The sequence below is a fragment of the Lycium ferocissimum genome, chromosome 1 (genome assembly GCF_029784015.1).
Source record: "Lycium ferocissimum isolate CSIRO_LF1 chromosome 1, AGI_CSIRO_Lferr_CH_V1, whole genome shotgun sequence".
NCBI lineage: Eukaryota > Viridiplantae > Streptophyta > Magnoliopsida > Solanales > Solanaceae > Lycium > Lycium ferocissimum.
The window spans coordinates 23,564,975-23,637,063 of record NC_081342.1 but is presented as its reverse complement, the minus strand read 5'-3'; the positions used below and the strand labels follow the sequence as shown (position 1 = coordinate 23,637,063).

Genomic DNA, 72,089 nt, shown 5'->3' with positions numbered 1-72,089 from the left:
TGTATCATTAGAGTTTTAGCAAAAAAATTGAAAGTTTGTACGTATTACGAAAGTGGTTGACCAACCTACTTCGGGCACCCGTAACTCCTTGATTAGTTGATAATTTGAGAAAACTTAAACATAAAAGTTGTGGCCCTTTGGAATAGCTTTCCAAAGGTATCTTGTGGAGCTCAAACAGAGCTTTGTACTAAGGGTTATGCCTATTTTACTAACACTAGTTAGAGCAGAATTTTCAGATTTTGGGTTACGTTTTTTAGCCTTTTCCTACTTGAATTGGGACTCCCTATTTTATGAAGCAAAAACGTCCATAACACTATTATAAACCCTAAGAGACTATTCTTTTTCTCTCTACCTTCATCCCTAAAGAACCTAGACACTTCAATCTTTCAAGAAACTCATTCTTGCAATCAAGAAAAATCAAGAAATCTTTAAGAATTTGGTTTGGCAATCTAGTTTCCTAAGGTTGCAATCTAGTTTCCTAAGGTTTCCTCCAAGGTAAATATTTTAATCAAGAACCTTTGTATTCTACAAGATTATCATTTATAAAGACTAGAATAAATCTATCCATCCCGTTACCCTATAAAAATCAAGAGTTGTAAAAAGTTGGAGAAAACTCTAGTATTTTTCTGTTGAGTTTTATTCTGACCAGCCATATTAATTTGGTGTTTCCGATAATCTAACCGTTGGATCGAGCCCATATTTTAACTGAGTGTTCATAACACATAATTCTAAAATACGAATGGTGAAGATTCGATTTGGAGGTCCAGAGTAGTACCCTTTGAGCCACGAACAGTAGCTATGAAAATCAGTGAAAACTCTTCTCAAGGTTTCAAATTCAAAGCTTTTGGAATTCTTCTTCAAAGATTCGGACTTTTCTTCAAGTTTTGGAGCAATTAAGGTATGTAGAGTTACTATCTACGTATGGAAACATCATTGTTCTTCCCCACGCCTCATAATCCATAAATTATGATTCTTTACGAAAATTAGGGTTTCTATACCATGCTCATGATAACCCTAGGTCCATGTCCATGATTATATTATGTATGAATTGTTATAATTCCATCATTGAGTTTTTAATATTTCTTTATGATTATTAAGAATCTGTCCGTAATCTATGGAAAACCCATATATCTCATTCCATGGGTTCATGCATGCTAGTTTATGATATATTATGTTATTTTCAACAAAATACTATACATGTTCTACAAGTTCATGCAAGCAAGCTATAATTCATATATCCATGTACAAGCAAGTTATATTCATGAAAACCATGGGCAGCAAGTGCCACTTGTTTTACATGTTCATGTTTTTGGGAGTTGCTTTAATTACCGAGGAAGGCTTCAGATAGCCTGAAACTATGTAGCCACCGTGGGATGAGGATCACTCCACCCATGTCCTGGACGATCTCTCATAATGACTGGATCCTTTCATATTTTATTAAATCTCATGTTTCCTGTCAAGGACTGAGTGTTCCGGCATGATGCATGCGCCGGACATGTATCGTTTTATAAGTTATTGTTCTCCCTACTTATGATATTTTTACCATGTTATATTTATTTATTCTTGTTCATGACCAGGTTTCAGTTTCACTTTCAGTTCTTATCATTATTATTTCATGTCCCATGTTATTTCATTCAGTTGCTTTACATACTAGTACATTCAAAGTGTTGATGTTCCCTTTCTATTGCCTGGGGGCCTGCATTTCACGATCTTTGGTACGGACTTACAGGACGACAGATGTACTCTATAGGATCATCCACGTATCAGCTTTTGGTGAGCCCCATCTTCTTCGGGGTTTAGTCATTATTTACTTTTATGATAGTTATGCATTTAAGGTATGCTGGCCTTGTCCCAGTAAGTATGTTTAGCATTTCAGACTCATGTTAAAGGTTTCATAAACTAGTCAGTGTGTCATGTCAGATACTCAGAGTCGTGTATCCATCTTTGGCTCAATTTATGATATTTCCGCATTAATGTTTTAAACAAGTATTTTATTAAATATTATGACATATCATGTTTTTTAAATGCTCATCACATTACCTGCTATATTCTGCTCATGTTATGCCTCATGATGATTCAACAAGTTATGTGGTTCGTTCGGTCACATGCAGTAAGGCACCGAGTGCCGTGTTTCGCCCATGCCATGGTTCGGGGCATGACATGTTGCTAAAACATGAGTATCCTCAAACGAATATTTCTGGATCAATGCGTCGTTTTAAGTCTGAATGGTTTGATGATATATATCATGATTGGTTGGAGTATAGTGTTAGTAAAGATGCAGTCTATTGTTTGTATTTTTTATCTATTTAAAGGCCATAACACTAATCAAGCTGGAGGTGAAGTAGTTTCAACTATTAGGTTTAAGAGTTGGCAGAAAAAGAAGTCTTGGAAAACATATTGGTCTACCGAATAGCCCACATAACCAGTCAAAAAAGAAATGTCAAGATTTGTTGCGGCTACAACAGTCTATTCAATTTGCACTTGGAAGGCAATTTGATCAATTTAAGCATGCGTATTGGGTTCGCTTAAGTGCTTCAGTTGATGTAATAAGACTTATTATAACTCACGATTGGCGTTTCGAGGTCACAATGGATCTAAATCATCACTTGGTATGGGTAATTTTCTTCAAATTCTCTCATGGTATGAGAAAAAGTGTGATAAATTTTGTGATTATGTACTGGAATAGGATCCTCAAAATGATCAAATGACTTCTCCAATGATTCAGAAAGATACTGTGAGTGCTTGTAAGATAGAAACAATTAAAGCTAGTCTTGAGGAATTAAATGGTGACTACTTTGCCTTACTAGTTGATGAGTCTTTTGATGTGTCACGCAAGGAGAAAATGACTATTGTCTTACGATATATTGAAAAAAATGGATTTGTGATGGAGCGAATTCTTGACATTGTTCATGTTCAAGATACTAGTGCTTTGTCTCTAAAGAGGGCAATTATTAATTTACTTGCTCAACATTCCTTCGCCTCTATCAGATGTGCGTGGACAATTTTACGACGGAGCAAGAAATATGCAAGGTGAGATCAATGGCCTTAAAATGTTGATTTGGCAAGAAAGTAGATCGGCCCATTCCATTCATTGTTTTGCTCATCAACTTCAACTAACTCTTGTTGCGATCTCAAAAAAATATATTGAAGTAGGAAAACTTGTAGTATTGGTTTCAAATATTTTGAATGTATTGGAATCTTCTTTTAAGCGTATGGATGAGTTTCAAGATTCTCAAAAAGAAAGAATTCAAGAGGCATTAGATTTGGGTAAGCTCACAACCGGTAGGGGCTTGAATCAAGAACTTGATCTTTCAAGAGCTTGTGATACTCGTTGGGGATCTCATTTTAAATCTTTTAATGATTTTATTCTTATGTTTGGCTCTATTCTTAATGTTCTTGAATCACTTGTTCTTGATGCACGACTATTGGATGAAAGAGCCAAGGCAATGGGATATCTCAAAACTTGTCGAACATATGAGGTTGTGTTCATGTTGCATTTGATGAGTGATGTTTTAGGAATAACAAATGAGCTTAATAAATGCTTACAAAAAAAGGAGCAAGATTTGGCAAATGCCATGCTACTTGTTGAAGTAGCAAAAAGAAGGTTGCAAGCGTATAGGGATGATAGATGGAATTCTCTTATTTCTAAGGTATCTTTGTTTTGTATCAAGCATGGCATTTTCGTACCTAACTTTGAAGAGCCATATGTTAGCTCTTTAAGATCACGATGGAGACTTCGTTACAATAAAGTCTCACATCATTTTCATGTTGAAGTGTTTTGCAATATTATTGATTGGCAACTTCAAGAACTTAAAGATTGTTTTGGCGAAGCGACGACTGATTTGCTTCATGGAATTACTTGTTTGAATCCAATTGACTCATTTTCCAGTTTTGACATTAGAAAGATAATGAAAATGGCTAAATTTTATCCTGATGACTTTAATGATTCAATATGGGTACTCTTGAGAATCAACTTGCAAGTTACATTATTGATGTTGGTGATGTTGATGAAAGGTTCTTCAATATAAAAGGGCTTTGTGTTCTTTCGAAAAGATTAGTTCAGACAAAGAAACATTCAAATTATCCTCTTGTATTCTGCTTGGTGAAACTTGCTTTGCTTCTGCCATTTTCCACTGCATCCCTTGAAAGAGCTTTTTTGACAATGAAGTTTATCAAAAATGACTTGTGGAGTCAAATGAGTGACGATTTTTTTAGCGGTTGTTTGGTGTCTTATCTAGAAAAAGTTATATTTGATAATATTTCTAATGATACTATTATTAAGACATTTCAAGATATGAAACCTCGTAGAGTACAATTGTAAAACTCCTGGTTCTTGGTTAGTCTAACCTAGTTTCCACTCTAAAAGCTTACTAGCTTTTGTTTTTGCTTCAAAAGCTCCCAAGCTCTTGCTTTTGTAATATGGCATCTTCCTGTTGCCTTTGTTAATGGAAACTTCTTACTTCATTAGCTTTTGCTTAGTTTATTAGCCTTTATTGTGGCATTTTATTATGACTTGTGATTGTGAAGCTATTAATTCTTTTGTTGTGATGGTTTATCCTTACTGAGGATGACTGATCTAATGCAGGTTATCTATGTATATTTATCTGAACTATTGAGGAATGAGTTTATTCCATAATCCAGGAGATGGATCTCCGTGTAGCCTTAATATGAAATTGAGAAGATATTCAAGTCAATTCCTACTCAAAGGAGGAAAGAAATAAAAGGAAACTTTTTTTTTCTTTATTGGTTTTTTAGTGTGATCGGGATTTAGATCCTTTCTAGAAAAGGATTAGACCTAGTAATATAAATACATGCTAGTTCGGATTTATTAAGGACAGAACATAGAACGTAAGAGTATTCAATCTAGTAACTTACTTTCTCCTTTGATATTAATAAAAGTGTCGGTCGTTCTCCGTGAACTAGGATCACACCGATCCAAACCAAGTTAATTACTGTGTTTTTATCGTTTTCATGCTAACAATTTGTATCAAGAGCCTATAGGTCATGAGATTTAGAAGACAAAAAGACTATGGCATCTATAAAGTTTGAGGTAGCAAATTTGATGGGCGAAGTAATAACTTCAACATCTGGAAGATCAAGATCATGGCGTTATTACGGAGAGAAGGATCAGTCTATGCTTTGGACGACTCGTATCTAGAAAATACGAAAGAGGCCGAAAAGCAGAAGATCGAGATGGATGTGTTTAGCGCAATTCAATTATCCTTATCAGAAAGCATACTATGTGAAGTCAGTACCGAGAAAATAGCTGCGAATTTGTGGAAGAAACTTAAAGATCTCTGCCAGAAGAAATCAGTAACAACTAGAATGTTGTTAAGGCAGTGTTTACACACCTTCAAGATAAAGACATGTACAACTTTACAGGATCATCTTAATGCTTTTAATAAATTGGCTATGGATCTTACTCATGCTGATATTAAAGTGGGAGATGAAGAACTAGCGTGCACTCTACTATTTTCATTATCACCGACGTACAAAGGTGTCACGACCCAACCCCGTAGGCCGTGACTAGTGCCCGAGCTGGACACTCGTACACACCTGTTAACTATAATCAGCTCACAATTAGCATAATAAGGCACTTATATATAAAAAGGCAAGACGTCGTCTCAAAACTGTCGCATATATAGACACATCATAGCAACCTGTCTCCTGAGGAGTTACAACTTTCAACAGATGATATTACACATAGGCCGGCAAGGCTGTTATAATATGGGGGAACGTCCCAGCCATATACGAGTCAACAAGGCTACCATAACACACGGCTTCCAAAATATATATATATATATCTACGCAAGCCGACAAGGCTGCCACTACACACAACATCTTAAAACACACATATATATATACGCAAGCCGACAAGGCTGCCACTATGAATGGGAACACCCCAAAACATAAGTCATACAGACAGAACTGAACAATAACTATATACAAACCCACACATATGTCTACAGACCTCTAAGAGTGACAACAGTATCATATGACGGGACAGGGCCCCGCCGTACCCCTGGCTAAGCATATATATACAACAAAAGGATCTGTACCAAAAATATAGGCTCCGGAACAAGGGAGCACTCCAAGATAGCAGTAATAGATATCCTAAGTGGCGGATCACCAAAACGAGCGTCCGTACTGCGGCATGAAACGCAGCCCCTCGAAGAAAGCGGGGTCGGTACGAAATATGTCCGAGTATATAAAGCATGAAATTCAAGAAACGAGATTATAACCGAAATAAGAAGTACGTAAAACAAGTACAATAACTTTAATACCATGATGCTTGCTTTTTAAACACAAATCATGTATGTCAATATCATATATCATATCCGGCCCATTATAGGACTCGGTGAACATGGTCGCCACCCCGTATTTGGCCCCATGACACGGCATACTCCAGAACACAGCATAACTCCGTATCACAGCATAACTCCGTATTATAGCATAGCTCCGTATCACAGCATAGCACCATAACACAACATAACACCATAACACCATAATATATATATACCGTACCCGGCCCTATAGTGAGGGACTCGGTGAAAGATGTAATAACAGAATGCACAAACAGAGTAGTGCGTAACCATATGCATATAAATCATCTTTTGAGACTCAATAGATAAGTAGACTAACAACACTCGAGTATCGGGATGATAGCCATATTAAGTTCTCTCTAAATATCACTACGAACTATATTAAGGAAAGTCTCGGGGTCATAGTCATGTATCAAACCAATACGAGACAGCGTATGAAAGTTAAGGACGTTATTCATTATAGAATCCCTAAAGAATAGGAACTCTTTATGCATCATTTACTATCCAATCATATGAAGACTCGAGGGCAATAGCTTGACTACATTAAGAATTTTAATATCAAGAAGTGAATAAGAATCATAAATCATACTCGGAACTTATGAATAGAGTTACCCCCAAGCTCACATCTTATCTTACTTACATCTAGGACATGCCAAAAGAAAGAAGGGATAGGCTTTACATACCTTTAGCGTTTACTCGCAACACAACACGTATACGCTACCCAATAGTACTTTAACCTATATTAAGATGTCAAGAACTACGATTAGGCTACGAGGGAATTCAAAACGTATTCTAACGTTAGTAACTCCTTTCTAAATAATTTGATGACATTTCCTTTACATTCAAATCAACCTCATACAATCAAGCCAACACCAATGATCATGCGTTCAAGTGCTAACCCGAGACCATTCAAACAAGACTCGAGAACACTTCGGACAACCCGCATAATATTCAAAACAGCCCAACCAACATACAATACAACCCGCAATCTTCCCAACTCAACAAGAACAACAACAACACATTCCTCTCTTCCAAATTCGTGAACTATACCAACAACCACACGTTAACAACATCATTCACACAAATGCAAGAAACTATATTAACATCATATTAGCTTCTACAACAGCCCACAAACAATTACAACTCCAACTTGAACCATTAAACCTTCATTTTTATCATAGAATCCACAACAACAACAACCAAAAACACTAAGTAAATTTAGTTCATCATTCCTACACAAAACAGCCCTACACGGCTTCAACACCAACACATATGGTTCCATAAATTTCATTCATTTCTACACACTACAACACGCACAAACCATCCATAATACATGCCAAGAAGATTGAACCTTACCTTTAACACTTGGCTTCTCAACTTGGCTCCAACTTGTGCCTTGAATTTATACTTGTTCTTGTTGCCCTAGGATCAATTCCACACTATTACACATCTTCTAAGGAGTTGAATTGCTTGGAGAAAATTAAATTTTGATCACTAATTCACAAGCTCAATCTCGGCCAGCCATGGCCGAGAGCTTCTCTCTCTCTTTCTAAATTTCTATGTTTGTAAAGATGATGAAAATGGCTTGCTTTGTCATCAATTATCCTTATATATGATTCATATAAGGTGGACACATGTCCCACTCATGGCTTGAGCCAATCAAATTTGGCCAAGCCATGTGTGGGGCCCACACGGCCACTAATGGCCTATTAATGAAGTAATTAAGTTATTAATCCCACTTAATAATCTAATCATGGTTAATTAATCCCTAATCTCCAATAATATTTCTATACCAAATAAAATTTATAAGCAACTTGTGCATTAAAACAAAACCGGAGGTTAAAAGTCTCTACCTCGTATCCCAAAATTGTCTTGTCCTTAACTTGTCGCGATTAGCTTTAGAATATCCCAATGTTTAAAAATACGGGATATAACAAAAGGCGTAGTTAATTCAATGATGTATAGTAAGGAGGTGTTCACATTACAGATAGTAAGACATGCATTGAATTCAGATGAATTAAGAAACCATATCAACAATGGTGAGAGAGAGGACCATGGTGAGGGTTTGATGGTTAGAGTTCGCTCGAGCCAAAGAGGGAGAGGAAAATCAGTAGCTAGGTCAAAGTCTAGGAAAAAGGTGAGTGGGAAGGATGCTGAATATTGGGGTTGTCATCAAAAGGGTCACTTTGAGAAGGATTGCTCGAATAAGAAGATTGATAAAACAACATCCATTGCATCTACAGTTTAGGTAGTTCAGACATCTGGAGAAGATTATGTGCTCACTGCTTCAACAGATAACATTCAGACACACGAGTGGATTTTGACTTAGATTGTACCTTTCACATGTGCTTCAGAAAAGATTGGTTTACTAGCTACGAGCAGACGAGTGAGACTGTACTTATGGGTAACGATGTAATATGTGAAATAGCAGGCATTGGTAGGGCTGTTCAAAACCGTCCGTTACCAATAACCCAACCGCAAAATTGGCTTATTGGGTTATTGGTATTGGATTATCGGATTAGCGGTTGGGGAATGGATTAAAATTTTATAATTAACGACTTATCGGTTGGGGGACGGATTACTCAATTTTGTTATTGGGTAAACCGTTAAACCGTTAAGGATTTATCATATTTATAATTTTACTCCTAAACATATATAATATGTATTGTAATTGTAATTTGCAAACCTAAAGCTAAGCCCTAATTGGCTAGGCCCATTCAGTAAGTCAGAAGACAGTAACTATTATTATTCTCTTAATTAGTTAAATAACCTTAATTTACCTAAAGCACAACAACTGCGTGCATGTACTGTTCTGCAAGGTAAATTTGGAGTTTTTTTTTTTTTGCCTTATAATCATAATGGGTTTTTTTTTTCCTGATTAAAGGGGTTTCTTCTATTTTACAGTTTTTAGAATTTCCCCTTTTCCCCTCTTGCATTTTATTGGTGTTTTTGATTCGTGTGATTTTCTTCAATTTTGTCCTTTAGAGTAAATTCTTATTGTTTTAGAATCCTATAATCATACTTATTTGGGGTTTCTGTTTATGACTTGATGAAATTTACTTGTTTGAATTTATGGGTTAGGTTAGTCTTGGGTTTGATTTATGATCTAGATCTTGTGTGATCGATTCATTTTTCCGATTAATCGATTAAATAGTACTAAGCACATAGCAATCCTTATTTCAATTTTCAGGATTTCAAGATGTCCTTTTTTTGTAAGGCAACCATAATGTCTATGTTTTTTTGTGTTGGAAGATGAAGTTACTATAGCAATAACTGTGGTTCCAAAGAAAGACGTCGAAGTGATCACCATCGGAAGTGTTGAGATTAAACTTGTGGGTTGTTAACTGGCTATGATGATTTTGGCTTCCTAGTTGTTAAATTATGAATAAAATGTTCGTCTTTCAAGGCAAAAAAGATAGTTACATATATAATTTAACCGATACACCGTCCGATAACCACCCGAAAATTGCTAACCCGATACCGAACCAACCGATATCTTATTGGTTGGCTAGAGGATTAGTAATTTTAAAAGCCGATAACTGTTAAGCCGAACCGTTAAGTGTAGTTATCCGCCCGATAAGCAGCCCTAAGCATTGGTTCAGCCCAAATACGGTATCACAACGGCATCATAAGAATATTGTCTAATGTTTGATATGTTCCTGATATGAAAAAGAATCTGATCTCTCTTGGTACTCTTGATAGGCTCGAATATAAGCATGCGAGTGAAGGTGGAATCTACAAGGTGACTAAGGGTTCTCTGGTTATGTTAAAGGCCAAACGGATGGTGGTCTTTCTGTAATTATGAGCAGCACCATTCTAGGTACTGTGAATGTTGTAACCTCACAGTTATTAGATGATGACAAGGATAAGATGTGGCATATGAGATTAGGTCACATGAGTGAGAGGGGGTTGGTAAGTTTGAGCAACCGAAACCTTTTAGAAGGTGAGAAGATTAGTACACTTGATTTTTGTGAGCATTGTGTCCTTGGAAAGCAGAAACGAATCAGCTTTAGTACGGGCAAGCACAAAACCAAAGAGGTATTTGACTACATTCATTCAGATTTATGGGGTCCATCTCAGGTTCCATCCAAGGGTGGAAAGAGGTATCTTCTTACTTTCATTGATGATGTTGCACGCAAGGTTTGGGTATACTTCTTAAAGGCTAAAAGTGATGTCTTTGAGAATTTCAAAAACTAGAAAACATTAATTGAAAATCAGTGTGACAGAAAGATTAAGTGTCTTTGAACAGATAATGACTTGGAGTTTTGCAATAAAAAGTTTGATAATTTCTGCAAGATTCATGGTGTATGGAGACATAGAACTGTTAGGCATACACCACAACAAAATGGAGTAGCTGAAAGGATGAACCACACTCTTCTTGAGAAAGCACGATGTATGCTCTCTAATGCCAAGGTGCCTAAGGAGTTCTGGGCAAAAGCAGTAAATACCGTTTGTTATGTTTTTAATCGTTCTCTAACGTTGGCGATTGACTTCAAAACTCCAAATGAGGTATGGTCAGGTAAACCGTCTGATTACTCGTACTTAAGAATCTTTGGATGTCCTACATATTATCATGTAAGTGATGGAAAACTAGAACCTAGAGCTCGAAAAGTTTTATTTATGGGATATGCTATAGAGGTAAAAGGATATAGAATATAGAGTTTAGATCCTTGTAATCAGTAAAGATGTTACTTTTGATGAGGCCTCTATGCTTGATCCTGGAAACACTTCCATTGAGTTTACAGGACAGAAAGTTCTTACAATAGAAACGGTAGAGGAAAATGTGAAACTCACCTAGCAAGAGGATCGAGTGACTCAGGAGGAGTCAGATAATGAAAAAGCTCACATAGTAGTACCTGAAGGTGAACCATGAAGCTATACAGAAGATACTATGTGTGGTGAAGCTGATCAATGGAGTTTAGCCATGATCGAAGAGATGGAGTCTCTGCACAAGAACCAGATATAGGATTTGGTGAGTCTACCAAAGGGGAAGAAAACTATTGGTTGCAAATGGACCTTCAGAAAAAAAAAGATGGCATTCCGGGTGTAGAAGATGCTAGATACAAAGCGAGATTGGTTACTAAGGGCTTTTGTCAGAAGGAGGGAATCTACTGTAATGAGATTTTTTCACCAGTCATGAAGCATAGCTTAATTCGTTTGTTACTAGCTTTGGTTGCCCATTATGACTTGAAGCTTCATCAGCTTGATGTCAAGACTGCATTCTTACATGGTGAACTTGAAGAGGTGATCTTCATGAATCAGCCCGAGGGTTTCCTTATTGAAGGAACAGAAGACCAGGTTTGTTAATTGAAGAAATCTTTACATGGTTTGGAACAATCACCACGACAGTGGTACAAGAGATTTGATACGTTCATGATTACTAAAGGTTTCTTGAGAAGTGCATTTGATAGCTGCGTATATCACATGACGGTATCTGGTAATTCAAATATTTATTTACTATTATATGTTGATGATATGCTTATTGCTGCTAATAGTATGACAGAGATAAATGATCTGAAGAAACTGCTAAGTAAGGAGTTTGACATGAAATCCTTAGAAAGGAGATTCACAGGAAGAACGGTGAGGTACATCTCTCACAGAAAAAGTATATTGAGAAGGTAGTTCGAGGTTTGGTATGAATAAATGTAAACCCGTTACTCTACCGTTAGCACCACAGTTCAAACTTTCTTCTTTAATGGCACCGCAATCAAAGGAAGAGGTGGAGTACGTGTCAAAAGTTCCTTATTCTAGAGCAATTGGTAGCATTATGTATGCTATGGTTTTCACTCGGCCTAATATTGCTCAAGCAGTGAGTGTGGTAATTCGATTCATGTCTAATCCGGGTAAGACACATTAGGAAGCAATTAAGTGGATATTGAGATATCTTAAAGGTTCTTCGAATGTTGGTCTAACTTTTTATAGGATGAGAAATGAATGTTTCTCGGTCCTTAGTTATGTGGATCTGATTTTGCAGGTGATCTTGATAACAGGAGATCAACAACGGGCTATATCTTTACTCTTGCAGGTAGTGTCATAAGTTGGAAGACAACTCTCCAGTCTATAGTTGCTTTGTCCACAACAGAAGCTGAATATATGGAGGCAGCAGAAGCAGTAAAAGAGGCTATATGGTTGAAAGGTTTGGTGTCAGAATTGAGTAGGGTTCAACATGAACCAACTCTAAAATGTAATAGCCAGAGTGCTATCCACTTGATAAAAAATCAGAGATTTCATGATTGCACCAAATACATTGATATTAGATTCCATTTTATTCGTGATGTTGTTGAACAAGACACAGTTAAGGTCTTGAAGGTTGACACAAAGGACAACACATCAGATATGTTGACCAAGGTGGTTCCTCTTGTCAAGTTCAGTCATTGTATGAATTTGGCAGGAGTTCGCATCAACTGATACATCAGGATGGAGAACGTCAGGGCAAGGTAGAGCTACTAGTATGTACAAGGTTTCGGTTAGTGTCTCTTATTTCCTAAACGGAGTTAGCTCACGTAGGCTTAGAGACATTGGACTGAATGACTTTCATATAGAAGCTCGAAATTCATATCAAGGTGGATATTGTGAAGTTGAGAAGATATTCAAGTCAATTCCTACTCAAAAGAGGAAAGAAATAAAAGAAAAACTTTTTTTTCTTTATTGGTTTTCGAGTGTGATCGGGATTTAGATCCTTTCTAGGAAAGGATTAGAGCTAGTAGTATAAATACATGCTAGCCAGGATTTATTAAGGACTAAAAACATAGAATCTAAGAGTATTCAATCTTGTAACTTACTTCCTCCCTTGATATTAATAAAAGTGCCAGCCATTCTTCGTGGACTAGGATCACATCGATCCGAACCACATTAATTACTGTATTTTTATCATTTTCATGCTAGCACTTAACGCACAGGATTGAGGCATATTACATATTGTTCTTGTTGCTAGTTTGTACTTCATGGTTGGAAGACTGCTCCCGCCTCTAAAAGGTGGTAACAGGGTTGTTGTAGAAACTGTAGGTGGTGATAAAGTTCGATTACACCCTTATTCTACTAACGTTTAGCTTTCATTAAAAAAAAAATCTTTGATCGACCATTAATTGTATATGATGAGATAACTCGTGGTAATGGAGGTTTGCATATAAGGAACTGTAGTGTCATTAGGCCTCTCCCACTGTTGTTGCTGGCAACAGAGATTATTGTGGCTCCTGGAAATGAAGACAATGATAATGGTAAAAGTGATTACCAAGATGCTGATGAAGACAATGGCGAGAAAGATAATACTAAAGCGGATCCGTCAGATGCCGATCAAGGAGAGAAAATTGTGTCTTCTCCTGATAATACAGTTAAGGTCATTGTTGATAGGTGGATTCATTTCGAGTCAACAGCTCTTGATGTTGTTCAAATTTACTGTCTACGAGGGAGATTAGCTAAAGCCATTTAATTAAGGTAATATCTTCTATTCTACATTGTTTTAGAAAGAAAACCTCCTGTATCAAATTAACAAACACTGAGTTTGATTTACCGATGTCGGACCAAACTAAGAAATTTGGTATTTGGTATCTATTTTCAATTACCAAAATCAAACTTTGAAAATACCGAACTTAATCTCAAATGCCTAATTGAGTTGAAATTTGATCCGACCCGCTCACTTGCCAACACTAGCATGCTTACTTTTTTTTTTTGAACCCCCTTAATGGATTTCCTGCCTCCGCCACTGGTGGTCACATGTTTGTTTTGCATTCCGAAGGGTTCGAGTGAGTTTTGAGCACCAAAAACGTGAAATGAACATACCATAGATTTTTTTTCTAGTGCAGCAGGGAAATGTATATCACGATCATGGGCATGACTGCGGCAATCACATTGGGTTGTTGCAAATGAGGCATCGCGATCGCACGAACAAACCCCGCGATCGCATAGGTTCTTGGCACAAGAGGCACTGCAATCGCTCAATAAGGCATGCATTCCCGCAAGAGGCCTGGACCAAAAGGGGCTACGGCCGCACTTGGGGCCTGCGTTCGCATAGGGAATGACCTGGGCATAGTAAAACATTTCATATTTGGGGTTTGAACCTCTTTGGGACTTCGTCTAAGGGAAATTTTAAGAGGAGTTTTCGTCTACCATTGTGTAATTTCTTTTCTTGCATGATATTGGTTCATGTTCAAAGAGAATCTTAGAATCTTAGCCATACTACTCTGGATGTTGGTTTTTGAGGGGAAGGTGAATTCTTGCGTACATGTGTTTTAGTAGGCGATAACCTTTCCATCTCGACTTATGAAGATCAAGATTTCTAGATAGTTTGGTTATTGATGCTAGGTTTTAGTGAAACCAAATGCAGTTAGAACTAATCATTTATTCGAATTCTAGTTTTGATAAGATTTACAAATATGCACATAGGCATTTGCTTTAAAAAAATCATGATATCAATGACCTCATGTGATGCAAGTCCTCCACCATCAATTGATCAAGCAAGTCCTTCACCATTTTATGATTTAGAGCTCAGCTCTTGCATTTCAATATGAAACTCAAATCGGTGGTACTTATACATACACTTAGTAGGCATTTGGACATGTGATTTCATGTCATGATTTCAAGTCATGAGATGAAATCAACATTTGGACATGCGATTTTATCTCATGAGATGAAATCCCAAATCAGCCAAAAAGGCATGATTTGATGATTTGGGATTTCAAATCATGATTTCAAAATTTTTAAATGTAAAATTTGACCCACAAGTTTATATTTTGTAAAAAAAAAAAAAAAAAAAAAAAAAAATTGTAGATATTTTTAACAATTACTACCACAAACCATTTCCTACCTCATTAACTTCTACCAAACGTTATTTATGTTCATACCATGTGGGAGGATTAAAAAAAAAAAGTAGTTACATTACTATTCATGTTAAAATTTCATTTTTATTGAACTAAAGTTTAATCAATTGATGTTGTATTTTTTAGAAAGGCCTTCTAGTAGCATATTAATTTTGGTATGAACTATGACTTGCTCATTTGATAAGATTGTATAAGAATTAGAAAAGTTTTGATAGTTTTTCACAACTTGTGGAGTTTTTCTGTCTATACGAAAAAATATAACTTAAGAATTTCAAATTGCATGTTTTGATTTCTATCTCGTGGTTTCAAATCATGTCCAAACGGCTCCTTAATCTTCATGGTTGTACTAGCCAACTTATAACAGTCTTTATTCTATACTGAGATGATATAAAAAATTTACAAGGTTGCCCTTGATGAGGTAAATGCCCTTGCTCAACTGATGACTTGGAAGACCTCTGTAGCCGACATTCCATATGGGGGAGCTAAAGGTGGAATTGGTTGTACCCCAAAATATTTAAGCGTGAGCAAGTTAGAGCGACTTACTCATGTTTTCACACAGAAAATTCATGATCTCATTGGATTAATATTGATGTGCCTGCACCTGATTTGGGCACCAACACATTTTATTTGCAAGTTTGTCAAAATATTCTTTGTTTTGGAGCTTTAGAATAAGATGCAAATAATAGTCTACATGATGCTTGATGTAACAGACTATGGCCTGGATTTTGGATGAGTATTCAAAGTTTCATGGGCACTCACCTGCAATTGTGACTGGAAAACCAATTGTAAGTTTAGACTTCTCCCATATATATATGGCTAGAACTGAAACAGGCTATTTATGAATCATCGCTTGCCACATTTTGTTTAGGATCTTGTATTGAAGCATGGCTGATTGTGTAGAATATTGTGTTGATTTTGTTTCCTTTATTAGTGCATAACTAGCTGTATATTAGTGGTTATTTACAACTGTATATTAGCTTGTCATGTACAGCAATATACTCCTATAATTCAGGAGTTAATCTTGGTCTATCCATTGTATATAAAGTGCTTGGCACATAGTGAATAATATACAAGGCAGTAATATTCTTCTTGTCTCTTGAACCTTTATGGTATCAGGACTTTTGCAAACTCCAACGAGTCTGCTCTTCCTTTCAATTCATTTTTATCATTTCTATGGCACCAATGGTGAATCCAAGTGATTCTATCATTCCTGCTGATAACACCAACCATCTGGTCCAATTTACCCCAAATTCCCAACTCCCCCTAAAGCTTAATGGTCTAACGAATTTTATCATTTGGAAAGCGCAGGTCGAGTCTCTCATGTTGGGTCATGATCTCTACTGCTATCTAGACGGATCTATGACAGCACCATCAAAAACTATTACCGTCAACAACTCAGCAGTACCCAATCCCAAGTATAAGATCTGGTTCCGTCAAGACCAGTTGATTCGCAATGCCTTAATGGCCTCGGTTGATCTGACGATTACCTCTGCAATCACAAAAACTTCCACCTCCAAGCAAGTGTGGGACACTCAGCATAGCATGTATGCGAACAAATCACATACAAGGGTCTTCAGTCTCCGAAACTCTTTGGCTACAATCACAAAAAATTCTCGCAGTATGACAAAGTACTTGCGCGAGATTAGAAATGTTGCTAAAATGGCTGGAGCTCCTATACTCGATGACAAACTTGTAATCAAAATATTCAGCGGTCTAGGACCTGAGTATGATTCAATTTCAGCAGTTATCCAAGCGCGAGATACGCCCATCTCGTATGACGAATTGTACAATAAGCTTCTGAACAGAGAGCTTCTTCTCAAGCATAAAGAGTCTAATCAATCCTCAATTACAGCTGTAGTGGCACAAAAACATTCGTCAAACAATTTTGCACCTCACAATAATAAACGAGGACAACCATGGTGTTCGCAACATCCCAAGTACCAAAATGCACCAGCCTCATCACCAAATTGGCATCCAACGGTCTCTCAACAAAATCGTCTAGTTTGATAGCTATGTGGTCGAATTGGGCATACTGCCAGTGTATGTCATACATGCTCCCACAATCACCTAGAAGCCAGAGCAAACTTTGTTTCCATGCCTTGGATTGTTGATTCAGGAGCTTCGCATCATGTGACCACTGATGCTCAAAATCTTCAATGTCCATATGACTCACTGGTACTGAGGATATTGCCATGGGTAATGGTAACAAAATCCCTATAACTCACACTGGTCATGTTCAATTAAATGCTTCAAACAAAAAGTTTCAGCTTTCTAATACTTTGTGTGCACCAGAATTTAAAGGTAACCTTATATCTGTGTCTCAATTTTGCAAAGATAATCTAACATACATCGAGTTTTTTCCCTTTGATTTTCTTGTGAATTATATGAGCACACATGCAGTGTTGGCGCAAGGTCAGAAACAACAAGGACGTTACGAGTGGCCTGCTGGAGGATTCCAACACAATTTGAACTACAAACTTATATGGCAGAATCTCAACAATCTTGGCATAAAAAATTAGGACATCCAAATAAAAGAGTGCTTAAAACACTCTCACAAAAGTTTTCAGTTCCAGTTTCAAATTTTGATTATTGTAATTCCTGCTCTTCTAATAAAAGTCATCGACAACCTTTTTCTCAGAACACTCTAGTGAGCAAAAAGTCTCTACAAATTCTTTTCAGTGATCTTTGGGGGCCGTCACCTGTTTTATCAATTGACAAAAAATTATATTGTGTAACTTTTGTTGTTCAACTTACAAAATACATTTGGCTATACATGCTTAAAAATAAAAATGAGGTTCAAGCAATTTTTTCTAAATTTAAAACCCTTGTTAAAAACTATTTTCATACAAAAATACTCTCGGTTTACACCGATGGCGGTGGTGAATTTGACGGCCTCAAGTCATTTCTTCAAACCAATGGCATTGAACACCTGGTATCACCATCATACACACCACAACGAGTAGCCATGGTTGAACGTAGACACCGATACATCATTGAAACAGCAAAAACCATTTTACACCAAGCATCCATGCCTCCAATTTTTGGTCGTTTGCCTGTCAACAAGCCACATTCTTGATTAACAGACTATCTAGCCGCACACTTAATTATGATTCTCCATACCAACGATTATTTGGAGAAATTCCAAATTATCAATCCATTCGCACTATTGGTTTCCTATGTTATCCATTGCTTAAACCATATGCCAAACACAAGTTAGAACCTAGGTCCACTCCCTGTGTATACTTGGGATATTCTAATGCCCATCACAGCCATCAGTGTTATGATCCTGTTTCACAAAAGATATATACACAATGAAACCTCTCTATAATGGCAGCGTTTGTCCGAAAATTTAATGATTGCTATAGTGAGGTGTTGTTATATATGTATACTATCATTTGATATTTAGATCTCATTTAGCTGTTATAAACAAAAGTATGCAAGCAAATTTTTTTTTTGTACTTTTCATATTATGAACAAAAATAATATACTTGTTAATTTTAAAATCTCAATTGATTTTCATATCTAATTAGCTAAAAGTTGAAAAGACTAATAAATTATTAATAAAAGTTGAAAAGCTAAGGAACCTATGCATTTAAAATTAATTGAGAATTTAAATATTTCAAGTTTGATGTAAGAATTCGATAATTGTAGGTTTTTTCGTAAATTTCAGTCTCTTAGTGATAAGATAATGCTTGAATTGACGAAAATTTTTTGTCTAAACTTTCAGCAAAAAAGGGAATTAATATATAGCTTTCCCTTGAAGGCTGTCTAAGAGATTAATAGGTAGCTCTTCTATCTCACTATGTGCATGACATTAACGATGATTATCATAAATATTTTATATTTTACTTTTGCACATAACATATTTCTTACAAAATATTATTACACAATATCTGAATGATTGTTATAAAGATGCAATTTTACAAAGAGTGTACCGCTAAAATGAATGTCACTGCTGTTATAGGTAGAATGCTGTTATAGAGAAGTAAAATATAACATGAAAAATTGGTTCCGGAAAAATTCAAGTCGTTATAGTGAAATGATGTTATAACGAATGACAATTATAGAGAGGTTTGACTGTATCTCACGAGATGTTTTTTATGAAAATAAATTTCCTTTTTCTCATATGTTTTCACACTTATAAAAGAATTTCAAAGTTAGAATGATATATCCTATACAAAGAGTCGAACGACTCCAATGTCAAATTTGTGCCTCCAACAGATTATGAGATTCCACCGCCAATCAAGGTTGCTCCAAAATTGCTGGCGACTTCTCCTACGGGTCCATCTTCAAGTCCGTCTCTAGCAGCAGCACCAACTCCTACCGCTGTTCAGACTCCTCCACATATCCATCAATTGACCCAATACATTCAAATGATGTCCCACCTACAACGCAACCACTTATCTAGTATCAACGCCAAAATCGGCACACATGGACCACCCAAACTACTACTACTACCCCTTCATCTATAACAACCTCACGTCCCTCCTCCTCAACCCACCCTGTCCCCACGCCCATCCCATCACCCAATTTTCACCATTCCTCTACCATAGCTATCCCACATACCCAAGAACCCTCTATTCATTGACCTATTACTCGTTCACAAAACAATATCACCAAACCCAAGCAAGTATTTTGATTATCTTGCAGTTGCGTCCACCAAACCACTTCCCACCACTTATAACCAAGCCAAAAGAGTGCACACTGGAGGGAAGCCATGGAGCTTGAGTTTGAGGCATTGATGAACAACAAGACGTGGGAGCTTATACTGCCATCCTCTTCTCAAAATGTCGTTGATTGCAAATGGCTCTATCGTATCAAAACTAAACCATATGGAAGTGTGGACAGGTACAAAGCTCGGCTGGTTGCAAAGGGTTTTACAGAACGACCGGGTGTGGATTATCACTCTACATTTAGTCCAGTGATAAAACATGCTATTGTTAGACTTATCTTGTCACTTGCAGTTCAGAACAATTGGCATTTTCACCAATTGGATGTGAATAATGCATTTCTTCAAGGACACCTGGATAAAGATGTTTATATGTGTCAACCTCCTGGGTATGGTCATCCTGATTTTCCTCATTACGTGTGCAAATTAAAGAAAGCAATTTATGGACTTAAGGTGCTCCTCAAGCCTGGTACTATGAGTTAAAGCAATTCTTGCTTTAGATTGGCTTTCAAAAGTCTAATTTTGACTCCTCTCTGTTCATACGTCGTCAAAATGGAGTGTTGGTCTATATTCTTGTATATGTTGATGATATAATTATCACTGGGTCTAGCTCTGATGCTATCAAGAAAACTATACAGGTTCTTTCAGCTAGATTCTCTCTCAAAGACCTCGGACAACTTCACTATTTTTTGGGTATTGGGGTTCTCTGCACAAAAGAAGGGATCGTTCTTTCTCAGGCCAAGTATGATTGTGATATTTTTGCGGCTCATAATATGTCTGAATGTTAGCCTGTTCAAACACCCATGAGTTCCACTGCTTCACTATCCTTAAAGGATATACACCTCTTGCGGATGCCACTTTGTATCGTCAAGTACTTGGTAAACTTCAATACCTGTCATTTACCAGACTAGATATAAGCTTCACAGTTAGTAAATTATCTCAATTCATGCATGTCCCTACCCAAACACACTGGTCTTCTGTTAAGCGCCTAATGCGGTACCTCCAACAAACCAAAAATCATGGCTTACAAATAACGAGCAAGACATGTCTTGGGTTGTTTATGTATTCAGATGCCGATTAGGCCGGTGACATTAATGACAGGACTTCCACTTCTGGATATATCCTGTACCTCGGTGCAAATGCTATTAGTTAGTCGTCCAAGAAGCAACGCACTGTAGCGCGCTCCTCCACCGGTTATAGTATCGCGCAAAGAGCTTTGCATTTCTTTGAAGTCAATAGGGTTCAAAATCTTCTTGTAGAGCTACATGTGCAGCTGCCTGCTCCACCCATAATCTATTGTGATAATGTTGGTGCTACTTATCTTTGTCAAAATCTGGTATTACACAGTAGGATGAAACACATTGAAATCGATTTTCACTTTGTTAGAGATCAAGTGCAGCGAAAACAGGTGCTTGTTCAGCATTTACATGCTGCTGATCAGCTTGCAGACACACTTACAAAGCCTTTACCTCATCTGCTTTTTCATCAACAACTGTCCAAGTTAAAGGTTATTGATCCCACCTTCAACTTGCAGGGGCGTATTGAAGCATGACTGATTGTGTAGAATATTGTGCTGATTTTGTTTCCTTTATTAGTGCATAACTAGCCGTATACTAGTGTTATTTACAACTATATATTAGCTTGTCATTTACGGCAATATACTCCTATAATTCAGGAGTTAATCTTGGTCTATCCATTGTATATAAAGTGCTTTGTACATAGTGAATAATATACAAGGCAGTAATATTCTTCTTGTCTCTTGAACCTTTATCTTGGAGGGTCATTGGGTAGAGAAGCTGCAACGGGCCGTGATGTTGTCTATGCTACAGAAGCTTTACTTGCTGAATATGGGAAGCATGTTAAGGATTTGACTTTTGCAATTCAGATTATTATGCAATTCGATTAGTCCTAGCACATTCCACGCCAGGCTATTCCACAATATTTGGTCATAAATATGTATTTAGATTCCTTAGGATTTGAAAATGTAGAAGCGTGGGCAGGAAAGCTTATTCATGAGAGAGGTGGAAAGGTAATTGCAGTGAGTGACGTAACTGGAGCCATCAAGAAGCCCAATGGGCTCAATATACCGGCTTTGCTTAGTCATAAAGATAAAACAGGAAAGCTCATCGATTTCACTGGTGCAGCTGTAATTCTGATGAATTGCTAACACATGAATGTGAAGTTCTCATCCCTTGTGCTTTGGGAGGAGTTTTAAACTGGTTCAGCTTTTATCTTGCTCTGAAATTTATAGTTTAATTCTTGGTTTCTGCTTTTGTATCGAGAGAATGAAGAAGTCAATATCAGCAATTGGTCACTCTTGTCAAGAAACAATGTTGAAATGATGCTGCAATATACATATCACATTAATGATTACATATGCAGTAGATTCTATACTAAAATATGCTTCCACTAACTGATTGTACAAGCATTTACTTGGATTTTATGTTACTGTTTGCAACAAATTTTAATATGCGAAAATAAATTATAACCACAAACAAAATATGAAGAAACATATATTTTATTGATAAATATTGCGGGTACAAAATCTGTTTACTCCCTTGATTCTTCTCTCTTAATATTTCTCCGTAATTCGAGGGCCGTTAGTAGCTTATTTCTCGAACGTAGGATGATTTGGATTTGGATATGTGGACTTTCTTGGGATGTATTTGATCTCCATGAAAGGATATTGTGGATCTTCTTGAAGTATTTGGTTGTCAAGAAATATCCGGCCACATATTGACCTCTTCTTGAATACCTATGAGTTTATGGGATATCTGAGATGTCTTTTCAAGGGAATGTGTGTCCCTTTATATAGGCTTAATCTAGGGTTTAGGATAGAGTAGCCTCCAACAAACCCTAATGGACGTTAGAGTTTGAAGATGGATTGGACTCGTCTTGTAGAGTTCTATTTCAAATACGGTAAAATTTCGATGTCTACAAATGCCCCTTACTTCAAATCTTGTCGGGGGGTTCGCCGAAATTGAAGACACGATTTGAAGTAACAGTAAAGATGACAATAGTCCCTCACCATACTTCTTTAATTTTCCTTCTCCAATTCGGAATGTGAAGGTCAATGCTCCAATTCTTTTTTTTTTTTTGAAGCATTCCGTTTTGATTCTTTTTTTTTTTTTTTCAGTCTTTTGGCCTTTGCTTTGTAAGACTAAATACACTCACTCTGAAAAGGGATTGAAATCATCTCCCTTTTCATCAGAAGAGTAGCACTAAATCCAAGTAGAACAAACTTGTTTGGACTTTAATATGCACATGAGCTTAATTGAAACCCAATTCCCACAAACTTGAATAGACAAACTTTACCGAAAATCAGTCTTCTTAGATTACACCGGTCAGAGTTGCCCCCGATCACCTGCGTCCATTCTTGCGGTTTTGCGATTTTCATTTGAGAGAAGAGATGAAGGGCAGATTTGGTCCCCTTTGGCGTGCCAATTTGTTTGCAACAAATTTTAATATGCGGAAATAAATTATAACCACAAACAAAATATGAAGAAACATATATTTTATTGATAAATATTGCGGGTACAAAATCGTTTACCCCTTGATTCTTCTCTCCTAATATTTCTCCGTAATTCGAGGGCCGTTAGTAGCTTATTTCTCGAACGTAGGATGATTTGGATTTGGATATGTGGACTTTCTTGGGATGTATTTGATCTCCATGAAAGGATATTGTGGATCTTCTTGAAGTATTTGGTTGTCAAGAAATATCCGGTCACATATTGACCTCTTCTTGAATACCTATGAGTTTATGGGATATCTGAGATGCCTTTTCAAGGGAATGTGTGTCCCTTTATATAGGCTTAATCTAGGGTTTAGGATAGAGTAGCCTCCAACAAACCCTAATGGACATTAGAGCTTGAAGATGGATTGGACTCGTCTTGTAGAGTTCTATTTCAAATACGGTAAAATTTCGATGTCTACAGTTACCTCTTGTTACAATTGGCAAAACCTAAGTTTTTTCTCTCTGTTACAAAATTGTTTGGGCATATCTTTGCAGCAAATAAAAACTTCTCCCTTTTTTATGAGATAATGGGAAAAAGAAGTTGCTGGTTTAGTTTCTTTCATATTCTGCCGTTATTACTTAGTTTAGCCCTTTTGTGAACTAAATGTACCTAATTATAGCATCTTACTTGTCCTTGTATGTTCTGATCTTTTTGTTTGCAGAGAAAATGTTGATAATGTCAAGGGCCAAATTCATTATAGAAGCAGCAAACCTTCCTACTGATCCAGATGCCGATGAGGTATCAGTTTTTTTTTTTTTTTGGGACTCTTTAAGTCTTTTGGACTAGCATGATTATAGTTTCACACACAATTGCCTTCTGCAGATTTTATCAAAGAAAGGAGTAGTAATACTTCCGGACATCTATGCCAATGCTGGTGGTGTGACTGTCAGTTATTTTGAATGGGTTCAGGTAACTTTTGATATTTATGCCTCCGAGATACTTTTGTCATTACAACATAGAGCATCATGAAGGATTCATGAGTATTTTATGCAAAAATACATTGGGAGATGCAATAGTATAGTTACTTGGAAATCTTGCACCTTCATCAAGCCTGTCTCTGGGCCAGCTTGCACGCACTTCGACTAATTCCACGGGATACCTGCTGCCAAAGGTGAATCCAGGATTTCAAGAGCATGAGTTAACCTTAGAAACTTTTTTTTTTTAAAAAAAGACGTAACGTAAAAATGCATTTAGTAGGATTCGATCCCACAACCTTAAGTGGTCGTTTGGTAGGTAGTTAAAATTATCCCGGGACTAATTTATCCCATCTCTTGGGATTATTTTATACCATCTAAAATATGGTATAAAATAATCCTAGGATAAGTGGGATAAGAAGGGATATCCCATCTTTTAAGTTGGGATGCATTTTATACCTTCTACCAAACATGGTACAAAAAATTAGTGCTGGAATATCCCAGCTTATACCATGCACCAAACAACCCCTAATTAAGGGATTAAAGGAAGCACTTAGCCAGTGCTCCATTCGGTCTAGTTTGAATGGGTTCAGGTAACTTTTGATATTTATGTCTGCGAGATACTTTTGTCATTACGACATAGAGTATCACGAAGGATTCATGAATATTTTATGCAAAAATACATTGGGAGATGCAATAGTATAGTTAATTGGAATCTTGCACCTTCATCAAGCCTCTCTTTAGATTATATACATAATATATCCTGACCATGTGTTCACGCACCTCGACTAATTTCACGTGATACGTGCTATCAAAAGTGAATCCAGAATTTCAAGAGCATGAGTTAACCTTAGATTTTAAAAAAAAAAAGACGCAAAAGTGCATTTAGTAGGGTTCGATCCCACAATCTTAAGGAATTAAAGGTAGCACTTAGCCAGTGCTCCATTCAAAAAAAAAAAAAAAAAAAAAAAAAAAAAGGAAAAGAAAGAGAGGTCGACAGTTTGAGCATGCATTCCTTTAGTTAATGTTAGATATATTTTACAGATTATATACATAATATATCGAGTTTAGTCAGGTGACCATGTGTTCACGTGGCCCATTTTTTATTCCAACGGCAAGTTGGCCCCTGTCACCATTCTTATTCGCCCCCCCATTTTTTTTGCGATTGCTACCTCCCGCCGAATGTCTAATATTGGTTTATCTGTACTCTCTTAGATAATAGGGTATTAGTTTTGAAATATAACGGTATTTCTTTCCACCATTTTTAAAGCTTAGACAAATGTTATGATGGGAAGAAATCACCTATTGTTTTTCTTTCCACTAATATTTGAACCTGATACCTCATATTGGGGTTATCAATGAATATAAAATGTAGTTTATGTTAGGATTTAAAATCGAAATCCGATCGATCACTGTGCCACACTTTTGTCAAGAAAATATTAATATATAGTTACTTAGCTCACCGACAACTTTAGACAAGTGGAAAATCATGTAGATCAGATGATTCTAGGTATATAGGTTGCTTGTTTTTCTACACTTTGGCCTCTAGAGTTTGGTTGGAGTGAAGAGTAAAGCTGTATAAATGGAGGCATATTCAATTTTCTCAGGTCTAAGTCTCGCTTTAACTCGTGTAGAGTCGTGTACTTAGTCTATTTTCTATTTTTATGTGCAAAAAAAAAAAAAAAAAAAAAAAAAAGGAAAGAAAGAGAGATGTTACGACAGTTTGGAGTTTTTATTCTCATTTCTTCTTTCATAAGCAGAATATTCAAGGATTTATGTGGGATGAAGAGAAGGTTAATAGGGAGCATAAGAAATACATGACAAGCCTAACATCAATAGCATGTGTCATTCACACAATTGCAATCTTAGGATGGGTGCGTCCACATTGGGAGTGCACGCGCCTCACAATTAAGAGTTTGGGAGGCATAATTGCACTTTATTCACAGCACAATGTACACATCCTGCAGCAGATTATTGGCACCGTCTTCCTTTCAAGTACGAATCATAGAATGCTCTACAAACTGAAATGTATACTTGAGCCATTTATCAGATAGAGAAAAAAATGAGCCGTTAATAGCTTCGGATTTATGTGCATTTCATTTGACAACTTGGAGCAAGTTGGCCCCTGTCGCCATTCTTATGAGTTCAGGTGCTTAACCGTCCTTTATCTCATTTTTTTTGCATGAGGATTGCCTGTTATGGTGTAACTTATACTAAATGCACGTTGAATGTCTATTATTGCATTGGTTTATCTGTACTCTTAGATAATAGGAGTATTAGTTTTGAAATATCCCATCTGTTTTAATTTGTTTGACGGTATTTCCTTAATAGTCCGTTTTAAAAAACAATAGCACATTTTTATAATTTGGAAATAATTAACTTTAAACTTCAAAGTCTTATAGTCATACAAATGTTATGATATGTTTACGATCATAAGTTTTAAAAGTTTTCACTCTTTCTTAAACGTCGTCTTTGACAAAATTGGAACGGAGGGAGTAGACACTTTAGCTTTGATAATATCCTATCTGGTGCAATCAAGTATGCCGTAATTGTTTGGACATACATGCTAAAAGCAGCAGGTTTCCAAACTTTTACTCCAAACTCATTGGGGTTCAATGCCCCAAAAAATGAATATAAAATGTAGTTTATCCCCTCCTCTCATTATATTCTTAAAAAAGTCACCAAAAGTGGAAGCACATATTGTCAAGAAATATGGGCTTCCATGCCTATGATATTGCAGAAAAAAGTTGCAGAAGTGGATAAGCTTTATATATTTCAGCATGGGCCTTTTTGCCACTTATCTTATCACCATCTCATTCAAGAGGAGAAGAATAATTTGAGCCAAACCAAAGATTACTTACAATCATGGCTGCTTTTACCATTACTTCATTTACACACACACCTTGCACCTCCCATCACTTCAACAAGAAACAATGGCCTCATCACGCCAAGTCCATGAAGATTACAAACGTTATGACTCCAAAAGTTGAAGGGCAAACACATTTAAATGTTGTTGAAATCAAAGACAGATCTAATTTGCTGATTGATGATAATGCAAAGCCCACAAGGAATAATGATGAAGTACAAGGTGGTACAGGTTCATCAGAGTCTCAAGATCTAAGGTTTTCGGACGAGCGATGGAAAAATGGGACATGGGATCTCAATATGTTTGTGAAAAATGGCAAAATGGACTGGGATAGTGTCATAGTAGCCGGTAAACAAAGAACAAATCTTTCAATTACTAAAGCTCAAAAGATGTTTTTAAAGTGAACTAATTTGTTCGTTAATGATGTTGCAGAAGCAAAGAGGAGGAAATTTCTTGAACTGTTTCCAGAAGCAGCAACAAATCAAGAACCTGTGGTCTTTAGAAGTTCTGTCATACCATGGTGGGCTTGGATGATGCACTCTCACCTCCCTGAAGCTGAGCTACTAAATGGTTTGTATTTATAATCTTATAAAATCTTAGAAACTTATTTGAGATAAAATTTATCTAGGAAAAGTAAACAAAAGATTGTACTCCCTCTCAATTTATGTGACATAGTTTAATCCGTCAGGGAGTCAATTAATTTCAAAAAAGAACTTTTGAAACTTATGGTCTAAAATATGTCATAATATTTGTGTGGCTATAAAAACTTCTCATCAAGAGTAAAATGAGAAATCTATAGTTTGATATTCCCAAACAGAGGCGGAGCTATAGCTTTGCGAACAATTGTTCGGAAGAACCCAGTAGTTTAGGCTCAAATTTTGTATTTGTGTTTGGAAATCCACTTGAAATGTATAAATAATTATTAAGAACTCAGTAAGCTATAGAAATATAGAATTGTTTTCTCAAAAGAGACTAATAAGAAAATAAGTTAATAAATTGGGACGGAAGGAACATTATTTATTACTAAGTTTGTGACTTTGCAGGAAGAGCTGCAATGGTGGGATTTTTCATGGCCTATCTAGTGGATGTTCTAACGGGTCTTGACGTGGTAGGCCAAATGGGGAATTTTTTGTGTAAAACTGCTCTCTTGGCAACAGTTGCTGGTGTAATTTTGTTTAGGAAAAGGACAGATTTTGACAACTTGAAGAAGCTAGCCGATGAAGCTACATTTTATGACAAGCAATGGCAAGCATCGTGGCAAGATCAACCTTCAACTAATGGTGATTCGAAGCAACGAAGCAAGTGAATATTGTGATGGACTCTGGGAAAATTCTAAATGAGATTAGGTAGTTTTCGGAGGATAATTGACTCATTGTATCGTATTTGACAAACCAAGATGGCCTAGTTATATACAAGAAATATGCTATATTCAGACTATTTCAGATGTACCCTCAAAACTTTGAAGCAGAAGATACCAACTTACCATAACATATCAGTACTTACATGATTTAACATATAATGATTTGTCACATTTGTGGGAATTCACAAATCACAGGTGTAAGGATCAAAAGTGCACATTTTGAAGTACGTGACTTTTGGTATTTGGAAAGTAAGTAGAAAATATTATTTTAAGAGCATTTATATATAATCTAGACAAACACAATGAGATTGATGTGATTGTTAGAGGGTGGTGAGGGTTGGTGGGTTAGGGGAGGTGTATGTGAGGGCACGAGTGAGGACTGAGGGGTGGGTTTGAGAAGAGAGAATCAATGTAAAATATAACTTATGAAATTTGTTTTTCCTACTCTCAATATGAAAGTTATTTTTTTGAATGTTAAGAAACTTAATTTTCTGAAGAACATATTTTTCCAAAATATTTTAATCAATCAAATATATAAAATTTGAAAAATATTATCTGCATGTCAAACACACCCATACTTTTCCTATTTTGTCCTTTCTTTTAATTCAAAAACTAAGGGGCGAGCGTTAATAGTGATATAAATTTGCTAAATTTCATAGGGGTATGCATACTTTTTCAAATACTGAATTATTCTATTAAAATAAAAAAAATTGACATTTCGATTTTGATATTTGATAAGAATTTTTATAAATTTAGTATTCGGTAAGGTATTCGGTATTTATAGAAAGTTTACCCAAGTGTCTTGCTATACCAAAATACTTAATTATATGACAAAAATTTGACTAATTTACATATAAACCAATAGAAGCCCTAAAATCCTTTACACGGAAAGGTTCTTGCCTTTACTAATCAATAGTAAATACGTAATTATATATAGTCATACGCAATACAAATTACTCAAACGCGCATGTCGTTTTCGATCAAAACTAGACAATTTTGATTCATTTAGTAAGCACGTACGAACCAAAATCAACCTTAAAATTACTGAATCATACAAAACTGATTCAATATAGTAATGGTAGAGCGTTTTCAAATATTAAAAAATTGTTATTATCGATTGAAATTTTCAATTATACCAGATTACGAACACCCCTAATATTTCTTAACATTATAGAAGTTAAAAAATGGTAAGAAATTTGTTCACGCTTTAAGTCACTTAAAGAGGTAACATCTAATATGTTGGTAAATAATACTAAAATCCTCACATCATGGTGAAATTTACAAAAAAAAACTGTTACGATTTTGAGAAAATTCTAAATATAGTACTCTTTCCATCTCAATATATATTTTGCACCATAGCAATTTGACAAGTAAAATAATTCGTTCTTTGATTACGAAGAATATTTAAACCATCTATTATAGTATTATGCATAATACTTTTTATGTAGTTCAATGATAGGTGTTTTTAGAGCTTTTTAATTTTTACCTGAAGATTTTATAAATAAATTAGTAAAATCAATACTTTAATTCAATTTGAAAATTAGATATATCGATTGTCCTTGCCCCTGAGTGCTTCCGTTAAAGAAGACACAATACAAAAGAAGGCGGACTCAAAAATTCATACGCCGTTCCAAAGCCAATGAACTTTCTGTGCCTCGGCATTCAGTTTATCTTTTTTGTCTTTTCTTGCGGGCTAGTGGGATAAAATTAAATAATTAGCAAACTGACTTCTTTTTTTTCCGCCAAAGCTCCTTTATATCATAAAGTACTGCTTTGCGCAATTTGCCAACAACAAAATTTATATTTTGTACTTTAATATTAATTGTGTGAAATTTTTATAAAAATATAACATTCTAAGTTACCAATTTATCGATCTAACTCACACAATTAATATGAATTGAGTGAGAGACGTATAAAAATTTTCGAACTAACTCACTCAATTAATATGGATTGAGTGAGAGACGTATAAAAATTTTCGAACTCACACACACAATTAATATGGATTGAGTGAGAGACGTACAAAAAATTTCGGCCAACAGCTTGCGGCACCCAGGGAGAGAAGGCATATCACGCCATCCAAGACGCCAAATAGAGCACTTATTTTGATCAATTTGAAAAGAATACTCCGTCCGTTCGCTTGTTCATTTTTGACTTTGCACTCTCTTTAAAAATTAATAAATTAAATATATATTTTATTATAATATCCATATTAATTGGCGTATAGTCTCATTGGACTTGGAGAATGATTTGAAAATGAATAATTAATGTTTAGGGTAAAACAAGAAAAAAAGTTTGTCTTTCTCTTGATATCTTTAAAGTAGACAAATAAAAGTGAAAATTTATTTTTAGTATAATGGATAAGTAAAAGTGAACGGAGAGTATTTTTTATTCTTTTTAGAAATCACAATATTAATTTGTTTCATCCCAATTAAAAAGCTGAACTCTCACTCTCAATTATTTAAAAAATTATTTTTGGTACTTTACCTATATTTTGTTTTACTTACCGATAATTCAATTTGTTGGTATATTTAAAAAAAAAAAATCCTGCTCTTGGTTCTTTATTCTTGCAACATCAGTTTGATGTTTTCGAAAGACTTTTGAAATATTAAAGTATAAAAACGCATGTTAACGGAAAACATTTTTCTTAGTTTATATATTAATTTTTTTTTAGGAAGAAAATCAATAATTGAAAGCTCTTTTGAGATTAAGTCCCCAACACCAACAACAACAACATACCCAGTTGGATCCCACAACGTGAGGTCTGGGGAGAGGTAAAGTGTCGTGACCTTACCCCACCTTGGAAGGTAGGGAGGCTGTTTCCGAAAGACCCTCGGTTCAAAAGAAAACAAGGGAAACAAGGGAAAAGATTCAGATACGGACCAGCAAATCAAAACCATGTGAAAATGAGAAATAGCAAGAGCAATGAAATGATAAAATAACAAAGATAGACAAGATCAACACATAGAAGCAAGATAAAAATACTCCTAGTACGAGAAAGGAAACCTCGCGGCCCCCACTACCCTCTACCCCGATACTCGACCTCCACCCCCTCCTATCACCGGTCATGTCCTCGATGGCCAGAACGCCATGTCCCGCCGAATCACCTCTCCCAGGCCTTCTTTGGCCTACCCCTCCCTCTCTTCAGGCCCACCACAGCCATCCTCTCACACCTCCTCACTGGCGCATCAGCGCATCTCCGCTGCACGTGGCCGAACCACCTCAACCTCCCTTCCCGCATCTTATCCACCATAGGGGCCACACCCACCTTATCCCGAATCACTTCATTCCGTTTGAGATTAAGTCCCCGATGATCCAAATTGAGCTTTTCATATGTTAAATTAATTTCATTTGAGTTCTTTGAATTGAACTCATATTGGCTAACTTATTTTTCACCAAAAATTTTTTGCAAAATACCGGATAATGAATATGTTATATAATTTAGGACAAAATATTTAATTTTAACATGAAAAAAATTCTTACTCCTAAATTATATAAAATATATTATCCGTTTTTTTACAAAATATTTGAATAGTAAAAAATATACTTTTTGGAATTTTCTAGTATTATTACTGTATTGAAATTATATTTCTTTAAATACAATATTTTTCAAACATTTTTAGAACATGTATAAAAATAATATAGTTCCTCTTTTAATATAGTAATTTATTAGATAGTTTTATGTTAAAAGTGTATGCACGTAAAATTTGATTAATTAACTACCATACTTCGGATTTCATTTTTCGATTGAAACGGAAAGGCTATTAGTTACATTTTTGATAAATTTTAGAAGTATTTAACAATGATATATTGCAAAAAGTTTAATAATATTTTCACATAAACAACTCAAATATGTATGAGTATGCTTTGTGGGGGGCCACTATAACATTTTCCATGACATTATCTTTTTTAGTGTTATAAAAAAAGCCCTAAATGTTCTTAAAATTTACTAAAATGTGTGACAATTTATAAAGTCATAAAAATTTCAAGTAAGGGTAAAAAAGGATAAAAATTCATGTGAGGGCTAAAAAGATGGAAATTCTCCCTTATATATATAGTAGTAATATTGTATCCCGACAAACATCAATATATAAAATGATACGAAAGTACTCACTCCGATTCACTTTATTTTTTGTCCTTATTAAAAATAAATGATCTAAAATAATAGTCATTTTAGAAAACTAAGAGATAATTAAGTACATATAATTATTCTTGAACGTAATAAACATTGACTAATTAACATAAAAAACTTAAGTGAAGAGTACGTACACATCTCAAGTCCATTACTAGTATTCCAGCTCTAGATACCCCCCCTGTCTCAAATTATTTCTCTTTTTTCATTTGCATGCCCCTCAAGAAATATTGATAAGGGGGGTATTTGATTAACTTTTCCCGTATTTATGTCTAAGTTATAATATCTCTCCATTAACCGTTCACCTATTTATGTGTCATTGACATAATTCTACTAAGGATAAAGTGGGGAAAAATAAATTAATTGCGCGTTGAACTCAGGGGCGGATCTACTTGGGGGCCAGGGTGTTCACCCGAACACCCTCGACAAAAAATTACAGTGTATATATAGGGTAAATTTTCTGTATTTATGTCCATATATTAACTTTTAAACACCCTCGGCAAAAAATTACAGTGTATATTTAGCTTTTTGTTTTTTTTTTACGAACACCCTAAATGAAAATCCTGGATCCGCCACTGGTTGAACTCCTTAAATGACAAATAATCCGAGACAACTAATTAGTAATCACGACAAATAATTTGAGACGGAAGAAATAATAAATAAGAATACTTCCTCCGTCTCATTTTAAATGTCTTAGTTTGACTGAAACGGAGTTTAAGAAACAAAGGTAGCTTTTTGAATCCTGTGGTTATTAAATTAAATATGTGTGGGTCCTTTAAATCTTGTGGTTTAAAACATGTCAAAACTTACTAAATATAGAAAGAAACACCTTTTTTTGGAACGGATAAAAAAGGAAAGTAAGATACTTAAATTGGACGGAGGGAGTAATAGTTTAAAAACTTAATTTCTTAAGGGATTAGATAATTGGAATTATTACATCATTAAATTTAAATCGTTCAATCACTGCACATCTTTCAAGGAAAAAAAAAAAAAAACCAAAATCAATTCTTTTGTCTTTTTCTCTCACACAGATGCGAGTCGAAGAACCCTCATCAATCGCCATCTCTCCAAAAAAGGAAAATGCATCCTCTGTCCTCTTCACCATCGTCTCCGTCACCGTTATCTAACGCTGACAGCAGTGTGTCAGCGGAGCGCCGTCTACGTGAGGCAGAGGAGCGTTTAAGAGAGGCAATTGAAGAGCTTCAACGCCGTCAACGTCGTGCACGTAGTATTTACCCGCCTTGTGACCATGCTGATGAATCATCATGTGTTGCTAATGCTATTGGTAATGTTTGTCAGAGTTTTCTTCTCTCTTATGGTGTCCGTGTTGGTATTGGAATACTCCTCCGCGCTTTTAAACTCGCTCGTCGACACTCTTATTCCTCCTTACTTGATCTCAAGGTAACTAACTCCGTAAAATTTACTTGAGAATAACATTAATTTGATTTGTGTTTTCTTGGTTTTAACTTCATTTCGCCTTTAGACTGATCTCAATTGTAGAAATAGGTAGATTTTGTTGGAAAATCAGGTTATAACAATAAATTTAGTTTCCTAATTGTGATACAGTTAATTACTCGAATTCTCCTCCCTGCGTTTAAGCTTGCTCACAGTCAGTCTTTTTCCTCTTTATTTGATCTCAAGGTAACAAAATTCTGAAACTATGTATTAGATTAATTTATCAATAATTTGATTTATGATTTTTTGGTTTTACCTTCATTTCGCTTTTGCACTGATCTCAAACTGAAACTCTGTATAATTACCTATCTTCTGGGTATGTTGTTGTTGTTGTATTAATTTATCATTAATTTTGTTTATAATTTTTTTGTTTTACCTTCATTTCGCCTTTAGACTGATCGCAACTGTGTTACATTTATCTGTCTACTTGAGTGTTTGTTAATTATGTACGTTATAGATTAATTTGATTTATGATTTTTTGGTTTAGTCTGATCTCAACTGTGTTACATTTACCTGTCTACTTGAGTATTTGTCAATTATGTACGTTACAGAGCAATTTATCATTAATTTTATTTATGAGTTTTTGGTTTAGACTGATCTCAACCGTGTTACATTTACCTTATCTACTTGAGCATTTCTCTATTATGTACGTTATAGATTAATTTATCATTAATTTGATTTATGATTTTTCGGTTCTACCTTCATTTCACCGTTTGACTGAAGGTTCCTAAATTCTCAAAATCTGTATATTTACCTGTCTATTTGAGCATTTCTCAATTATGTACGTTAGAGTAATTTATCATTGATTTGATTTATTTTATGACTTTTTGGTTTTACCTTCATTTCTCCTTTATACTGCTCTCAACTGTGTTACATTTACCTCTCTACTTGAGCATTTTGTCAATTATGTAATTTATCATTAATTTGATTTATGATTTTTTCGTTTTACCTTCATTTCGCTTTTAGATTGATCTCAAGTGTGTTATATTTTGAATTTTTCCTGTCGTCGGTTGGACAATGTATTTCAATAGAATAAAATCTTTTGTACCGTCAAATACTCCTTTAGTGTTTCGGTGTTGTAATTTTGTTGAATGCTTGCCTTTGTTTTTACTAAAGCTTGTTCCTGATTCTATTTACTTATTTTCTGGTGATTCAGTTAAACCTTATTTTTGTTCCTGATATATCTATTTTGTGTTTGAGAAGATCATGATCTGGAATGAACTTCGTTATTAGAAAGATATTCCTATAGAAGTATGGTTTCAAGGTCCTTTTTTTTTTTGAGAAATTGCTTCAGTTCTGATGACCCTGGTTTTAAGATTTGAATTTTATTTTTGAAGTTGCTCAAGTTTTGATGAAGCTGGGATGAAATAATTTTGCGAAATATGTTATACATGATGTAGTTCATAGCAGCATTCCTATAATTGCAAGAGGAGGGGCATTTTGGCCAATAAGCATCAACGTCCTAGTTGGCTTTTGCGTTCTATATGATTCTATTTAGATTTCCTCAGATTGACTTTAGTTGATTGAGATTCGGAATGGTTATCAATTGAATGTGTTGGTTTTTTAGTGCCCTGGAGTACCATACTGTCGGTGATTACACTCCAAGTGGTTTTTGACTTTGTTCTGGCAGTTACGTATTATTGTGTTTTCATCAGCTACTGGGACATGTGGGTTTATCAAAACACTTGGCCATAAGGTTATTTAGTCAATCCTACTCTTCGCTCTTTGTGTGTCTGTTGCATGAGTTTGTAACACCATTTGAATAGTCAGCTGATGTTGAAAAGTCATACAAAAAATTTATGCATGTTTTTTTACTTCTCTTTTTATTTTTTGGGGATAAAGCCTGCTCTTTCAGTACTGGTGGACCTGTCTCACTGTTTGTTCCTTTTGCTTGTAGCTCAACATCAATTAATTTACTCTTTAGTGGTGAAATATATTTGCTATGGAGTACACCTTGTGCGCTGCCTCCACAATTGTTTTGGGTCTCGGTTGATTTCCCTTCCTTTAGCTACTGAGATGTTTCCGTTCACTAAGTTTGAAAAGAACATATTGCCGGATGATCTAATTTTTCATGCTGCAGAATTTTCTTAATTCAGGGTTTACTTTTAAGAAATACTTAATCACTGCAATTTCTAAGGATTAGAAGGTTAAAGGGCTGGAAATCCCAGACTTTTGACCTTTTAATGGTTTGAACTTGTTTCTCCGGTATTTTACCGGCCCCTTGATAAGTTGTCTTGGAGTTGCAAACCTCAGGAAGTTGTGAAATAATTAGCAATTTCAACTGTAGCATAAAGGCTAGATGGAGGTTATTGATCTTTGACCGCATGGACAACCCCCAAAATCACGAGGGAATAAGTAAAAGAGAATATAAAAGAAGATTTTACGGAAGAGGATATTACAATTTTAGAGTACATGTATGCTGATTTCTGTCTGGTCATATGTCTGTCCATCCGTCCTTGGTCTCCCCTATGAATACATAGGAGGGTTCATTTCTTGTTCTGTGCATTTCTGAATCCTTGTGTTTTTGCAGCAACTTGTCTCTGAAAAAGATCTAATTGTAAGAGAGGAAGCATGTCGAATTGGTTTGCTCTTTGGGGGGTTTACTGGTTCCTATCATGCTCTAAGATGCTTGCTAAGAAAGCTGAGAAGAAAAGAGACACCCTTAAATGCGTAAGTACAGAATGCTGAATTCTCAACTTAAAAGTTTTGACTTACTTTTCCTTGGTTTTGCTTTGAGAAGCTTTTGATACTTGATATTCTATCCAATATATTTGACTTGGCTAAAGGGGATGATGGGGCAGAATTTTAGCAGGTTCAGTGGCAGGTCTGTCTATTTTAGCATTAGATGATTCCAACAGGCGGCGGACTCTTGCCTTGTATCTTCTGGCAAGGCTATCACAGGTACATGCATGCCTTGGCTATTCCCCTACTCACAGCCCCGTGCCAAAACAGAAGAAAAGAGCAAAAAAAAAAAAAAAAAAAAACCGTGCCAAAACAGAAGAAAAAAAAAAAAAAAAAAAAAAAAAGAGAGAAAAGCTGCTAGTACTAGTTATTACTTAATGTCTTCCTTTTCTGTTTTTTCTACTGGCTTGTATTCTGATGACTTTACAATTGGTCAGTGTGCGTATAATTCTGCCAAATCCAAGAACCGGTTTCATCTCTGGGGAAGTCACTGGAGTCATGGAGATTCTTTACTCTTTGCACTGGCATGTGCCCAGGTAGTTCTCGGGGTGCTTAACTTTTTTCACGAATTTTTAAGAACCTTTTTCACCCATGTTTTAAATTCCTTGTACTTATCTGCAGTTTGGTGATTGGAAGGGGGTGGCTGGGATATCATAAATTTTTAAATGTCCAAGTTCATACCGTAGGAGATTGAACTTATTCTTCTTCTTCTGTTCTTTCTTCCTTTTCCCCTTTTTAGTAATTTAAATATGCATAAGGGATTGAACTTCTCATACGATGCTAGAGAACTTGTCTTTTTACATCTGGACAAAGTAGTTACAGATCTGGTTTTAATCTTAAACGTTTTGCAGGTTATGTATTCCTTTATAATGCGTCCTGAGAGCCTTCCGAAAGCATATAGAGATTTCATTCAGAAGACTGGGCCAGTTGCAGCACCAGTCTACAAAGCTGTTAAGGATTGCTGTAGAGGCTCTCCAGTTGATGTTGCTTCATTACATGCCTATTTGTCCAAAGCAAAGGGTTCTACTGCCATGAAGTTGGAAGAATTTCCCTCTATTATCCCGTGCTCTGTAATTCACCCAGGGACCAAGTCTTGCTTAGTTCATGATGCTAATGCAGCGGCAGCTACTTTCCGGAAAACGTTTCCTCTTTACTTCTCTTTGACTTTTGTGCCCTTTGTCGTTCTACGCTTGCAGAAGGTACAATTTATTAATATTGGTTTCTGTTATGCCTGTCTTTCTGCTTTGATTTCTTGTTAAGCTGTTGCCGGGAAAATCATATAACTGAGCTGCTGGTACTTCTGTTAAACAAGATGAGATCATAGACCGACATGATTGGGTTTTCCTTGGTATATATGTTCGGCTTTCTATAGGTCAAATGCAGTTATAAATTGGAAATATAATGATTAATATACTAGGGGTGTAGAGTATGTTGCTGTCGATTCTGTTATATTTGTCTTCTATTGTTTAAGTTGCCTGGATCCATTAGGAAGCAGTGCTACGAGGACCATGTGATGGAAATTATGATGGTCTACCCTTTAAGTTATGTATTGTAACCTAGAGTAGTAAAATTACTAGTTTAAAGTAAGAAAGTTTCAACAAATGCTCCGGGCACATTTCTCGAGGTAATAGTCTAAGGTCTTATTTTGTCTCCCCATCCACTTTCTGGGGAGAAACTATGTTTTTTTCTCAATCATTTCTTTAGTGATTGATTAAAAACTTAGTTTAAGGGTTCAATGGAAAAAAAAAAAATATTTCAAGGTGGAAGACAAACCTTTTGATATTACAGAAAGTTAGTCAAGAGCAGAGGTGTGGTATCAGGTATCAATGGTTGAATGCATGCGAAATTTAAGTCGAAGAATAACATTGAGTAAGAAGTTTTTAATGTGGTTTTGCCATTTGTTGCACCTTGCTTCCGAAGCATGTGGAAACAATGTAAGAAGATGGAAAACCAGAGATCATTTATCCAACTACTACTTTGCTCAGAAACATAATAACGTTGGGAGATTCGTCATTCTGCCACAATCACTTCAAATGCAGGATGGAGGGATTTGACAACTAAATCAAAAGATTCATTAATAGAAATGATCCAGTTAATAGAGACATTCAGGCCCCTAAAATGAATTATTTCTATGCTGAATCTGTCAAGTAGATGGCAGTCAGGGGAGGCACTCCCTCTTTCTGCACAGTCACAGAACAATCTAGTAGTAATCTCAGGGTGTTTCTCATCTTTAGAAAATGGTTTAGAGCATATGTGTTGTTGGGAGATTTCCCGGTTTAAATAAATAGATCTTGGGCCTAACTCAACCCCAAAAGCTAGCTCATAAGGGGAGGATTGCCCAAGTCCATACAAGGATACCACCCATCCCTTTTTCATCTGTGGCTTCACACCTAAGGCTGGACATCTGGTGCGTAGGTAATTTAATATGAGGGCCCAGCATCGATACACAATAATTGGGTTGAGTCCTGCTCTGATACTGTGTAAAGAAATGGATCTTGACCCTAACTCAGCCCCAAAAGCAAGCCCACGAGGGGAGAATTGCCAAAGTCCATATATATGGAGACCATCCATCCCTTTTTCATCCGATGTGGGACTCTTCAACATCCAACGATGTGGTTGAGGTGCCTACATGCTCAGACGCTAGAAGATGGGTCTATAACATATGGAAACTTGCTAATGGAGTGCAAGTTTATGAGATGAGTGGATTTCGTTCCTTTTTGAGTTCCCATCAAGAAAAATGGCGGAGCACATCATGACAGGTGAATGGAGATGGAAGCAGACAATTCTGAAGTTGAATGGTGGTTGCCAACTGGCCATTGTGTTCCAGCAAATCTGAATTTCGGCTTAGTATGGATAAGACTTGTCGGGCTTCCTCTGCACTTGTGGTCACATGAAGTTCTGAAGATATTAGGAGATGTCCGTGGTGGTTGGTTGAAGATGGAGGAAAAAACTGAGAAAAATCACCTTAGGTGGGATCGGATAAAGGTCCTGGGGCTGCTAGAGAAGATACCCGAAACCCTAGGAAGTGGTGGTGGGGGATTCTTAATAGAATACCTGTATGGTGTGAGTCGCCAGTGACGGTGAGCTCGGATAGAATATCAGGTGGAGATGGAAGACCATCTAGACCCTATGTAGTACTTGAAGACAGAAGGTCTACTTTTGTAGACAAGACTAGACACGTGGGTGTTGCCGATGAAAATTCAAATTTAAACTATTGGAGAAAGGGAATGGTGTGGCACGTGCACAGGAGATATCCAGAAGGGATGAAGTAACGCCAGCGGAGCAGGCCAATGAATTGGGCCAACTTATCCTGAAGCCCAACTCTGATATTGCTCATGGCAGAAAGAATAAAGTCCCAGACATGTCAGCAGCTTTGACTAAGGATGGGGCCTGTTATTTCGACCCAGACATCTTGGGCCAGAGACCGATCCTTTTTGGTGGAATTGCAAGTCAATTTATTGCCCTAGGCTCGTTCTTTTCTAGACACTTCTACAGTGTCTCGATTTGATGAACCATGGCAATTATTCAACAAGAAGAAGAAGAGTCTTCCCTCAATCATTCAGTGGAGGTAGAGCAGCAACTAGTTGAGTACGAAGCTACAAAATCAGATTTATGGCCTGTTGATGTGGCTTTTCCAGTGGAGCCTCAGATCAAAATCGTAGAGATGAAAGCTTCTCTATGGATGCACAGGAATGTGACAAAGTTGAATAAACATTATTCAATGAAACTTCGAGGCTGTGAAATGAAACTTGCATGTCCAGATTTTTGGTGAATCAAATGGTTGATGTTAGATACTTGCACAATGTCTAGGTTGTGGAGCTTGTTCTCTCCCTACAAATTATCTGGGCATACCTTTGGGATCGAAAAACAAGTGACCAAATATTTACAATGGGGATTTGGAAAGATGCGAAAAGAGATTCGCTAGGTGGAAAAATCAGTACCTTGCTATGTGGGGTTATTTTTTTGGTTGGGGAGTAATCTTGGTGAAAATTGTACTTGGTTCATTGCCTACATATAACAACAACAATAATATACCTAGTGTAATCCCACAAGCGGGTTTGGGGAGGGTAGGATGTACGTAGACCTTACCCTACCTTTGTGGGTAGAGAGGCTATTTTCGATAGACCTTCGGCTCAAAAGAAGTGAAATCAAAGTAGGATTGAAAGGAAAATAGCGACAACTGAAGTAACAAGTAATAGTACAAATTGAAGTATAAGATACTATGCGAATACTAAATAATACTACTAGATAAGGAGAAGATGAGAAGATGATTCTACCCTCCCACGTAAAAGTACGACAACACTCGGCCACCTACTACCTGCTGCCCTCTACCCTACTACCCTAATCCTCTACCTCCATACCTTCCTATCTTGGGTCATGTCCTCGGTAAGATGAAGATGTGCCATGTCCTGTCTAATCACCTCCCCCAGTTATTCTTCCGCCTACCTCTACCTCTCCTAAATCTGCTATATCCAACCTCTCACACCTACTTACTAGTGCATCCGCACACCTCCTTTTCACATGCCCGAACCATCTCATCCTCGCTTCCCTCTTGTCCGCTACGGAGGCCACTCCCACGTTGTCCTATATAATTTTGCTCCTAATCTTATCTCTCCAGATCATTGCCTACATATTTGATGTCTATATTCCCTTTGCCTGCAAAAGCGGAAAAGAGAATATACGTGGCAGAGGAAAAACTTCAATTGGCAAAGCAACTGAGAAAGGAGATGCTACCATTTAATCAAGTGGAGCACTTTGCTGAACAGTAAAAAGGAACGTTGGTTTATGTATAAGAAACTGGAGGAAGCATAATAGAAGTTTACTTACGAAATGATTTTATGGATTCAGTTTGGAGGAGCATGATTTGTGGAGAAGAGTCGTTACTGTAAAATATGAGCAATAGGGACAATGGTGCTCTTAGCAAGTCATAAACCCTGTTGGTGCGAGTGTCTGGACTCTGGAATTCTATCAGGGATTTATGTCCTCATTTTGCAAGCAACATTAGTGACAAAGTTCGAAATGGAATGAAGATTTCCTTCTGGAAGGATAATTAGAGTGAACAAGGTATTCTAAAGGAGCTTTTCCTGATTTTTCAGTCTGGTATTATGATGCGAGAATTCATGAGGTATCGGATCAACAGGGACGGAATCTAAATTGCAGAAAATATCTAAATGACTGGGAGGTTAATAGGCTGGCTGAACTATTCAAGGTGCTGGAACAATTTCAAGGAACTACAACAAATGAAAATAGATTGATTTTGCTGCAACATAGCAGAGGAGAATACACACTGAAATCTGCCTACATTACACTCACTCATACTGGACACATCTGGCCTTGGAAGTACATTTGGGAAGTTAAAATACCGTATAAGCTGGCTTGATTTACTTGGTCTTGTAGTTAAAAGAGGCTCGTTGGACTCAAGAAAATCTGAAGAGAAGGGGGATGCATTTATCCTTTCCTCTATAGATCCATCTTTCTTCAAAATAAAGATATAGCATAAAGAAAGCTAAATTGTATAGGAATAGGATAAAGAACACACGAAGGATCAGAGAGAGAGGATTCTAAAAGCCTAGAAGACTTGATTGTCAGATACAACTATGTTCTAAATGATATTTATGTGGGAAGGAAGAATCAGAGAGCATCAACCATTTATTTTTGCTTTGTGTAGTGACTTATCAGCTGTAGCAACTATTTTTAAATTGAAAGGAATCAAATGGATCATGCCAAAGCTTCCTGTAGAATTGGTTGCTTCCTGGAAGAACACTGGAGGAAACGTGAGACAGAAGAAATGGTGGAGCACAATTCCTGAATGTATTTGGTAGTCTATAAAGATTGTAAAAGGAACGGAATGAAAGATATTTTGGAATAAAAAAGTAGCTATATTTAGAAAATTAAGAGTAGCGGTCTATTTTTATTCTACTTTCAGTGTAACGAACTTTTAGAAGCAGCAGACTCACTGTTAGACATTATAGAACCATTGTGAGAAACTCACTTTTGTTTTTTATTTTTAGCTGTTACATGGCTCCCTACACAGACTTTGTGCTAAGCATATATTATTCTGTTACCTTTCTAAAAAAAACAGAAAAAGAGTTTCTTCTAAAGTAATTCTTTTCAATGAACTTGCTGATCTTATGTAAATCTTATCCCAGTTTATGGATGCTCCTACACGCACTTGTTGGTATGCCCTTACAGGGGCTGTTCGCTCGACAACCTTCTTGTCCGCCTTTGTTGGAATCTTCCAGGTAGTTTATGTTCTTGATGCCTCATACATCTGGGAGTCCCTAGGCTCTTTTTTAGGTGCTGCTGGTTGACTTGCTTAGCTTTACTGATTAACTTCTCTTTCTCAATAAAAGGCTGTCATATGTTCCCACCGGAAGGTGGCATCAAAGGACCATAAGCTTGTATATTGGGTAGCTGGGGCTCTCTCGGGCCTCTCTGTGTTGCTGGAGAAGAAAGCTAGACGTGGAGAACTTGCCTTGTATGTTCTTCCTCGAGCTGCAGATTCTTTGTGGTATATACTAGTGAATCGCCATTTGCTTCCAGATATCAAGAATGCAGAGGTATCTTGTTTCACCTTTCATGCAATTTGGTGCTTTTGTTCTGTCAACCACTCATAAAATTTCATCCTACAATTTATGACTTCTTAATTGTCTACTTGTATAAGTTAAAGCATATTGTGGATAAATATGGATAAACATTGAGACGATTAAAGTGTTTACAGGAAGTTTGTTCTGGAAATATTGGGTCTCTTAAATTACAGGTTTGAGTAATTCATAAATCATGAAATGAAACTTATCAAGCAAATATGCCATTTCTGATTGTTGTACAGGTGCCCTTGTTTTGTGCCTGTATGGGTGGTATTATGTATTACCTGGAGCATGAACCAGACACCATGGCTCCCTTCCTCAGAGGCCTGATCCGCCGCTTCCTTGCTAGCAGAATCAGCAATCCTACTCCTCCATCAAATAGAACTGCTTCCTACACATATCTACACTCTCTCGATGCCATGAAGGAGCCAAAAATGCCAGAAAACCGAGAGGCTGAAACTCTAAATGCAGAGAAATACAATCTTGAATCAATACCAGGACTTTGAGCAACTTTTTGACGCTCAGGCCATGTTTTTCTTATTCATTATACCATTTCATATTGGTGATCAGGCAGCCATGCCATGCTCATTTTGATTAACTAGAACTCTGATCAAGCTTGATTTCACCCCTCTTCTTTACTTAATTGATCCATTGAAAAAAGTTCTCATTGTATGTAGGTGAAAGCCAGTAGTTCTGGTGAGATAAAATCTAATCAGATCTTGTAAATAAATATAGCTTGTTGAGTTTTACCTTTTGACTGTCAGATATGGTGTAGTCGGTTCTAACTGCTGAAGTTGATATGATTTAATTCTATATCGCAATTGATCCATTTTTTTACCCCTCTGAGAATCAATATCCATCATGGCGATTTACTACGCGGAGTCAGTTGTTCTGCTGAATCTCAGCCAAGTCATTGCCCAATTATTATGATTACACTGGTGGTCCTGGCACATGTTTTATCGTTACTGTTATTTTCCCTGCATTAATTAAGCTGCTTGGGAAAGGGATGTTCAGAAAGAAGCTTGGATTCATTGCGAAAACTATGGCCGATCTCCCTGATTAGATGCCCAAATATGGGAGGAAATGGTCATGGGCTTCAGGTGGACCAAGTTGCATTCGACTGTTGGTAATGGCCTCAGATTTCCCAGGAGTTGGCCATGGCTTGGCATCCCTTCCGTACTATATCACATGAAGTTTAAGAAGAGAAAGAGAAGGGCGAAGCTTTAGGTGCAAAGCTTTGGCGGAACGGCAGAATTGTCAATACACTTTGGGAGTTGTTACATGAAGGCAAAGTTTGGCGAAGGCGACCACCCGACAAGGGTCAAGTACGGGGTTGATAACTCTTCAACTTCGAAGAGCATGGTTCAAAGCTTTGAAAATGGAAGCCTATATAGCTCTTGGGGGGGGGGGGGGGGGTGTGCGTGCGAAGTGAGGAGGAAGAAATAGAAGGAGAAGAGGAAGTACTGGCTTTGTTAGCAAAAATGGTTGGAAGACATTAGAGAATGAAGGCATCATTGCAGAAATATGCCCATATGCACCAATGCTACAAGAACTGTATCGTCCCATTTAAACCAAACTTATTCCCACAGGACACGTTTCGGTAAATTCAGCCTGGAAAGTGATAAGTAAAGAAGAGGGCGTTGCTTACAAGATGTGTTTATTAATGGCTTGCTAGCGAGAGAAAACTGGAGATATTTCATTGGTAGTCAATGAGGTTTGCAGCAGTTAAACATGGTATTTCAAGCAACATCAAACTCTTAGTTGGCCGAAACTATTGTCATCTCTGTGGCTGGAGTTGAGAATCGGTGGAGATGGTTTAGACAAATGTAAATACAGAAAGTAAGATTTTTTGTTGAGATGCTATGGTTGATAGTCCAGTCATCAAGTTAACTCTTTTACCCTATATGTTAAGAGTTTGGTAAAGACATTTCTGCCTCATTTAAGTTATCAGAAGGCTGGCCCACAACGAAAGCTCCCGTAAATAACATTATGGTTTGACAGAATAAATATCTACTGGTAGATTTTGCCTGGATGTTTAAAAAAAGAAAGAGAAGGGCGAACTGTGGTGAACTTGTCAATACTAATTATGTAAGTTACGTGGCAAACCTATTACTACTAACCCGGTAAGTGATGGGGGAAAATGAGGTTAGTTAAGTCAAGAAGGTAATAACTAAGAAGTTTATGTCTGTTCCCTTCAAGAAGTATGTATTTTATGCACTAATCAGAGTCTTCACAAGTGTTTTGCACATCGTATGAGTTAACAACTATGTGCTCGTGGTGAAAACTAGCGGCCTAATCATATTTTCTGATGACTTAAAGATAAATAAGGATTATCTAAAGATAAGAAAGAGCTTATCTTTTATATATAGAGTATATATTAGTGATCTAGATTTAACTGAACCTTAAAGTTTTAACTGATAATTGCGAGATTGAAATTTTTTAATGTCGTCAGTTTGAATAGAAGAAAATGACCTGCAAAGATTTCTTGTGTTTTATTTTTATATCTCTTACGGGTAAAAATACATATATCTTTTGGAAACTTGGACATTAAAACTAAAAAGAATTGTTACAATCACAAAACCAGTTGACGCAAATGGAAAATTGATAATAATCTTCTCTAAGAAAGTAAGTTAATGAAACAGCTAACTGAGAAGGTGAAAAGGTAATGTTACTTATTTTTTACTTATAAAGAAAACAGACGATATCTTATATTGTTTTTTCACAGTAAATAAAAGCATGAGAGTAGTGTTTGTTGTTAACATATCATAATATCAAATCACTTACCTTAATTAGTTTGCTCTGTCTTTTTTCTCCTCTATGCAGTAACTCGATTTTATAATATTTGACCAATCAATTAAAAGGAAAAGTGGGACGATGAGTATCTTGGATGTGTCCTTCCATATTATTTCTAACATATTAGTGATGGAGTTGCTTGTAACAATGTCGGATTTTTCAAGTGATCACCTACTTCAGTACTAAACAGTTCATATCCTCATCGTTTTTTTCTTTTCTTTTTAGGGTTGATCAGTATTATCCACTTTTTGAACACGAATAAATCATTTAGAACTTAATAAGTGCTTAATTAGGATCATCAATTTTCGTTGTCAGTGACACCAAGATAGTCCAATTACCCCACGAATAGAAAATATCACTTCCGTTAACCTTCTATTTAATACTCCCTCCGTTCACTTTTACTTGTCCACTATTCCAAAAATAGATTTCATTTTTACTTGTCATTTTACGCATATCAAGATAAGACAACTTTTTTCTTCCCGTTTTACCCATAGTATTAAATACTCACTTCAAATCATTTTTCAAATCCAATAAAAATATGCAAATATGGGTAAATTGGTAAATTATGCGCTTCATTTATTATTTTCTTAAACGTGATATGAAAAGTCAAAGGACAAGTAAAAGTGAACGGATGGAGTGAAATAATATTTTCGATATTTTGTTAAACTTCTATATGTTCTCTACAGACGTGAGATTATGTTGACCATTGGTGACGTCTATTACAATATTTATTCCTTTTATTAAAGGAAGCAATTCTACAATAGGCAAATGCAAAGTAGATCTGAAGAATGAGCTTCATATACCTCAAATCGTTGACTGTTGTACAAATTTATTGTACTCACATATTGAATAATAAAACCCTCGAAACAAAGGAAGAAATAAAGATTCAACTCTTTCCTATAGAAAGAGTACGAAACAACTTTTATTACTCATTCAAAAAACTTGTAGAAGTTTGTCTAATACCCACATTTTTAGTTGGAACTTTGTTTAATTGAAAAAAATGAAAAAAAAGCATGCAAAACTTGGGTTCTAAGTTATAACATAGAATATGTCTCAGAAAATAAGATGTTGGGCATCCCAAAGTACATCAAACCAGGATGAACTCGTATCGAAGTATTGGTCGAAGGAGTCGAAGCTCGAACAAACGGAAATGGGAGAGTCCTTAACTGAATTGGAAGTAGCATGATCTAATAATATTTCAGATGTTGACGTTTCTGGGTTGCTCTCCATTATAATTGGCCTATTTTCCATGTCAATAATTCGTTGATCAACAAGTGAACTAATGCTGTAGCAATCCCCTTCGTCGTATGTTTGAAATAAATTCATGGTCATCATCTGATTTTCTTCACATGTAATTATGCTACTGGGGGTTGAAGAAACATCAGGTGATGGTTTGTCGACATTTATCTTCACATTTTCTTTGGTTTTCTTCGGTACCCTTTTGCTTCTTGTCCTAGACGTCACCAGGGAATCAATATTTTTCAATTTCAGATGCTTTAAGTGTGTGTGGAAGAAGTTTTTAACTTCGTTGTCTGTTCTTCCTGGCAATCTTGCAGCAATGGCTGACCATCTGGAGATAATACACAACGATAAAAGGTTCACTTTAGATACAATTCTACTTAATTAGAATGATTTGATACCACAATTGTAGGTCGATTGAATAGTTAATGAAGACGTTCGATAAATTTAGGGACAGGCATTCAGTACGTCAAAGCTAAAGGATTAAAAAAAGTTTGATAGCAAGCGATAATACTTTCGTTGGCCTTTCCTAATTCATTTAGCTACAGTAATATGCCTCCGATACGACATATGCCTAGACTTAATTAGTGGTACAATAATAATCCGAGTTAAGAATTTCAATAATACATCTTAAAGTAGAACAAAATGAGTCAAACTACTAGTTGACTAAACTGTAAATCACACAAACATAATGGACTATGAAGAAATACCTAGATCTCTACTTACAAACTAGTAAAACTCCAACCCTAGCTAAGTTGTTTGACACGATTGAAAACAGCAAAAAAATATTCTATGTTTTCAACGACTTATGATCGCTGGGAACTAAACTAGAAGCAACATATAATGCGTTGTACAAAAAATATTTGTTTATACCGATTTTTGCCACAAATAAGAATCAATTTTTTTTAAAAAAATTATCTCTACTTCAACCATTCAAAAGCTTAAAGCTAGAACTTCTCACCTAGTTCCAAGTTCCTGATACATGTTGACGACTATTTCTACTTCTTCCATACTAAAAGGCCCTCTCTTAACATCAGGGCGGAGATAATTCATCCATCTAAGTCTACAACTTTTTCCTGTTCTTGAAAGCCCTGCAACCACGAGACCAAAGTTCAAGAGACAAATTAAGAAGAGGAATATAAAGAATTTACACGAAAAGGATACGCTTAATAAGTTGCATATTCATATTAGTGGTGAGACCTGCAAATTTGGGCATGAGGTTCCAATTCCAAATGCCATATCTCATGATATAAGCCGTCAATTTTTGGTCTTCCTCAGGTGACCATGCCCCCTTCTTTATTATCTCCTTCATCTTAATTAGTACTTTGCTACTTCAGTTGTACTTTCAACCTTGTATTGGCAAATATTAATAACTGAGGCTTATATAGAAAATTTCCACCTAAGTGTACTACTAGATTCTTTAATCAAAGCCTTCTTTCCACGAAAATAAAGGGAGTACTCTACGCAACTACTTCATTCGTTTGTCTATTTAATTAGGTTTATTTTTATAATAATTCTTTGAAGGAGGAGGAGGAGTTGAATTTTTCTATAGGCTGGCAGTAGAGTGAGCTGTTAGAGTAGGAACAGAAAAATGAATTCTTGCTTTCTTACCTGATCAGTTTGTCAAAATAATATTCCAGTTCTCCTCATAAATATAATAAAATAAAAACTAAAGATTTAGTTGTAATATCCCAAGATATCTTAACAATAATTAAATTTACTAATGATGAATAATTAAAATATTCAAAGACAAGTTACTTTGAGCATGAAAGACATTCTTGAAATTATATAAATAAAATCACAAATCAAACTAGAAGTAAAGACAAATAATTGGATTACTATAAGATAAACACCAAGATTACGAGCTAAAGTATAATGCACTGTACTGTAAATTTTATATAAATACACACACATACACATATTCGGTTTTTTTACAGTCTCTTTTTTTTTTATTACCTAAAATCAAACCAAATCTTGTTGGTTTTTATAATTAAAATCAAAATCAGACCAAAAAAGTGTCCGGATTGATTCAATTTTTGGTTTGGTTGCATTGTTCGTTTTCCATGCCCACCTTAGTTATGCATTTCTTTTTCTTTAAAGTAAAATGTATTTGAGGAAACTGGAAATTGCTATTTAATTTCTTCACTGTGTTATAAAATTAAGTCAAAAGAAAAAATAGTATTTCGAAAATTCACATGGATACAACCAGCTGTAATTAGCTAAAGAAAGTCCACGGCTGTATGGTCAAATTAAATCCTTAGCTAGACTTGGTCCAATCTATTTTAAAAAGTCCATGGTGCTTTAGGTTATTAATAATTTATGCTTGAAAGTTAGACAATCACACGTTTTCATAGAAGAAAATAGAAAAAAATTATATCTAAATAATCTAACCAATTCTAAATTTTATAATTTATCAACTTGGTATTGTCGAGGAGTATCCGTTACGAATTTAACTTAAACGAATCTCATCCATACTTCTCACGGAAGGAGTTAAGCGTTTATGTTGTATATTTGGTTTATTTTTCTCATTTAGATCTTGAGATAAATTCAAATCGATATTTCATATAATATGCGTTCTTCTCATTCTCTATGATGAATAACATTTTCTTATTTGAAACGTTAAGACTATCGATAGTAGATAGCCACTTTCATCTGTTCCATTTTCCTGCCTTAGGGTACACAAATGAAAGTAGTAAAGGTGAAGTATGAGAATGACTCCCTTCATTTTTTTTTTTTACTTTGTCCTTTATATTAAAAATAAAATTTTCTTTTTATTTATCCATTTTTGCAAATCAAGAGAATTTTTTATTTTTTATTTTTAAGATTACCCTAATCATTAAGTAACTACACAAAGTACGGAGAATCTGTATATATCAGAAATTTAGCATTACACGTGGCATGACGAGAGACACGTAGCAGACGGGGTCAAACAATTGTGTGGTGTTTGATTTAATCCGGAAGAAGTGATTTCATATAAATCCAGGCCAAATGTTAAAGTGCAATTGATACAGGTCATTTATGGACAACAAACGTTACGTAACCGGTCCAGATTCGGAGCTAAATGTTACACTTCTATATTAAAGTAGCATTTACTAGTTATTATTACTCATTATTGGACTCGATTAACAGCTCAAAGAGAGCGATTATCAGCTATAAAAAGGGCTTAAGCTCAGTGTAATAGGGGGGAGAAAATATACATCTTTCACACAGTTATACAATTTCATTCTGATTATTAGCAAGATTGTTCTTTTGTCATTTTTCCAAACCAATAAATGTTTCACGAGGCCAAGTGTTTAACCCGAGGGAAACTCATTGAATGATTTCCTCTAAGCTCATACGGCTCAGACTTATTTTATTGTATTCTTGCTTTATATTTACTTGATTGCATTACTAATTGCTATTATTTTCTACTTACTTATAACAAATCAATTCACGTATTCTTTACACCACTAACAAATTTAACTGTACCTTTTTTGGGGTAAATATAATCAAACTTATATTTCTAAAACATAATTAATAAGAATAATTTAGTAAAGCAAACTTCCAATAATTAATTTCAGGGAGTGCCAAATCAACGAGGAACAAGTAAGAAGGGATAGGGGGAGTATTGTTTGATGAGAAATAAGGGAGGCACTGGCACACTATCATATTTACTGCTAGAACAAGAAAACAACAACTAAAGAATTTTTATAAAATGCAAAGCAAAAAAGTAGAAATTAGGAAAAGCAAATATAAGGAAGGATCCAACTAGGAACGAGGAAGAAGCAGAGATAGTGAGAGTGACGGGAGCTTAGAGGTCAATTTTCTGATGTATGCCTAGAAAAGATTAAGTCGATAAATTGTTAAAGAAAGACCTGAAGAATTAAACAACGAAATATATTCGTTGGTCTAGATATTCTTAAAAAATGATGGTACGTACCTAATCAATCACTATCGTTGTTATAAAATTATTACAAATTTGAAAACTCCTTTTGGTTTGAAGGGGCAATCTAACAATTCCCTTTTTTAAGGTCATAAAACACGAGGTACATTGTACTCAACTAGCTAACCACTACTCCTTTTGTTAATTTGGGATTTGACCAGTATTTTTACAAATCTATCGTCAAATTAAATTTTTGAACTTGTACAGCAGTTGTTTTTGTGTCACTGTTGTAGTGTCAAAATTCAACCAGAAAGATACAAGGCTACGGTTTTACCTAATTTATTCAATCATTATTCCAAGTGGACAAAAAATATTATGAAGAGTGATTTTAAGAAGCTTTTCCAAGCGTTGAAGGTATCAAATTCTCAAATCTACGGTGTCATTGGAATTAAGAATAGTTTAAGTGTCCACTTCTTTTAAGCTTCTTGTTACATCCAATTATTAGTGTAATAATCCTCATATGTTCATGCATTCTTTCTCCCAATATCCATTATGAAGAGTTACACATATATAATATACAGTGAAAGAGACGAAAATCGGATTTTGCAGGAATATGCAATATTTTTGTCTATCAAGGTCATTAAAGTCGATGCAATGGTTTGTATTCTTTTGATTTTTTATCAAAGCTAGGGACCAATCAAGTTTCAGATGGATAGAAAAAATACCTACCTCGTCACTTTGATCGTCTTTTGGTCTAATTACGTGTTGTTGGAGTTCAACAGTCAACTTGGTATTGTCTTCCAAGAAAAAAGAAAAAAGTCATCTAATGTGAGTTATTAAGAAGTACTTGTATAGAGTTTGATTAATAAGCTAGTGAACTCATTGTTGCTAGTAAATAATTAGCTTATACCATAAGCATAATTATCATCTCAATGTTCCATAAAAGTAAAGTTGACTTTGGATTACATGAAAAAATTATAATCTCGGATACCAAAGGTAGTTGTTTTGCTGGAAAACTAAATATGTAAATAGGTGTGTTTCTTTAATTAAAAAAAAAAAGATTACTTTAAATAGTATTGTCAGTAGGTTTACGGTATAATAAAGAATAGTATCCATGGTTTTCCAAGTTTTGTTCATGAGAAAAGTAAACAAGAACTTAAATATTCAGAAGAGATTAACATCTTAATTAATCATACCCGTATTGATATTTGGAAAACATGGAGAAGAAAAAAGAGATGTAATCACTCTTTTGGGTTGTTTGTCGTCTCATTTTTTTCTTTATTTATATTTATATTAGAAATAAAGTGGAAAAACGACTATTGAAAACTTTTGATAAAGCCTTCTTAAACATTTAAGTAAGAGTATAGATTAGACTAACATTTCTAATTTCTCTTAGGGTTGCATGATTTGCTCTTTCGCTAAAGTTCTCCCTTTAAAAAATGTGATTTATTTGACCGTCAGAATAATAGACCTAATTTGACTTTCCTCTCCATTCACCATTATCAGCGCTTCTTCCTTTATCTTGAATTTCTTCTTTAAAAATATTGCTTGTGCTGGGGAGCTATGGGGAAGCCAGTGGCAAATTAATGCTAAACATATGTACGAATTAGTGACAAACAATTTCTATTGCTAAACAACAATAATTCATCGCTAATATATTTGATAACAGAAAAACTATGTTAGTTACAGACTATTCAGCGACGACGACTTTAATAGTGCTAATTCCTCTTTTTAGTGAACACGTTATCTTCGATATAGAGTACAATAAGCTCAGTGCTAAGAGGACTTTAAAAGTTGAACTCACTAAATTTAAATTTTGACTTCGCCTATTAGCTAGGTTCTTCTGCAAAAAAGTTGCATGTTTGAGTCACTAAGAGAGCGAAAAGGTGGGAGCTCCTATAGGGAGGGGTAAAAAAAAAAAAGATTCATCTGCAAATGAGGGTACATTTGCGTAGACAGTTCAGAAGTAAAAGGACTATATATGCTCCTTAACATTTCTATCTTTTTCATTTTTCCTCAAGTAAGAATCAGAAAAATTGAAAGTGCCAATTTATTCCCATGACATGAAGTACCAATGAATATTGCCTCTTATATTGAAAAGGAAAAAAAGTAACAATATAGAAGTGTTTAAGACTAGCACCAAAACAAAGCGTCTTATTACTTGTGGTGCGTACGCAAAATTATATTACTACTTCTTTAGATAGATATATATTTCTTAAGAGTCCACTACCCTGGACATTCGTATAATCTCCTTAATTATTCTACAAGTAATAAAAGGTAGTAGGGTTCTTACTTATAATGAAATTTATTTGAAAACAAATTACTATCACATATTCAGGTCGTATTACTCAATTGGTGAAAGCATTTGCCATTCCGTACATATAGATCATAAAATAAGACGGTGGGCATCATTAAGTAGATGAAACCAGAATGAATTCGTGTCAAACTCATCCAATGACTCAATGCTCAAACTATCTGACTGATGAATTTCAGGATTGCTCTCCAAGATGACCGTGTTTTCCATTTCACTGATTGGTTGATCCACATTCATCCTTTGGCTTTCGTCAAACGTAATAATGCTGCTGTAGGATGAAGAACCACAGGGTGATACCATCAAACTACTGTTGTTACTGGCTTCTTTCCAAGAAAGGAAGTACTCTCCGTGTACTTTATTGGTTTGTCTGTCATGGTATTTTCAGCTATTTTCTTGTTACTATCTTCATCTTAATTTATGTAATAGTGTTTGATTGGGAGTAGAGTTAAGAAATAACGGATGATTTTTAAAATTTGTGGTTTAAAATAATTCATTGATATTTGTGTGATTATAAATCATTTCATTAAGATAAAATGAATATTTTAAAGTCAAATTATTATTAAATATAAAAAATATCATTCTTTTTTATATTAACTAAAAACGAAACCGTGGAGTATAATTCTTTGAAGGACCAAGAAAAGAAGTTCTCGCTTTCATTAGATTTCAAAAGAATGACCCACTTTCTTAAAAAAATAAATTAAAAAGGAACTCTCTTTTCGGGAGCTTCTAGACTTTGGTCTAATTCTGATATGATTTAGCCCCAATAGGTGGTAAAATTTCAGATATTTTTCAATCGAGACCGATGTATATAGTTAAAGGCGATGATATTTTTATACAAAATTTATCGGTTATAGCTAATTTTAAGAGTTATTTATGGATAATAACTACCTTTTAATTTAATTACTTTTCATAGCTTTGAATTTTCAATTTACCCATCATAGCTATACCAAATACATAGAGTTATTCCACTGTGTCAATTTTTTCCCTCAACCCCCCTCTCTCTCCTTTTTCCCTCTCTCTTCTCCCTCGGTCAGCCGCCGTCCAACTCCATCGCCGCCATCAACCACTCCATCTCCGCCCCTCCTTTTGGTTCTTCACTGTCATAGAAGAGAGAGACGGACGGAGACAGCAAAAACAGAAGGAGAAAAAGCGAGCAGTAGCAGTAGAGAAGTCGTCGCTAGTCATCTTCCCCGGAGGAGCTCTACCGGAGCCCAACCAAACAGCCGCCTCTCTCTCTCTCTCTCTCTCTCTCTCTCTCTCTCTCTCTCTCTTCCCTTCTCTCATCTCCACACATCACCACCCTCCGTCGTCTCCGTAAATCACCACTGTCGAACCAGACCCATCACCACCCACTACCAAACCACTACCCCGTTCACCGCGAATCACCCTTAAACACCGTTGTCACCCACCGTCAGATCCAGAACTAAAATCACAAAGTTGCGATCAATCCATTACCGGATTTAATACAATGTATCCTTTATGTACCAAATCACGAATTTTTCAGTGTCTATATACAATGTATGAAATACAATGTATCCTTTGAGTGTATTGTTCATTTTCTGATTGTATACATTATTCAACAAGGTCGCATTTGTATGATCTCCTGTGGAGTTATTGCAGACCTGTATGAATACAATGTGTCTTAATTTTTTTGAGTAAATACAATGTATTTTTAAAAGGATTTGAATATATTCTTCATTTATTTGAGTGTAAATACATTCAAATACAGTCAAATAAAAGAATTTCTGAGTGTAAATACATTCAAATACAGTCGAATAAAAGAATTTCTAAGTGAAAATACATTCAAATACAGTTGAATACATTCAATAATCTTCATTAATTAAAAGGATTTCTGAGTGTAGATACATCAAATACATTCAACTTTGCGTCGTCGGTGGCGACCTTGCTGATCGGAGCCGAATATATTCAAATACAACCAAAACAAAAGGATATATCATTATACTAGCGGTCTATGCCCGTGCTTGCGCACGGGCCCAACACTTTAGATTATAGTGCATCTATGTGTATATAGTTGTCTTTGAATGGTGATTATATATATATATATATATATATATATATATATATATATATATATATATATATATATATTATGTTCAAAGCACAATTAATATAACATTGTAGTTTGTGCTCCGTATCTAAAATTTTATTATATTAATGATTGCTACGAATACAAAATCGGCAAATTTATTAATATTTTTTAAAGAGAAGACTTGTTTAAAAAAGAAACTATTTTCGTCTCTTTGAGATAAAACAATAGCAATATTTAAGCATCGCATTGATACTTTTAATTTTAATTCGATTAATTTAAAAGTGTAAAATACTTATTATTTTTTATCAAATTTTGATTTGCATAATTCTAATTTAAATTATTAAATTAATTTTACATGTTTAAAACAAAACAAAGTAGAAATTGATTTTCTATTTAAACGAAGAAATACTATTTTTTAATTTTTGGTAAATATTCTCGGTTTTAGCTCATTTTACTTGTCATGTTGTCTTTTGTATGGTTTTTTAAGAAAACGTCGATTAGAATTATGATTTGACTAATTTACCTTATTCATTATTTGATTTCCATTTGATATATATTTTTCTACGACATTAATCTCTTTCACATTTATTGGAGTAAGAATAAAAATAAAAAAGTAATTAAATTCTATTTTATTTTAAAATATAAATATTTTAAGTATATTTATTTTAGTAAACATAACAAATAAATGACATGGCGGAATAGCAAATACAAGCAATTTAATAGCTAGATTAGATCTCAAATTTAATATAAAAAAAGAAAGAAAATTGTATGGTTTGACTACCTAACCTTTGAAGAAAAGCAATTTCATTTGCTCCCACTAATGAATTGATACGCACGTGGCAATAAATCCATCATTATTGACTCAATGAGATACTTTTGGAAATTACATGAATATTGTTTGATTTTTTAATATGGGGTGCATTTTTTTTTTGGACATTATTAATTTGCACTATTTTTATGCATATATATATATATATATACACACACACACACTATGTTCAAAATACGATTAATATAACATTGTAGTTTGTACTCCGTATCTAAAACTTTATTATATTAGTGTTTACTACGAATACAAAGTCTGCACTTTTTTTTTTGACATTATTTTTTTTTAATATGGGGTTCACTTTTTTTTTTTATATTGCTTGATTTTGTTAATATGGGGTCCACTTTTTTTATCGTGAGTTTTTTTTTTTTTTTTTTTTTTTTTTTTTTTTAAAGCAACCAAGAAAGTTTATTGATCAAACATGAAATTAGAGGACATTAATCTAGTTTCATGGAAGAAAATTATGTGCATACAAGTTGAAACTTGGTTTAGAACTATGTATATATATATATTGGGCCCTGATGGTGGCACTGGCCCTCTTGGTAACATAGCAAAATATGGAGATTCATCTCCATTATTTCCACTAGTTCGTTGTTGTGAGCCTACTTTGAATGTTAACCTTTCACTGTTTGAAAGATTAGCAGATAATAAGCACAGAGTAATCAGCACCATCAAGGTTATGATGAGACGATCGGACTTTTTCTTATTGACAGACATGTTACTACTGAGTAGAAGATTTGTGAAGGATATTACTTCTTTTTGGGGGGTGATTTTTTTTGGTTTATATGAGATTTGGAGATGCTGGTTCCACTTTTTACTTTTTTTTTATTTTTTTATTTTTTTTATATATATATATTGCTTGATGTTGTTTAGTAGTCACCCTTTATAGGCGACTTTTTTTTTTTTTGGACATTATTAGTTTGTTTATTTATGCATATAATATATATACATATATTATGTTCAAACACGATTAATATAACATTGTAGTTTATGCTCGTATCTAAAACTTTATTATATTAGTGTTTCTCTGAATAAAAAACGTACTTCTTTTTTTAATATTATATTTTTTTTAATATGGGGTTCAATTTTTTTTTTTTTAATATTGCTTGATTTCGTTAATATGGGGTCCACTTTATTTTTTTCCATGAGTTTGGAGATGGTGAGTTCCAATTTTTTTTCTTTGCTCGGTGTTATTTAGTATGGGGCCCACCCTTTTTTTTAAGGGACAACGGACGATGAAGCATGAGTCTAAACCCATGCTTTATATAGTTTCTTCCTTTTTTTTATTTTCATTTTTTATATTGCTTGGTGTTATTTAGTATGGGGCCCACCCTTTTGGACATTATTAGTTTGTAGATTATTTTTATGTACATATATATATATATATATATAGACTATGTTCAAAATACGATTAATATAACATTGTAGTTTTGTGCTTCGTATCTAAATCTTTATTATATTAGTGTTTGCTACGAATACGCATCGTGTTCAATATGGGGCCCACATTTTTTTTAACAGTGTTTGTTTTTTAAATATGGGATTCACTTTTTTTTTCAATATTGCTTGATTTTGTTAATATGGAGTCCACTTTTTTTTTCCTCTGATTTTGGATGTGGTGAGTTCCACTTTTTTTTAATACTCGATGTTGTTTAATATGGGGCCCACAATTTTTTTTTTTAAGGGCTTGATTAATATGGGGCCCGAATTTTTTTTTTTTTTTTTTACAATTTTTTTTTTTTTTAGGGGTTGATTAATATGGGGCCCTAAAAATTTTTATTTTTTATTTTTTTATGGGGGGTCCACTGACGGACGACGAAGGTGCCCCAAACTCCCTCTTCTAAATGGTAGAAAAATAAATACACAGCTCATTTGTGTATTTAAATGCACCAGAATACAATTGATACGATTTGACTCGTGAGAAATGCGAAATTAAACAACACAAAGTAAGATAGATTGATAAAAGAAATAGAGGTGAGAATAGAAGAAAGAAGGGATTGAAATCAAGTAATTGATCACAATCCAAGGTAGAGGAGACATGAACTCATGCTTGAATTACCAACTTGGATACATTCAAGAGGGGTCCAATTGACGAGATCAAGGACTAATCCTTACTTTAATCCTACACTCACTAGGAGCACTAACCTAACACTACAATCTCTATACCAAGAGAATCACTCTTATTCAATATTCATCAAAGCTAAGGAATGAAAATAACTAAGAGTTCTATTTATAGTTTTCCCTATTACAACAAAGGCCCAAAAGTGGCCTTTGCACAAATAGCCCAAACATGGGACCTTCAAGCCTTCACATGCCCTAGCCACTTATTGTGGCCTCCACTCTTGTGCCTTTATCTTCAACTTCCTTTCAAGCAATCATCCACACGATGTACACACTTGTGGCTTGCTCATCAATGGCCTCCAAAGGCCCTATCTTCATCATAAAGAGACGTGTGGCATGCCAATACATGCTTGAAGCTCCATCACGAATATTAGCCCTCATAATTGTCCATGAGCCTCCTAGGATCGTATCATTCTCCCATTCTTGAAAAGGATTCGACCTCGAATCCGAACCTTGCAAAACCATAAGAAGGAAATACAAAAACAAGGACCTCAAAGCATGAGAGTTAGTGTAAGAATGAACACAACTACCAACATGCCAAGGATGCATAAACTTTTAGTATAACCAAGTATCAATCACTCTTAGAAAGAACAATCTTCCACAAGAAGCATTATGAACATGGGTACTCCAAATATGATCATCAAATGCGAATAGATAGTAAAGAAAAGAGGTACGCAAAACAACGTCGTCTGTAGGATCCTCACAGAGAAGATCACCATTAGGCTCAAATCCATATCCAAGCGTACGCTTACAACTTGGAACACACAAAGAAGTAGTCTCAATAAGCAAGCAAGCGTCACCTTTTTTCCTAAAACAATCCTTCCTAACAAATATGTTATGTCCCTTCAAGAGGAGGTTTCCATCACAAGGGGGAGGGTAAAAAGAAAAAGATATACCCCAATAAGACCCTTCCTAATATAAGATGCACTCCCAACACAAGCATGAGTGTCATCATATAAAAATAGATAGTAAAGAAAGGTGTCACGCAAAATAACTTCTTCATATATGGTGTCCTCCAATGAATTGAAGCTTCACTATGAGGTTCAAGAGTACGATCAAGCATGCTACTAGGATTTTGGACACATAAGGAAGAGGTGGCATTTTGTAAACAAGTTTCACCTTCCTTTTCAAGACACTCCTTCCCCGCAAGTAGATTACCATCCCCTATGAGAGGATCTTCCTCATAGGGAAAGGCAACATCCTCCCATAATGGGTTCCCATAGGCTTTACAACCCCCAAATGTGGCTACATCTACCACTCTACAAGATATGTACCTATACATATCATCATTAACAATCATGTCATTATCAAACCAAACATTATCCTTAAGAAAAGAATAATCAACTAAAGGGTGTGAGTGAAGGCATTTAATGTCACTCTCCAAATGATCAATGTCATGACTCTCTACATGGCCCACAACATTATCATAACTTTGAGTCTCATCAAATGTCAATAAGGTAAGATCATAGGACACATCTTCATATGTGTCAAATACGGGTGGTGTGTCATACTCATTCAAGTGAACAACTTTATCAATATCATCACTAATCGGAGGTTCATTAAACACCTCATAAAATTCCTCGAATAGTGGATTAATATTACAATAAAGTCGATCAACACAAACATCAACACTAGTTGGTAGCATTTCAAGCTCACAAGAGTTGGCAACAAGACTACCACAATTAAAGTCAACTAGTATATGCGCAATTCTATTACATGACAATGTACTATCATTAGAACCACAAGTGTACACATTAGGTGGACACAAATTGAGCTTGCAAGAAGAGTCAATTCGGTCATCAAAAGGATCAACTAGTGTGTGAACACTCCCAACAAGAACATCATCATTACTCAACAAAGAGTCACTATGCTCTACACGAGACAAAACTTCATCCCTACTCAATTGGCCATTAGCCACAAAATGTTCCTCCAAGTTCAATAGAGTGTAAGGATTAGCTTTGTTACCTTTGAGCTCATGCACATAACTTTCGTTACCTCGATCAAGTGTCTTGCCTTGGAGTTCCTCTTTTAAAGAGGTTTGGGTTACTTCACTTCCCAAAGAGACTTGGGATTCTTTTGAGTGTTCATCCCCATGAGTACCTACAAAAGGACCAAGACAACTAGAAGAAGTAAAATGTTAGAAAAGGGATGGGTTCCCAAAATGCCTTTCCAAGGGTTAGGATGACCCTTCACTTCAATTTTCTATTTGGCTCCTTGGATGTTAGCGACTAACTTCTCCTTGTTTACCTTATTTGCCTTCCTTGTTAATTCTAGCATACGTGAGTAATCGCCTTCCACTTGCAAAGGTGTCAAGGGCCGAAGAACATATCTTTGGCCTCTCAATGTGATGGTATACTCGTTAGTCCTTCTATCATGTATAACTCTTCTTTCAATCCCCAATGGCGCCCAAGCAAAGAATGACAAGCTCTCATAGGTAAGAAATCACAAAGTACTTCATCATAGTACTTGCCAATTCGAAACTTTACCCAAGCTTTCTTTGAAACCTTCGATTCAACACAATTTTGCATCCTTCGAAGTCTATAGGGTTGGTAATGGTCTTGAGTTGGCAACTTCAAATACTCCACCAAGGTAGAACTTACCACATTAATGACACTATCCTTATCAATGACTATAGACCCAACACTACCTTCAACTTTGCACCTTGTAATACATAGGTGCTTTCTTTCTTATATAAGTTGAGCCATACACACCCCATCACATTCATGACACCCAACAAGATGATCACCCCTAATCACGACACTCAATCCACCATCACACCAAGGTACTTCATTGTTAACATAGACTTCACGACTAGGCACCCCTTGTTTAACATTCCCATTTCTCCAACCATGATATTAAGAGTAAGTCGTATTTGCATGAGGGGAATAAGTACTATACGTCATCCTACTACAAGTAGGCAATGTAAAGCCTCATCTTCTCATATGACTACCTCCATTCCCCCCAACAAACGCATACATACAACCTTGACTAGGATACGATTTAGGATAAGTAGATGAACATGAATAATTGCTATAAGATCTCTCATATTCAACATATACAATATCACTATCTTCATGGTCATACCCCTCACAAGGCATATAATCACAAGAACTATCAAGCTCATCATGACTTTCACTCCCATAAAATTCAACACCAATTGATTCACAAGGAAAATGCATAAAAGTGTTATACCTCACGTTGTCCTCATATTCATGGTGTGTAGCATAGGAACCTTCATATTCACCATAGTCATCCTAATAGAGTTCTCCTACTCCTTCTTCTTCGTCATAAGATCCATGGGAACCATTGGCCTCATAGTCATTCCCGAAGTAGTAGTACTTTTCACCATATGGTTCATAGCCGCATTGACCATCATCGGCTTTATAAGATCCATCGTCACCATGGCTATACCCTCCATCACTATCATATCCTCCCATGTCATCATCACAAGGATCTGAGGCTATCGACGACATGATTCCTAATTACTCCTCTTTTTCTACCTACAAAACGAGCAAACAAAGTTAGTAGTAAGAGTTCCTCACTAACGCTTAGTGCTTGGCTAGCACCACTGTATTGTTCTCACCACTCTTGCCTTTTTTTTTTCCTCCCTTAATGGATTGCCCTTAAACTCGTTAAGAACCTACAATCTCAAATCGTTTCCTAGTACTACCCAAGCATCAGTTCGGAGTGGAAGTTATGTGACACCAAGAATGGACAATCAAAGCAAAGGACAAGAGTCAAGCAATTCACGATGAAATCAAACGAGAAAAGCTCAAAATAAATTAGCATGAAAGAATTTCGGACTCAAGAACTAGTTAAAAATCATGTAAGAACAATTACTAATTGTTAATTAGCTTAAGGGATTAAAGAAATGAGAAAGGAAAGAAGACAAGCCGATTTTCAACACTTTAGAAAATTTTTAGAAGAATTTGGGATGAAAAGGAATGAAATTCAACAATTAATTAACAAAAAGTAGGATTAACTACTCGTTGACAATTAATTAGAATAATTAAAGAAATGAAATTATGAGAAGAAATCAAACCCGGAAGAATTTTGGGGAAATCGGACTGAAAATAGGGGATAAATAGACCTTCACCTCTCTGAAACTGCGTTTCACGCACTGCAGGCTGCGACTGGGTAGGCCTCGCGCATGTGGGTGAAGCGGCTGGCAGGCGCAGCTGATGTGATGTCCACCTGGCACCGAAGCGGGCGCTTGCGTGGTGTTGACGTGGCAATTCCTATTTTTTCCCACTAATTTCGCAATTGGCTGATTTGTGGGGCCCCACCAAACCTAGAACTTTCCTTTTTGGCCCTAAAAGCACATTTTGACATCTTGAATGGAACCTTTCGGATCAAAAGCCCCTTTTGAGTGCCTTCTTCCTCATGAAGGTATGAAGATAGCTCAAAAACATGAAGAACACCCAAAATCCAATAGGGGTCCAAATCAACTCCAATTGCCACCAAATTTTAAATTCAAGCTCCCCTTGATGAGTAGAACAAAACCCACCAACATTTGAAGCCAATAGTACCTTCCTTCACCCCAACCCACTTTTAAGTTTCAAACCTTCAAGCTTCAACAATGGTAGAATCTTTAAAACACCTCCAAATGCCACAAAATTTGTAACCTAGAGGTTTTTAATATCAAGGAACTCACATTTGACCTCAAATCCACCAAAACAACAACAAATTTTTTTGGATTTGTGATTTTTTTTTTTGACACTTTTTTTTAATTTTTTTTTCTTTTTTTAGAACCAAGGATGAAGAATTGATGGAACAATTCTTCTACCAAGCTCTGATACCAAATGATACGATTCGACTCGTGAGAAATATGGAATTAAACTACACAAAGTAAGATAGATTTGATAGAATAAATAGAGGTGAGAATAGAAGAAAGAAGGGATTGAAATCAAGTAATTGATCTCAATCCAAGGGAGAAGAGACTTGAACTCATGCTTGAATTACCAACTTGGATACATTCAAGAGAGGTCCAATTGACGAGATCAAGGACTAATCCTTACTTTAATCTCCTACACTAGGAGCACTAACCTAACACTACAGTCTAGATACTAAGAGTATCACTCTCATTCAATATTCATCAAAGCTAAGGAATGAAAATAACTAAGGGTTCTATTTATAGTTTTCTCTATTACAACAAAGGCCCAAAGTGGCCTTTGCACAAATAGCCCAAACATGGGACCTTCTAGCCTTCACACGCCCTAGCCACTTATTGTGGCTTCCACTCTTGTGCCTTTGTCTTCAACTTCCTTTCAAGAAATCATCCACACGATGTACAAACTTGTGGCTTGGTCATCAATGGCCTCTAAAGGCCTATCTTCATCATAAAAAGACGTGTGGCATGTCAATACACGCTTGAAGCTCCATCACAAATATTAGCCCTCATAATTGTCCATGAGCCTCCTAGGATCATATCAACAATCATTTTTTAATACACATGTATTCAGAGAAATTAAGGTTGTAAGTATTCAAATACAGTCCAATACACGTGACATCAGGTAAGGTTGGATACAACTGAAAAGTGTATTCAAATACACTCAAATACACGCGAATTGCCTAAATCTAGCTACGAACCGTTAATAAGTAAAAGGTAGCTACTATTCATTAAGAGCTCCTAAAATGTAGTTAGTGTAAGTATTTGATTAATTTGACTACTTAATAGACGTTTGAGAACATGCGCAAAAAAAGTTTCAAAATTTGAACAACAACTGTTTAATAGGAACACTTTATTCTGTGTTTAGATACTCAATTGAAAAACTGTAGTTCGAGTATCTAAATAAAATTTAGCCACAAATTTAAGGAGTCGTCGATGTATTAAGCCCATTCTTTATAACATAATACTCCAATAATATATTTTCATAATAATAATAATAATAATAATAATAATAATAATAATAATAATAATAATAATAATAATAATTATTATTATTATTATTAATTATTATATTATTATTATTATAATAATAATAATAATAATAATAATAATAATAGTAATATTCTATACTATATTAAAAGCACGAAGGGCCTTAAAAATGTTGATTGAACTTTTTGCCCTTCATTAAAAAACTCTACAATAGACAAAATGGTCATTTATTATTTTCCTAATATTTAGAATATCACCTAATTATTTTCCTAACATTTAAAAATAGTCATTTAATTATTTCCCTATTATTTAGCACTTTAATATTTTTATTCCTTTCCATCTAGAATTTCCTAATATAACTCAAATTCTAAACCTATTTTTTAACGTGAAGGTCTTCAATTAAACCTAGAAATATTATTTAGCAAAATTAGATATATTATAGGAGTCCCCAACCGAACCTATTGGACCATCTTTATAAAACGATGGTTCCAGAAGAATTGAAAGTCACTATTGCTTCATTCATTAACCTGTTAAGAAGACACTTATCGTCATTTTTATTGCTTCATTCACTCATGAGAATATGACATAATGGTTACCATTCTTTAGATGTTTAATTTTTTTTTCTTAATCATTATATAATATTTAATTTTTTGTAGAGATTATGAGATGCATCTGTGGTCATACTGTATTTGTCCAGTTTCATTATTGTATTATTTTTTCATACTAATAGGTGAGATGAAGTTGTTAAGTTACAATTATTCAATTGGTTGATGATGATAATTATTTTAGTATTAGTTGTGACAGATTTGATGCTTTTAGATCAATATTAAGACAAATTCTCTTGGATCCTCATCAAGCTGCCAGAGTAATTGACTTCAACCTACTTCCAAATCAATTTTCGATTTTCATATTTTAATTTTTCTGGAAAGAGTTGTATTTGTCCAGTTTCATTATTGCAGGATATTATTCATGCTAATAGGTGAGATGCAATTGTTAAGTTTTAGTTATTCAAAGAGATTGATTATGATAGTTATTCAATAATATATAGTTGTGACAGGTTCGATGTTTTTTACATCAATTGCTCAAGGCAAATTCTCATCAAGCCATAAAGCTAAGATATGTGACTTTAACCTAGTTCCACAATCTTCTTTTTTCTTTTCATATTTTAATCTTTCTGGAAAGAGTAATACTATTCGTCAATAAGTTTTTTATAGTGCACTTTATATATATTATGTATATATATGAATATGTATGTGTGTGTGAGTGGGGGGGGGGGGGTGGTTAAATTGCATCTGCACGAAAGAAAATCTTAGATAGTAATTTTTCCTATATTTTGAATGTAACATAATTTTCATCCAATATGTTAGATGAGATTTTTGATCACTTAAAAGCTACAATTATTTGGCGTTTATAGTCTACATATTATATAGTATAAAGGTAAAATGAATTGTAGCAAATCTCCATAACTAAAAGTGAATTATTATATTAGTTTTACTTAATTACTATTTTTGGAAAGTATCAGTCTGTGTTGATCAATTTATTTGAAAATTAATTTTCATAGTATTTAATATGCATTTTTATTATGTTTTGAACAATCTTTTCAAGAAGTGCTTTTGAATATCCAATTACATTAAAGCATGCATCATAACTTATAATATTATTTAGTATTATTTAAACAAATAAATGATTTAAAATTTTTATTATTAATATTGAGGTTGCTTTAGAATTGTAAGTTTGATATTTTGTTTACTTTCTCCATGTTTTGGTTGGATTGAGAACTAATTATAACAAGTAGGAAACTCATTCTTTAATATCCAACATAACTAAAGACAATTGATATTCATGGCTTTCTTTCAATTCCGTAAAAATACTAGACCTTTTAATCAATTTTTTTTTTGAAATATTAATAATGTTAAACCAAGGAGAAATAATCAAAATTTGGTTTAATTTATATCTTATATTTAAAGCACGAAGTCCTTAGCGAAACATCGTTCAACTTTTTTACCCATGAATGAAAATTAGATTTCTCTCTAGATAGGTCATTTAATTATTTTCCTAATATTCAGAACTTTAAAATCAACTAAAACTTTGGTTGTTAATATTTTTTCCCTCATTTGAACTATGTAAAAACTCCTAATATAGGAATTTAAAGTTGAGTAAAGATTTTACTTCTATGGATCTTGTACGTATTTGTTCTATCATGGCAATTGGAGACGTGCATAACCATTCTTTAGAAGTCTAGGAAGACAAAAGTTGTCTTCGTTGATTAGGATTAAGATGAAATTATAATTTTTGTGTTTTTCGTTGGTAATAGGTTATTATCTTACGAATGCCATTCAAGATTTGTCTTAAAATCAAATCAAAGAGGCAAAATATCATTCACCCTTTTATCCTTAAAAATTAATTTCATACTAGACAAAATACTAATTTAATTAGTTTCCTGATATTTAAAAGTGCATATTAATTATTTTTCTAATTTTTAGTACTTCAAAATCAATTAAATTTTATGCAGTAAATTCTTGTACTTCAAAATCAATTAAATTTTATGCACTAAATTCTTTCTTATTTGATATACTATGTAATATGAATTATTTGTAAAAGGACTAGATCTTATTGTTTTGATAATATATGGGGGACATTTTGTTTATATGTCAACTTTTGATCACTTTCCATTTATTTTAGGCTGGGAACTCTTTTTTCTCTATAAATAATAGCACAAGAAATCATATTATTGAATTAAGTCCATGTTTGTAAATATGGTTTAGAGTATAGTTATGTCTAATTTTTAAAAAATTCGACTTATGTCTGGAAAAGATAGCTGTTGAATCCGTTTTTCCTAAAGTAAATAACCAATATAAAACGTTAAGAAAATACACTGCTAAAATTCCTGTCATAAATAATGAGAAAATATTTTTTCAAAAAGAAACTAAATTGCCTTCAATTACTATATTCCAAGTTAAATAAAAGAGAAAACTATCAAAAGAAAAAGGAGAGAAAGCTATCTTTTCAAGAAGGAATGTAATTGTTTTCAAGTTCCAGAATCTCTTAACGTTAATAAAAGTAGAGAATACCTTATTAAAAATATCTTATTTACCTTTGAATTTTTTAAAATGTTATCTTTTTATTTTGAACACAATTTAATTTAGTTATAGCTATACAGAGGTATTTGGTTATAGGCATCAAACACAATCTATGGGTTAATGTTATAACATTATTTTATTATTTAAATGAATGTTGCATATACTTTGACGTTCATTACTATTTTACATTAAAAAAGTCGTGAAGAATTTTTAGATTATGGACACGTGCAACTCACGTAGCCTAAAACTACAAGTATTAAAAAGTTACGATTAGATCCAGCCTAAAACTACAAGTTCTTGGAGGCTAAAGGTGTACCTGTGGTGTACATTAGAGCGATAAAGGACATGTATGATCGAGCTAAGACTAGGGTAAGGACGGTAGGAGGAGACTCGGAGCACTTCCCTGTTCTGATGGGGTTGCATCAGGGATCAGCTCTTAGCCCGTTTTTATTCACCTTGGTGATGGATGTATTGACGCGACAAATACAAGGCGAGGTGCCTTGGTGTATGTTGTTCGCGGATGACATAGTCCTGATTGACGAGACTCGCAACGGAGTTAACGATAAGCTGGAGGGCTGGAGACAGACGTTAGAGTCTAAAAGGATTTAAATTTAGCAGACCTGGATTTAATACTGAGTGCAGGTTCGGTGGCGTGTGAGTGTGGGCCGACGAAAGTGAGGTCGGGTACCTGTGCCATTCAAAAGAAAGGAAGTTTGTAGATTCTTGGGCTCATTGTACGGGGAGATGGGGATATCAATACAATGTTTCACATCGTATCAAGTGCGGGGTGGATGAAATGAGGCTCGCCTCCGAGTGCTGTGTGATAAGAAAGTACCACCAAAAACTTAAAGGCAAGTTCTAAAGTGGTGGTTAGACCGACTTTGTATTGTACGAGAGCGGGTGTTGACGATCGAAGATGTCACGTTCGTAAGATGAAAGTCGCGGAAATGCGAATCTTTGCGGTGGACGTGTGGGCACTAGGAGGATAGAATTAGGAATGAAGATATTCGAGACAAGGTGGGAGTGGCATCGGTGGAGGACAAGATGCGGGAAGCTCGAAATGGTTTGGGCATGTGAAGAAGAGAGACACGGATGCTCGGTGCGAGGAGGTGTGAGAGGTTGGCTATGGACGGTTTCGGGAGAGGTAAGGGAGGGGGGGGGGGGGGGGGGAGGCCGAAGAAGTATTGGGGAGAGGTGATTAGACGGGATGTGGCACGGTTTACTCACCGAGGACATGACCTTAGATAGGAGGTTGTAGAAGACTCAGATTAGGATAAAGGGCTAGGTGGCTTATCCTTTCACCATAGTAGTTGCAGTTTTGCTCATTTGTTTATTACCATTTGATTTACGCATTTGATTGTCGCTATATTTGTTGGGCCGTTGTACTTTGATTATCTTATTTATCTATAATAGTTAATGCTTTCTTTTCTTTATTCGTTCTACCATGACTTTCTTGCTTTTGTTGTTGCTTGTTTTCATATTGTTTTCGATATGCTTGGTCTATACGACCTTTTTATCTTGTTTTCCTCTATTTTCCTCTCTTGAGCCGAGGGTCTTTCGGAAACGACCTTTTCCTTTCCAAGGTGGGGTTGAATACTGCGTACCTTTCCCTACGGACCCCATGGTGGATCATATTGGGCTTGTTGTTGTTGTTGTTGTTGTTGATTAGATTCAGGAAATAGCTTATACTCACATATTTTCTTGGTTATAGCCTTATAGGTGCTTGCTTCAGTCTTTGGCAGATAGCCTAGCTAGCAATGTTTAAGACGCACTTTAAGTTGCCATCAAAGAACGTGGTGTAGCGGATGGGGCTGCTTCATTCTTAACCAAAGTTCTCGAGTTAGAGCGGTATGAAAAAATCCTTAATAGGTAGTACTTTCCCCAAAAATGGGCCCTACGCGGCTCAAATCCGAATATAGTGGTGGATCCAGGATTTTAAGCTTGTGGGTTCCCAAAAAAAAATTTAACCCTAAGTTTTTCTTGTTTTTCACTTTTTTTTTTTCAAATTCAAATTTGATTTGAAATATAGAAATTTGGGTAAAAGTAATATTTTTATTAGCTGATTTCTTTTCTAGTTGACTTTGTTATGCTTTAAAAAAAAAAAAAAAAAAAAGAGAGAGAAAAACATGAAGTACAGTAGTAGTCTTCTGTGTCATGCTTTTTAGAATTTAAAAACAAATTGAATTTAAAAAACGGAAAAGGGTCAAATATACCCCTGAACTTTGGGAAATAGTTCAGCAATACCCTTCGGTATACTATTGGGTTAATTATGCCCTCATCGTTATACTTTGGGTTCAAATATACCCTTCTTTTATATTTTGAGTCCAAATATACCCTTTCTCTGTTAAAATTGTCCACATGAGCTATGACGTGGCACTAAAACTTGGTTAGGTGGACACCACATAACATGCCACCTCACCACCCCAACCCATTTACCCCTCTCTCCCCTCTTCTTCTTTCACCACTACCATCTCCTCTCCTCCACAGCCGTTGCAACCATTAGCACCACCACACCACCCAAATAATCAGGATTCCTCTTGATTATTGAATGACTTATCTGAATTATCCATTTCTCAATAATTTCAAGAACTCCAAAAGATTTTATCTTTAATCCTCCGTATCAAAACTAAAACTACAAGGAATATACACTGCAACTCAAATCTTAAACCACTTCAATAGAACTTCTACAACTCCTCCTTGTTCGCCCCACAAAATATTCAATTCGCAGATATCATATATCACTGAACTCTTCAAAAAAGAAACAATATTCCAACTTTTCTTTATAGTACTTGAGCTTAAACAAGCAAACAAAGAACAACAACCTTAAAGTTCCGCGATCTTTTCCATTTCCCGACTTCCAACAACCTTAATCCACTGAAAACTGAAAAGGGTAAGAGTAGAAGAGACAGGAGAGAAATTTATGTTTAGCTTTCTTTTTTTTTTTGTCTCCTTTTTTAAAAACCTTAAAAAGTAGTGGTGTGGTGGTGCTAATTGTTGCAAAGGTTGTAGAGGGGAAGAGATGGTAGTGGTGGAAGAAGAAGAAGGGGGAAGAGAGGGGTAAATGGGTTGGGGTGGTGAGGTGGCATGCCATGTGGCGTCCACGTCACCGAGTTATTAGTGTCACGTCAGATCTGATGTCGACCTTGGATAATTTTAACCGAGAAAAAGGGTATATTTGGACTAAACGTAAAGAAGGTATATTTGAACCCCAGTATAACGGTAAGGGCATAATTGACGATAATATAACGAAGAGGGTATTGATGAACTATTTTTCAAAGATCAGGGGTATATTTGACCCTTTTCCGTTTAAAAAAATATTCGAGTTGGATCCCGCTTTCTTGGACAAAGTCCCATCTGCGGGTCCCTTCCTAGCCATGAACCAGCGATCCATTTAGTTGTGGGTTCCCCTCTGCAAATTATTATACTACTCATATATTTTTCAATATAATTACATGATCTAACGGGTGTGGGTTCCCGCTATTGTAGATCCGCCGTTGTCGGGTGTCACACCCCTAATCCGATAGGATGTGATGGGCACCCGACCCTTACATAGGGCCGAGCGAACCCGCTGACCCTCGTAACACTCATAATCATCACGGGCCTTTAAATCGCATAACATAAATACAATCGTAGAAGGTCTTCCGGAAATCAAATGTGCTTTTCACACTTTTTCAAATCAAATGAAGTCTATAATCATATAAAATGCGTAAATAATGCGTGACAATACGTCGGCTTATGGACCCTTTACAGCCCGACATACTATGTACATGACCGCTACGCAAAGTCTCTAACATGGAACGTGATACCATAACATATGCTACGACTCGGCGACACTGGAAAGTGGAGCTCGCAGTCCCATTTGGAACATCTTCTACTAATATCCTCGGCTCGATACGGTGTACTGCGCGGCATGAAACGTAGCCCCGAAGAAGGGGGGGTCGACACACGGAATATGTCTTGGTATGTAAGCATAATACGATAGCGGGATCATTCACGAGTAAGAGTACGGAAAATCATAAAACTTGCCTTCGAAAAGATTTATCATGCATATCAAAATCATGTAATCATCATACATATAGCGTGTCTGACCCTCTAGTGAGGGACTCGGTAGATAAAATCATCATATACATATTCATATAACGTGCCCCGGCCCTCGACGGGGACGCGTAAGTAAATCATATCATGCGTACGTAAATGCGTATACGTATATATATATATATATATACGTACCCGGCCTACAGTGAGGGACTCGGTGATGGCGTGTCCGGCCCCGTAACAAGGGACTCGGTATGCCATCACGGCCGCCATCCCCGTCATCACGTCATCATCATATATATATATAACGTGCACGCCCTGCAGTGAGGGACGCGGTGAATAATACAATAGAGGTACGTGCACGAATACATGCCCTGGCCGGGACGCGATGAAGGACATATTGAGGCAGCACGAGCGGAGTAGTGAGAAACCAAATGCAATTAAAACATCAAAGACTCAATGAAGTAGTCTAAACGGAATGTCATTTGAGAAGTCGGACAATAGTTATATCAAATATCTTTCGAAAACATAACGTACATCATAAAACGTATTAGCGAAACCGTGGGGATCCATGGTCA

The 72,089-nt window shown here is 35.4% G+C and overlaps 4 protein-coding genes across 4 annotated transcripts; 3 read left to right on the top strand and 1 right to left on the bottom strand.

The window, feature by feature from the left end:
- Positions 1-3,212: 3,212 nt before the first annotated feature.
- LOC132063436 (uncharacterized) lies at positions 3,213-4,028 on the top strand. The gene has a single exon (XM_059455975.1). It carries the CDS (start codon positions 3,213-3,215, stop codon positions 4,026-4,028), a length of 816 nt encoding a protein of 271 aa, XP_059311958.1.
- Positions 4,029-26,903: 22,875 nt separating this feature from the next.
- LOC132029572 (light-harvesting complex-like protein 3 isotype 1, chloroplastic) lies at positions 26,904-28,540 on the top strand. The gene is made up of 3 exons (XM_059418842.1): positions 26,904-27,451; positions 27,536-27,673; positions 28,147-28,540. Exons 1-3 carry the CDS (start codon positions 27,103-27,105, stop codon positions 28,407-28,409), a joined length of 750 nt encoding a protein of 249 aa, XP_059274825.1. The 5' UTR covers positions 26,904-27,102; the 3' UTR covers positions 28,410-28,540.
- Positions 28,541-33,572: 5,032 nt separating this feature from the next.
- On the top strand, positions 33,573-44,145 carry LOC132052681 (uncharacterized). Its single transcript, XM_059444336.1, has 8 exons — positions 33,573-33,993; positions 36,578-36,717; positions 36,849-36,948; positions 37,167-37,265; positions 37,581-37,928; positions 42,879-42,971; positions 43,083-43,289; positions 43,559-44,145. Exons 1-8 carry the CDS (start codon positions 33,673-33,675, stop codon positions 43,820-43,822), a joined length of 1,572 nt encoding a protein of 523 aa, XP_059300319.1. The 5' UTR covers positions 33,573-33,672; the 3' UTR covers positions 43,823-44,145.
- Positions 44,146-47,131: 2,986 nt separating this feature from the next.
- LOC132029563 (transcription factor WER-like) lies at positions 47,132-48,726 on the bottom strand. The gene is made up of 3 exons (XM_059418833.1): positions 48,549-48,726; positions 48,310-48,439; positions 47,132-47,679 (listed from the first exon to the last, which is right to left on the bottom strand). Exons 1-3 carry the CDS (start codon positions 48,658-48,660, stop codon positions 47,163-47,165), a joined length of 759 nt encoding a protein of 252 aa, XP_059274816.1. The 5' UTR covers positions 48,661-48,726; the 3' UTR covers positions 47,132-47,162.
- Between the last annotated feature and the right edge of the window lie 23,363 nt (positions 48,727-72,089).

Coding starts and splice junctions, on each gene's coding strand:
- LOC132063436 (XM_059455975.1), top strand. CDS start 3,213: ATGGATGAGTTTCAAGATTCTCAAAAAGAAAGAATTCAAGAGGCATTA.
- LOC132029572 (XM_059418842.1), top strand. CDS start 27,103: ATGGCTGCTTTTACCATTACTTCATTTACACACACACCTTGCACCTCC. Junction 27,452..27,535: donor GGATAGTGTCATAGTAGCCG/GTAAACAAAGAA, acceptor ATGATGTTGCAG/AAGCAAAGAGGAGGAAATTT. Junction 27,674..28,146: donor TGAAGCTGAGCTACTAAATG/GTTTGTATTTAT, acceptor GTGACTTTGCAG/GAAGAGCTGCAATGGTGGGA.
- LOC132052681 (XM_059444336.1), top strand. CDS start 33,673: ATGCATCCTCTGTCCTCTTCACCATCGTCTCCGTCACCGTTATCTAAC. Junction 36,949..37,166: donor TTCTGGCAAGGCTATCACAG/GTACATGCATGC, acceptor ACAATTGGTCAG/TGTGCGTATAATTCTGCCAA. Junction 37,929..42,878: donor TCGTTCTACGCTTGCAGAAG/GTACAATTTATT, acceptor ATCTTATCCCAG/TTTATGGATGCTCCTACACG.
- LOC132029563 (XM_059418833.1), bottom strand. CDS start 48,660: ATGAAGGAGATAATAAAGAAGGGGGCATGGTCACCTGAGGAAGACCAA. Junction 48,440..48,548: donor CCTCATGCCCAAATTTGCAG/GTCTCACCACTA, acceptor TCGTGGTTGCAG/GGCTTTCAAGAACAGGAAAA. Junction 47,680..48,309: donor TATCAGGAACTTGGAACTAG/GTGAGAAGTTCT, acceptor TATTATCTCCAG/ATGGTCAGCCATTGCTGCAA.